At 38.8% G+C, this 67,563-nt stretch overlaps 1 protein-coding gene across 1 annotated transcript; it reads right to left on the reverse strand.

Annotated features, from left to right (window-relative positions):
- Positions 1-55,012: 55,012 nt before the first annotated feature.
- Positions 55,013-56,193, reverse strand: LOC104107403 (ethylene-responsive transcription factor 4-like). The gene has a single exon (XM_009616195.4). The coding sequence runs from the start codon at positions 56,070-56,072 to the stop codon at positions 55,206-55,208; it is 867 nt and encodes a 288-aa protein (XP_009614490.1). The 5' UTR covers positions 56,073-56,193; the 3' UTR covers positions 55,013-55,205.
- Between the last annotated feature and the right edge of the window lie 11,370 nt (positions 56,194-67,563).

Genomic DNA, 67,563 nt, shown 5'->3' on the forward strand with positions numbered 1-67,563 from the left:
GGACCAGGCCACCGCGTACAACGCCATAGTAGGATGACCATGGATACACATGCGAGCCACCCCCTCCAGCTTATACCAAGTAATCAAATTCCTAACACCTTGGGGGATATTCAGCATACATGGAGAACATCGTACATCCCGGGAGTACTACCGTATTTCCTTGGACAGCACGATAACCCAAAAGAAAAACGACAAGGAAATTGAGGCATAATAATCAACAGGGCCGAGGTTTACACAACAAAAGACAAAGGACGTCATCATGGATCTCGAAATAGTTGAGGCTGTGGACTAGACCATAGAAGACCTCGACCTCGTTCAAGACTGTAGCAGAAAGGCCTACATCAGATGCAAACTCTGAGAACCAGGTAAATTCAGTGAATTCTTAATAACTAATGCAGAGTTTTTTACTTCGGCCACGCAGATATGCTGGGAATCCCTAGGGAGATCGCCATGCACTAATTAAACGTCGACCCGTTCTACCCCTCAGTAAGGCAGGTCATACATAAATTCAATCCTACCATCAACGATGCCATCCGCTAGGAGGTGGAGAACCTATTAGAAAATGGCTACATCAGGGAGTCAAAGTACCCCAAATAGATTGGCAATGTAGTGATGGTCAAAAAGAAAAATGAGAAATGGCGGATGTGCGTAGATTTCACGGACATGAACAAAGCATGCCCGAAGAATTCATTCCCGTTACCACACATCGACCAACTCATCGACACTACGGCCAAGCATGAGTTACTGAGTTTCTTGGACGCGTACTCAAGCTATAACAAGATACTTATGGAAGAAGAGGACCAGGATAAAACTATGTTCATCACCCACCAAGGAACATATTGGTATAGGGTCATGCCATTTGGGCTGAAGAACGCGGGGGCTACATATCAAAGGTTGGTCACGAGGATGTTCAAAGATCACCCCGACAAGACCATGGAAGTATATATCAACGATATGTTGGTCAATTCCGTAAAGGCAGAGGACTATATCGACCATTTGAAGGAAGCTTTCGACATACTAAGATGGTACGGAATGAAACTAAACCCTGAGAAATACGCGTTTGGCATAGCCTCTAGAACATTCTTGGGATTACTAGTGTCACAATGGGGGATCGAGGTCAAACCATACCAAATCAAAGCTGTTGTAGCCAAACGCACATGCAAGTATACGCGGTCGTCAAGTAATAAAGTGACGAAAAGTCGGATGTCAAACCCACGAGGACTTGTGATTAACTATTAACTAAATTAGACTATCCTAATTATCTAAACAAGAATTAAACCTAAAAATATTTGATTCTAAACTAATTAAATAAAAAAATATAAATAATGTACTTTGAACAGAGAAAGAGCATATTTTTATGATATCAATGTAATGAAAACGATCTAGGGTTATGGGCTATCTAACAATCCTATTGTATTCTTCAATTGAATTGACCGACCAATTTATCTAGCTTATTGGTTGACAGGGTTAATATTGATCATAAGAATCTGTCGAGTTCTTACTCACCTATTCAAGCTAACCTAACGCCTATATGTCTATGGAGTTAGAATCAACAAAAACGCATTTATAATTGCTATAAATCAACCAAGCAAGGCAATTAGGTATATGTCTATCCTAACCACGAATCTGTTCCCCGATGCCCGAGTTCAAGAACTTGCTCTACTCAATCCTATATGCAATCTATAATTCCCACTTTCGAGTTCAATTCTGGATTCGTAGATAGTATTCAATTGGTGATCAAGCAATTAAATAATTAAGCGCAAGATTGAATAAATAAACCAATATGATAAATCAAGAAGGAAAAATCAATATCTGAATAACAATAGTCACGAAAGAACCACAACCCTAGAACGTGAAATTTAGCTCCACATAGACATGATAGAAAAACAACAAATCATACAAAGAAACATAAAAATTATTAAGTTTGGTGGAAGAAAGATGGAACTTGATGAATTCCGGCCTCCACAGCTTTTTCGTGGCTTTTCCCCCTTCCCAATATGTTAGATGCCCTAAAAGAGGTGTTTTTGGCTTATATATTGCGTACAAAAGTCGTGGGCCAAAGTTCTCATATTCCTAATCCGACTTGGCTACAGGGATTGATGCTGGGGTGGATGCGTTGCATCCACCTCGTCCTCCACTTCTCAGCTTCGCATGCTAGGGTGGATGTGTCGCATCCACCCTTTGTTCCTCCTTCTCAGCTTTGCCCATGTGCGGATGCTGTGGCGGATGCTATGGGCCGACTTCACTGCTAAGGGTGCACGAAATCCAACCCCTGTTCCTCTACCTAGAGCACATTTTCTTTATATTGTTGTACTCCAAACACCCTAATTCATCACACACAACTCAATTAGTCATAAAACCAATAATTAAACCATGTTGGGAATTTTAAAGATCAAATAGCATCAAAATACGGTTAAAATATGGGTAAAGTAACATCAACACATATCGAAATATGCCCAACATAAAAAGCTATCTAAGGGATACCGGAGCTCCTGACTACCAAGAAGCAAGTTCAAAGGCTGACTAGTCAAATTGCCACCTTATCAAGATTTATCTCGCAGTCGTCTGACAGATGTCACAAGTTTTTCGGCGTGCTCAAAGAGGATAACGGCCTCGAATGGACACCCGAGTGCGCACAAGATCTAGGAGAACTGAAGGAATATCCATCGTCACCGCCTCTTTTTCAGAGCCTGAACCCGGAGAACATCTCCTCGTCTATCTGACCATCTCCGAAGTAGCAGTAAGTGCAGTCCTGATCCGAGAAAGCAAAGGTACGCAGTATCCCAATTATTACATTAGCAAAACACTCATGAAAGCCGAGAACAAGTACCCGCACCTCGAGAAACTGGCCCTAGCACTGGTCATAGCTTCATAAAAGCTTAGACCCTATTTCCAATGCCACCCTATCTCGGTCATTACTACCTTTCCCCTAAGGGGTATTTTGCATAAACCCAAGCTATCGGGGAGACTGGCCAAGTGGGCTATCAGGCTAAGCAAGCACATATCACATATCATCCACAAAGAGCGATAAAGCCGCAAGTGCTCGCCAACTTCATCACAGACTTCAGTGCAAAGATAATGCCTGAAGTCAAGAAGGAAGCCATCCAAGCTTCCCTCCAATCAATAGACCTCTAGATCCTATACACTGATGGCTCATCCAACGCTTCCGAGTCCGAAATGAGACTCATACTTGAGGTCCCTACATGCGAAGTAATTGGCGAGTCCATAAGATGCCCGGATATGACTAACAACGAGGTTGAGTATGAGGCCATAATTGCAGGATTGAGGCTAGCACTCAAGTATGGGGCGAAGCGGTTTAAACTCCGTTGTGATTCCCTGTCACACCTCCTTCTTTCCGGGGGATAGGGGATATGGGAGTTTTTTTCAATTTAAGTGACATTATTCGAAATAGGATTATTTATTTAATTCAGAGTCGCCACTTTGGATAATTATTATCGTGTCCCAAGTCACCGGCTTATTTTAGAATCCCAAATCGAGGAAATTGACTCTCTTTATGGTCCGCGACACAGAAGACCGAGTAAGGAATTATGTTAACCTGGAAGAACGTGTGAGGCACTCCCGGATTCTGTGATTTTAGCACGGTCACTCAACTATTAATAATTAGCCTAATTATCCTGATTTATTACATGTTTTAGAACCCTTTATGTGTTAATGCTTCTATACCACTTTTAATTATTTTAAACAATTATGGAATTTATATCAACAAGTCGAGATGTCGCGCACTCGCTTGTTTTTGTACATATTGCGAATCGCATCACGTGAAACGCACCCGCGTTCTACAACATGTTGATTTTTATTATTTGAATTTGGGATCAAGTCGCGTGAAACGCGCACTTGAGTTTAGAATTATGTATCATGACTATGCCACGGGGACCATACTCATAGTCATAATGATTTATTATGAATCGCGCCTAAAGCAAGCTACGAGGTTCGGATATTATTTATTCTCCTAAGATTTGAGATTAGTGAGGCTATGAATTATGAAATCAATTGTGGAAAATGATCAACTTTTTCTCTTAATTATTCTGGCCTGAATAAGTTAAAATTGATCATAGCACAATTGACTTTTTAAAGCCAATTAATGAGTATGCCCAGTTACTAGTTCATCAAACTACTCCACTATCCATTAGTCAATTGAAGTAGTACATGTTTTATTAAGCAAAGCCCAACCACCAGGCCCAATCATCTTTTTAAAAGTCCAAACCTCATTTTTTAATTTCAACTAGCATACATGGATTTTATCCCCAAAGTTCAAACATTCACTACGTACCCAAAAATCATGTTTTCATCAATCTTCATGTTAATCAAACAAGAAAGTAACAAAATTTAACAAAGCTAATGAGACCTAACAATTAATACAGAAAAAAATATTTCAATATTCATGAAGCTAAATTAGATCAAATTATATATTCAAGCATAAAATCTTAACAAAACAATGATGGGAGAAATTGACCTTTACAAGACTATTTTGAAGCTCGGATAATGGACAAGGATGCAAATGGAGCCTCGACCAAAATCGACAAACGGAGCTCGAACTCGACGACTCAACTTTGGAGCTGTTGTTTTCTGTACAAAAGGGGATTGTTTTGCTGGGTTTTCGGCTCGTTTTTGTTGTACTTTTGAGCTTGGTTTCGGGGTTAGAGTTTGGTGATAGATTGCTGGAGTTTTTCGAAAGAAAGCCGAAGAAAGAATGACACTAATAGAAATTTCCTTAGCGTGGAATAAGCAAAAACATTTCTCTCAATTCTCTCCTCTCTATTGTTTTTCTTCCTTCTATTTATAGAAAAAAAAATTGGAATTTTCAGATTTTTTTTTTAATTAAAAAGAATTCCCACTTCCCATTTATCTTCTTTTTTAAAAAATAAAATAAAAATTCCCACTTTCCTTTACTTTTATTTTTTAATTTCTCACTTTTTTTACTTTTTTTTTTAATTTCCACTTACTTTTACTTTTTTAAAAAAAATATTTCAGCTACATTTACTTTTATTTTTTAATTCCAACTTTCTTTTACTTTTCATTTTTTAAATTTCCACATTCTTTTACTTTTATTTTTTTTAATTTTCCACTTTCTTTTACGTTTTTATTAAACAATTTCCACCTACTTTTACTTTTACTTTTTAAATTCTATATTTGTACTTTTCCTATTTTTTATTTCCATCGAAAATTTTAAAAAATATATATATTTAATTTTTTTCAATTTTTTAAGTTATTTTATTTTAAAATAAAGATAAAATAATACTAATAGTAATAATTAACCTTTTAAATTCTTATTAATTTTTACCATATATATATATATATATATAAAATAACAAAGCTAAAAAAATATATATTAAATGTCTGAAAATATTTACATAGTAGAAGATGATAAATATTCAAATATAGTCAAAAATTAGGTGCTCACATTCCGAGCTCGTAGTCAACCAAGTCACAGGGACCATCCAAATCAAAGAACAAAGGTTGCAAAAATATCAGACCGAGATCTGTAAGCTGCTGCCTGAGTTCAACGAATGCCAACTCGACCTGATCCCACGTGCGCAGAATGTCGAAGCGGACGGCCTCACCAAACTTGTCGCAGCTACCAAAAGCATCACGATCGGGGATAAAAGTGTAGTCCACCTCCTCAATTCATCGCTAGACCAAATCGAGGTAAGAACTGTAAGCTTAACTTGGGATTGGCGCAATCGTATTATTGCCTATTTGCAAGATGGAGCACTCCCAAAAGACGAAAAGGAAGCCAAAAAACTGAGAATGCAAGCAACCGAATACAGTCTCCTCCAAAGTGACTTGTATAAGAGGACATACGGCGGCTCTTTGGCGAAATGTTTGGGCCCAAACTAAACCCAACGTGTCCTCGAAGAAGTTCATAAAGGCCATTGCAGTGCTCACTCCAGCAATCGAGCACTCATTAGGTGTCTCATACGGACAGTATACTATTGGCCCACTATGAAAAAGGACGCCTCAGAGATCGTGAAAAAATGCGAGCAATGTCAGAAGTAAACCCAATAATTCACCAAGCAGGAGAACATCTCCACTTAGTCACATCTCCACCTTCGCCTTGAGGATAAGCGGTATCATATCAGGCGTCCTCCTCAAGTCAGTCCACACCCTCTTCCCCATCATTCTCATCAACGTGAGGCATAGCGGGATCATATTCACAAGCGGCTCGAGCTTCACGAGCCTTAACTCGGGCATCCTCATGGGAAGCCTAATAAACGGACCCCGCTACATGCAAGTCCCAAGACACATCTAACTGGGTCTCGGCATGGATCCATTCTTCATATAACTCCCGAGGTATATTGGAAAAATCAGAAGTGTTGGAAGAGGACGGCCGTGCAAGCAGTTGAGCCTTCTCAACCTCTAGAGTGGTCACTCGATCATGAAGGAGAAAGTTATATTTCTCTATTTCTCTGATCCTCTCCTCGAGCCAGTCTTCCTTAGCTCTTACTGTTTATTGATCATTTTCCCGATCGGCTCGAAGAGTCTTATTTGCCAACTCAAACATCTCTGCCTTCCTTCGAGCGTCCAAACGATAGGACTTCATCTTCTCAAGTTCCTCTTATTTCTTGGTGATCTCAATGTTGAGGGCCTCCAGCTGAAACCGACACTCTTCTAGTTGCCCTCGCAATTCAACCACTTGATCTTGAAGATAAGTGCATTGGGACTCTACTCCCCTGCTAACCTCAAGCTCCTATTACCTACTATTCAACGTCCCCTCGAGGACTCTACACTTATTGATGGCCTACACCAGCTCATCTTCCCTCTTCTTTAGATCGTCCCTCAGGGCCTGCATAACACCTCCATCCCGAAACCGACTACGGAGATCCCGATACTTACTGCGATACTCAAGGTATTTATCTTTCAGTTTCACGAAGATCTCATTATGCATCTTCTCCCTCCGGGCGCTCTAAATCTCCAAAATCACCACTCGCAAACCAAAAAAAAAAAGTCAGAACAAAGAACGCTCTGAAAAACAGGAATAAAGTTTGAATCATTAACACTCACCCTAAGAGTGAGGCCGACAATCTTACCCTGAACTTTAGAGCAGAGAGGACCCAGGGTAGAGACTACCTCCTCGGTGTTCACCAACAAGTCACGATCCATAGGGATAGCAATAGTCCTTATAGACCCCTCCAACCTTACCTCGAGTTGAGTAAGCTCCTCTTTAATCATTCTCAGGTCGTCCGCATCAACATTGGAACCTGATTCATCGCCATCTTTAGCGATGCTTTTGCCCCTTTGGTCAGCAGGCGAAGAGGTATCAGTGGCTGTCCGAGAGGTCGAAGCCTCCTCTCACCGCGAAGGTTTAAGAACGTTGGCAATCGCCCCCTCAGTCTCCATCCCCTCAGAATGAATAGATATGTATACATCGACTTCCACCGGCCCCGAAGCCTCGAGACTCAGTTCAACATCATCTCCCACAAAAATCGTCGTTGTCTTGTATAGCGAGAAGTCCCCTTCTGCCGCACCGGCGGCAATGGAAACTCCGTCACCCGCATCCACAGACCTTCTATTTCGAGGTTGGAGATCTCCATCACTGGACAAAGGCTCATCATCCTCGTTAATGAGAGAGTATAGAGGATGAGCATAAATCGCAACGGCTGAAGTGGAGGCGAAGGCGGAAACGGCAACGGGTGGAATGGGAACAGAGACAGGATTGGCTATAGTCGAAGTAGGGGCGTATACCGAAGTCGTAGTGGCCTTTCTTTTTCAAAACGAAGGCGTGGGAGCTCTCGACCTCCTCGTAGACCCCCTAGACGAAACTAGAGAAAATCGGGAAAGGGAAAATCAGCAAAGGTAACAGACATGGGCGAAGAAATCACAACATTAACGGTAGGGAGAAAGTTACCTGCCGAGGGAAGAGATGGCCTAAATCTCTGGGAAAAGCTCAACCAATAATGTATCCCCATAGGATGAGGAAGAATCTGTCTAACCTAATCGGTAATGTGGGCCACCAATTGGAAGTCAAGCAGTAGCTGCAGAAAGGAGAAAGCCGATTAATTGACCCGCAGTAAGGAACACATTAGAAACAAAAAGGTATGTAAACTAATACGAGAACTTACGAGCAGGGTTCCAAGCCTTAGGGAAGCCTGTTGCAGCGTACACTACGTCTTCGGTCCTAACAAAAGAATAGTCAAGCCAGAAATGCCGACTAGCCTTGTCATCCATCCTCACCACCAAACATTTTTCCCCGTGGTGGAGAATATTTAGTAAAGTTCCTCGATAGAAATAAGGGGCGAAGAGATGGATAAGGTGGCGTACTAATATGTCGACATCGGCCAATTTGGCAAACTTCATCAACATCATGACCACCTTAAAAATATAAATGGCGAGCTGCACCGGGCATTCATTTTAGTAGCGGCATATCTCTTTTATCAACGACGACAAAGGGAACGAATATCTAATTAAGAATGGATATGCATAAAGGGCGCAGAAGGCGGGATGGTAAACCTGAACCTCGTCGTAGCCCGCAGGGATCAAGTCCACGTGACCAGGTGGGCCGAGTCTAGCCTTGAGTTCAATTAATCGCTCAACCATCATCGTGGATTTAAACCTCTCCGTCATCACTTCCGGCACCTTTTGGAAGTCGTATTTAGCATCGGGACACCGAGGTACGATTTCCTCTATAGTAGGTAGGTTTTCCTCCTCAGCAACAGTTCCACCATATTCCCTCTGGTCCTGAAAAATGAGGAATAGAGGAATATAGTGGTCTTCCATATGGACATCTGATGGTAGGTCAGAAATTGTTGTGAAAAAAGATAGGGAAGCAAATAAAAGAACAGATAAGTGCAAGGGTTCTGTGAAGAAGGTGAAGAAGGAGCTCTGCTTATGAAGTAGAAGAGTTTGGAAACGTTTCACAATCAACAAACCACCCATATTTATAAAACTTAGGGGCACCAGAATCGAAACGGCATGCCATGATTAGTGCAAAGATTGAAATGGTAGAACAAATCAAGGGTCACACGAAAATCAACGCAATAAGCCGGGAAACAACATCATCATGACGCATGACGTCATGAGGTCGCTTTTTCTCTTGGACCAGATGGTTCCAACCGACTTCCTGGGAGAAGTCAAAAAATTCAAAATGTGTGGCTCTCAAGAAGCCACGTTGTCTAACTGTCACGACCCCGACCCGTATAGCCAGCTCGGTAAAGCTCGAACATAAATGACACTATCCACTCATCGACCTCGCCTGTCATGACGACCTCGATAAGCGGAGAGACTAACTGTATGGGCCAAGAAATATCTTTGATATGGGCAAGCCACGTCAGGATTACTATAGCCATCGTCAACCGCCACGTGACATCATTAAGGTCCTCACAAAGATCGGCCTCTAGGCGAAGTAGCCTTAAAGCAATGAAGGATGCAGTCGAATAGTCAGCAAAGGTCAAGATCGCGAAGCCATCGTGTATCAAGGTCGGGGTCGAGGTCGAGCATCTTAAACAGAGTTATAACAGCTAGTTTTAAGATAGGACAAAAAGGAGAATATTCTAGTGGATATTTTCTACACATGTACTATTAGCGTTTTCTAGAAATATGTTCCCTATAAATAGAAAGAGACACAATGATAGGGGACATGAGATATTCATTTGTAAAAAACACATTGACTTTATATAGAGAATCTGGTCCTATTGCAAACATACAAAAACAATATTTTTACTAAGATTCATCTAGCATTTTCCGACTGATCCAAGAACAACCTAAGATAAGAGCGGGTTGATCTAGCGATGAGCACCCTCCACTTCCAACCGAGAGGTTGTGAGTTCGAGTCACCCCAAGAGCAAGGTGGGGAGTTCTTGGAGGAAGGGAGTCGAGGGTCTATCGAAAATAGCCTCTCTACCTCAGGGTATGGGTAAGGTCTGCATACACACTACCCTCCCCAAACCCTACTAGTGGGGTTAATATGGGTTGTTGTTGTTGTTGTTACCAAGAACAACCTAAGTGGGCAAAGGATCATCAATCATTCATCATTGTCAGAAAGAATATCCATTGATCTCATCCCTTTTTCGGTTGACTCACATGTTTTATTTACTTAAATGCCAATATATTGCTATTTATTACTATTTGATGCCATACTTCTTCTTTTTGGATCATTGAATATTGTTATTATTATTTATACTCACTGCCATCCAGACAAATATACTAGTCATTTGCTACGGTACCGACAATTTATATTTAGGATATTATTTTTAACTAAGATTAACTCTCCTTCATTTAAATGTAATTGGTTGAATCACGATCGATATTTTTGATCAAACAATAATATCCTATATGTGCAACTACAAAGTTGTACAATTAAAATGTTTAATATGTTCTAAAAGTACCTTTTCATTAATTTGATTTTCAATTTAGCTTTTGACCCCCAAATGTAGATATAATATTCATTTATTAATATCCATCATATTCATAAAGTAATGATGGATATTAACTACTAAGTTATGATGGATATTCTATGACCTCTTGATAAATAATTAATTAATGGTCGAGCTGTCACGAAATTCAGAGATAATGTATATATAAATATAAAGCTAGGAATTGGCATGATAATTTGGTAGTCCTCTAAAACCAGCATTATTCTTATTTATCCTTTTTCCTATTTTTTGGACTTTCATCCTAATTTTGGTACAATCTTCATTAATAAACTATTTTTCCTACATAATTATTGGTATGAGTTTAAATAAAGAAAGAGGAGGATATTTGGAATTGAATTACATATTTCATAACATACATTAATTATGAATATTAAATAAGGGAGAGGAAGAGATTCCCCATTTATTATCTTTCCTGTTTTTTCTTGCGTTTTCCCTATTATTTTCCATTTATTTATGTTCTCTATTGATAATAGGCGATAAGTATGTAGTTTAGCTACTATTTGCACTCTAACTTAGATGTACTTTATTGATATTTGAATGTTAAATGATAACAAATTGCTCTAATTAAGAACTTTATGCTTTGCAGGAGTAATTCCGGGTTATGAGGACGTTAAATAGTGTTTTGGAGCTAATATGGAGCATTGAAGGCCAATTGGAGGTTAGCCCGCTTAAAAAAGAAAAATGCTGCAGAAAATCCCCCAGGTGCACGGTCGATGCGCTGCCATACACGTGCTTCCGAGAAAAATCGTCCAAGGCTAATTTTGTAATTTGAGAGGCGACTAACCTTGACCTATATGAAGTCCAGCTCGCCCAAAAAGATAGTATCTCTATTTTTAGAAGAACTTTGGAGGCAAGAACAAAAAGAGAGCAAGACGGAGAATTCTCCTACGAGTTTTTCATCTTCATCTTCTTAATTCCATTGTTGGTTATGACTTTTTATATTGTAATCTTGCATAGTAGTATGAGTAGCTAAACCCGTCATCTAGGGTTGATGGAACTAATTGTTGGATGAAGTCTTGATTACGTTTTGATATAATTGAGCCGTGTTTACTCTATAATTGTTCAACTATGTGTTTCTTGTGATTAATTAAAAGGGCCCTTGATTAATCGTGTCTAGTTGTCTAGTGTTGCTTGAGAAAGAACACTTGATTAGATTTTTGTTGAACAATGCTACTTTCGAGTAAGTTAAGAGATTAATTACTTGAATTAAAAGCGGGATTAAAGATAACGAAACTTTGGTGTGATATTTATGAGTTGTACAAATTGTCAACTAGAGTAGTTCGAGAGAATACTTCTAGTAAATTATCGTAATTGATCGAGAGATAAGCAAGGTAAGCAAGAACTCATCATCTTTATAGAGTGTTACGGCGAGATCATAGCTAACGTGTCAGGAATTAATCCGACAATTGGGGAAATCAATAACCCTAGATTCTTTTACTCTTGAATTCAACTTTATTCTTACTTATTGATAGTTTTTATTGTCATTTTTCCTTAGTTAAATAATTTCTGTTAATTATCAAATAAAATCTTGAACTCTGAAAATTGTCTGAGCTTATCATAAGCGATACTAAAAGTTGTAGCAAATAGGTTAGTTCCATGTGGGATTCGACTCTGGGCTCTTGAACCGGATTATTTTTGCAGCGATCGCTTAGTCCTTTTTATAAGGCATAGTTGAGCGTGATCAAATTTTGCTTGTCGGGGAACTAAGGCTGTTATTTATTACAACTTGGAAGAATTCTAGGATTAGTAGTTTAGATCAATTTTCTGTGGTGTTAAAAATATTTCCATTGAAATTCTCACGTTTGAATTCTTCTGTGATTCAGGTGCATGCCTAGTAACTCCTTGAGAACTGGTGAACTTTTTGAAGGACTCTCAGATCCCGAGAAAGCATTCAGGGCATTGATTCGGGCTAACAAGAAGGGCAAACGGCTAAAACAAGACGAACAATTCGAAATTGAAATGGACGACGTCGAGAACGTCAATGAGAACAATAGGAATGGTCGAGTTGACCCAAACATCGGAGTGGTAGCACCTCTTGTGCCGGAAGCTGCTCTATATGATTGGGCGCAACCAACTTCTGATAACCTGGCTACTGCAATTGCAGTCCATCCGATATAACCGAAGACGTTATAGATTACCAACAACATGCTGCACTTGCTGCAAAATAAACGGTTATTCTCCGGGTGGTACATCGAAGACCCACAACAACATCTGAAGAACTTTCTATCAATTTGTGTCACTCAAAGACAGCCGAATGTGACTCCTGAAGCAATCAGATTATTACTGTTCTCATTCTCATTGACGGGGGAGGCTCAAACTTGGCTGAATTCACTCCCAATAAACTCCGTTACTACTTGGGAGGAACTAGTCAAACAGTTCTTAAACAAGTTCTATCCACCCAGCAAAACTGCGAGGGAAATTGATGAGATATTGCAATTCAGGCAGAAACCGACTGAAACTTTGCAGGAAACCTAGGAGAGATTTAAGGGTATGCTAGTGAAGTGTCCACATCATGGAATTCCAGATCAGATGCTAGGACAGAGATTCTATATGGGTTTGGTTGACGGTATGAAGGCCAATATAGATGCTTCAACTGGGGGTGCATTCTTGAGAAAAACATTCACGGAGTGCAAGATTCTTCTTGACAAGATGGCTCAAAATTCCGGCTGGATGACGAGAGATACAACACTCACTCCAATAGTACATTCTGTTGCTCTTGACCCAAACAATAAAAATGCAGAAAACATAGCCACTCTCAGGACCCAGATGAGCTTATTAACAAAGAAAATTGATGAGATGGGTACGAAACAGGTGCACATTATTGATACGACAAATGGAGGCCTATGCACTCCCTGCATAAATCAGTCATATGTTTGCTCGTGGAGTGGAGAGAATGATAATTAGGGTTTCAGAGAAGACATGAATTACGTCAATAATTTTGGGGGTCAGAGGCATGGTGGACAGCAATGGGGACCTCAAAATCTTGTACAGACCAACCCAGCAACAATACAATACCATTCCAGGGGGAGCACGACCACAAGGCCAAGTCGTGCCTTACCAATGGCAGCAGGGCTACAATCAGCAGCACCAACAACAATTGGCTTACCAACCGCCTCATCAATAGCAGGACAGTAATATGATAGAAATGAAAGGCATATTGCAACAACTCATAGGAACAAATGGAAAGATGCAAGAAAAGTTATCCGCACATGATTCGGCTATTAAAGGCATTGAACTCAATTAGGCCAGATATCTATGGCCCTGAACAATCTCCCATAAGGAACGTTGCCTGTAGACACAAACATCAATCTAAAGGAGCAGAATCCAAATCAGCTAATGGCAGTGAGTCTAAGGAATAGAAGGGATTTAGACAGAGAGCAAGAAGTTGTTCAATCTAGGAGAGATGTAGTGCCAAGTACTCCAATGACATTAGAGACCGACGAGTCAACGGATCTCACAGAAGTTGTAATTGAACAGGCACAAGTGGACAAAGGCAAGGAGAAGGAATTTGAACAACTCCTAGAACAGGTGGTGGAAAAGGCTCCTAATAAATAAAAGACACCAAGCAGTGGGCAGAAGCTAACTCCTGCACCATTCCCTCAAAGGTTGGCAAAGCAAAAGAAAGATAATCAGTACAGGAAATTCATGGAAATGCTTAGACAAATTTACTTGAATATTCCGTTGATGGATGCTTTGAGGGAAATGCCAGGCTATGCAAAAATGATCAAGGATCTTATGTCTTGAAAATTTGACTTCCAGGACCTGTCTACTGTAACTCTAATTCAAACTTGTAGCGCGGTAATAATAAGGCATATGACTCAAAAATTATCTGATCCCGGTAGTTTCACTATCCCATGCACAATTGGAAGTTATGTTTTTGCTAAAGCATTGTGTGACTTAGGAGCCAGTATAAACTTGATGCCTTTGGAAATCTACACAAAATTAGGCATTGGCAGAGCTAGACCAACCTCAATGTTGGTGCAACTGGCTGATCGCACAGTCAAAAGGCCGACAGGAATTCTGGATGATGTGCTCATCCAAGTGGGGAAGTTTGTATTTCCGGCCGACTTCGTTATTCTTGACTGCCAAGTTGACGAAGAAATACCAATAATTTTGGGGAGGCCGTTCTTAGCCATTTGGAGAGCATTGATCGACTGTGAGACTGGAGAGTTAAAAATGAGGTTGAATAATGAGGAAATAATATTCAATGTTCAACAATCTATGAGGAGGCCCAACGAATTTGCAAATTGTTCACTAGTGGAGGCAGTGGATGTAATACTACAAGAGGAGGATGAAACCCTTAATGTCATAGATCCGTTAGAAGCTTGCTTGATGAATTTGGAAGATGTGGATGGTGAAGAGTTGGCAGAGTGGGTCATGGCTCTCGAAGGTCAAGGGTTCTGGAAAAAAGGGAACCCCAGTTTGAGCCACTACACTTAGAAGAAAGGGCAATACCAACTGCGAAGCCATCAATAGAGGAGCCACCACAGTTGGACCTGAAACTGCATCCAGCTCACCTCAGGTACGCCTTCTTAGGGCCTAACTCTATTTTACCTGTTATTATCTCATCCGGTTTGTTATCTGTGCAGGTAGAACAACTTCTACATGTGTTACAGGAATGTAAGACTATTATTGGTTAGACCATGGCAGATATAAAGGGTATCAGCCCGGCCTTTTGCATGCACAAAATTCTCTTGGAAGAAGGGCACAAACCTTCCAGAGAACATCAAAGAAGGCTGAACCCGAACATGAAAGAAGTGGTGAAGAAAGAGGTGATCAAATGGTTAGATGCGGGTATCATCTTCCCCATATCTAACAGTAACTGGGTCAGCCCAGTTCAGTATGTGCCAAAGAAGGGTGGAATGACGATCGTTTAAAATGAGAATAATGAGTTAATCTCGACTCGTACAGTCACGGGTTGGAGAATTTGCATGGATTATAGAAAACTGAACATAGCCACCCGGAAAGACCATTTCCCCTTGTCATTCATTGACCAAATGTTGGATAGGTTGGCTGGGCGGTCTCACTTCTGCTTTTTGGATGGATATTCGGGGTACAATCAGATCTCAATAGCCCCTAAAGATAGAGAGAAAACATCCTTTACTTGTCCATATGGCATCTTTGCCTTTCAGAAAATACCGTTTGACCTGTACAATGCACCGGCTATATTTTAGAGGTGTATGCTAGCCATTTTCACTAATATGGTGGAGGATATTATGGAAGTCTTTATGGATAATTTCTCAGTGGTGGGGGTTTCATTCGAAGACTGTCTTCACAATTTAAGAAGAGTGTTAAAAAGGTGTGTGGAGACAAATTTAGTGCTGAACTAGGAAAAGTGCCATTTCATGGTACAAGAAGGTATAGTATTGGGGCATTGAGTGTCGAGTAAAGGCATTGAGGTCGACCATGATAAGGTTGACGTGATTGAGAAGTTGCCACCACCCACTTCGGTCAAAGCAGTGAGAAGTTTCCTTGGGCACGCCGGGTGTTACAGACGATTTATAAAAGATTTATCTAAAATTGCTAACCGCTTATGTAAACTCCTTAAAAAGGATCATCTCTTTGTGTTCTCTAATAATTGCAGGTTGGCATTTGAGGAGCTGAAGAAGAGACTGGTGACTGCACCAATCATTGTTGCACCCAACTGGAAGCAACCGTTCGAGCTCATGTGTGATGCGAGTGATTATGCTATAGGAGCAGTCCTGGGGCAGCGAAAAGACAAGTTGGTGCACCCAATTTACTATGCAAGCAAAATGCTAAGCGGTGCACAACTCAATTATACCATGACTGAGAAAGAGATGTTGGCTATGGTGTTTGCATTCGACAAATTCAGGTCTTATTTGATTGGTTTAAAAGTGATTGTTTACACTGACCATGCAGCACTTAGGTACTTGATAGCAAAGAAGGAGTCAAAGCCATGCTTGATCTGTTGGGTTCTTTTGCTACAAGAATTCGATTTGGAGATTTGCGATAGGAAAGGGACAAATAACCAAGTGGCAGACCACCTTTCAAGGTTGGAGGGAGATGAAAAGAAAGTAAAGGTTGAAGATATAACTGAGATATTCCCGGACGAATAATTACTAACAGTGGCAATGGAGGAGACGCCATGGTATGCTGATTTTGCTAATTATCTAGCAAGCGGTATTGTACCTTATGAACTCTCTTCGATTCAAAAGAAAAAGTTCTTTCGCGATTGTCGGTCTTATTACTGGGATGAACCTTTACTTTTTAAAATATGTTTAGATAACATGACCCGGAGGTGTATCCCTGGGAAAGATCAATCTTATGTTTTGCAGGCTTACCATGCTTCACCATATGGTGGGCACTATGGAGGAATTCGGACAGTGGCGAAGGTGTTGGAGTCGGGTTTGTATTGGCCGACTTTATTCAAGGATGCACATGCTTGGATGAAAAGTTGTGATGAATGCCAAAGGACTGGCAACATATCTCGCTGTCACGAGATGTCGATGACTACAATTCAAGAGGTGGAAATATTTGACATGTGAGGGATTGATTTTATGAGACCATTTGTCAGCTCGTATGGTAACAAGTACATATTGGTAGCAGTTGATTACGTCTCCAAATAGGTTGAACTTGTGGCCCTTCCAACAAATGATGCCAAAGGAGTGACAGGCTTTCTAAAGAAAAATATTTTCACACGTTTTGGCACCCCGAGAACTATAATCAGTGATGGTGGAACCCATTTTTACAATAGAGCATTCGCAAGGCTGTTAGAAAAGTATGGAGCTCGCCATAAGGTTGCCACAACTTACCACCCACAAATGAGCGAGCAAGTGGAAGTGTCTAACAGGGAAATCAAAAGTGTTCTGACCAAAACGGTGAATGCGACAATGACTGATTGGGCAAAGAAGTTGGATGATGCATTATGGGCGTACCGCACAACATTTAAAACTATAATTGGTATGTATCCATACAAGATGGTGTTTGGAAAAGTATGTCATCTTCCAATGGATCTTGAGCATAAAGCCTTATGGGCACTGCGGCAGTTGAACTTGGATATGGAAACCGCAGGCACAAGTAGAGTCATAGAGCTACATGAACTCGAGGAATTTTGGTTCCATGCATTCGAGAATGCAAGATTGTACAAAGAAAGGATGAAGATGATGCATGATAAGCACATTTTATATAGGAACTTCAAACCCGGAGATCTAGTGTTGTTATACAACTCGAGATTAAGATTATTTTTGGGTAAGATGAAATCTAGATGGTTAGAACCATTTAGAGTTGTGCAAGTGTTCTCAAGTGGAGCAGTAGAAATTGAGTCCGAAGATGGAACGAATAGGTTTAAAGTGAATGGGAAAAGGTTGAAACCTTACCTTGGAATGGTGGAAGAAAAAGGGGAGAAAGTTGTGATGTCTTTGGAAAAGCCTCAATATGTGAGCGAAGTGCAATCATGAAAGCTTGCGTCGTGCCGCGACGTTAAGTCAGGCGCTTCCTAGGAGGCAACCCATGGTTTTGTTGTAATTCGTCGTGCCGCGACGTTAAATCAAGCTCTTCTTGGGAGGCAACCCAATATTTTTTCCTAGTTCTTATTTTTCACGGTGAATGTATTGACAGGTCTATTAATGTGCAGGGATGAAATTGTGCGCGACGGAAGGACTCGGGATGAGGAAATCCATCCGGAGATAGGTAAAAAGTGGCTAAAAAGGAGAAATTTCGAAGGACAAACGTGCGCGGAAGCGCACTGACCGCGCAATGTTTGACATCCACTGCCCCACGTGCGCGGCCGCGCATGGACCGCGCACTGGGCGCCATTTTTAGGTTATTTCCTTAGTTAATTTTTTAAAAATTATTTCCTTACTAATAACCGACCCCCCCCCCCCAACTCCCCTCTAAAATCTGAATAATAACAAAACAAACCCTCCTCTCTCATAACAAACACACTCCCAAACCCTCCCTTCTCCTCAATTTCAAAAGCAAAAACTTACCTCCCTTTCCTCCTCTTCCCTACTCAATCGCTCCCCAAAATATCTATTCCTCACAAGCTTCTTCAGGTAAGTGCCATGGCTTTTATTTTCCTTTTCCTTCAGTTTTTATTTTTATTTTATTTTTGTAGTTTTTTTTCAATTTTTGTTTTTCTTTTTTCTTCTTCTCTTTTAATTGTATGGTAGTAGAAGTTATTATTGTTCTTTTCTTTGCTTGGTATTACTAAGTATATTGTTAGTATGTGAGGATAATGGAATTTCATCTTGTTGGGTTGGATTAGACATTGTTAAGATTGTGGTGGAATTGAGGTATAATTGGGTGTTTGGGGAATTTGGGGTGAATTTGCACGTCAAGTGTTTGTTTAAATGCCACAATGAGTTCATGAATGTAATTTGTGACAAATTTTGCGGGTGAAGTCTGAGTAACCGCTATTGGTTCACACATCCCGCCTTGTACTAATAGTGGTATTTGTTTTGTAGGTACTATGATACCCTCAAAGAAAAGATGAACCACCGGTGCCTCTTCCAGTGGTCATGCAGGCTCGTCCAGGGCACAGGCCTCGACCAATGCACCTCAGTTTGACAGCACAAGGTTTGTATCAAGCTCAGCCCAAGAATGTTTTAGTCAGAAGGCTCCTAAGAAGCCCATACCGGAACGGGGTATTGATAGGGGGTCCATCAAGGTTGATTGCCCCAATATGTATCAGGAGTTGGTTCGGCGAAGGCTGGATATTTTCTTTGAAGAACCTGAGGAGGCCAACTTGATGGTTGTACGGGATTTCTACGTGAACTGCCCTGAACATGAGGACCATATATGCACTGTGCGACAAAAGAGTGTTGATGCATCGATAGATGCCCTTAAGAGGGCGTATCGCTGCCAGTATTTGGTGGGGAGGAGGACTATTATGATACGTATAGGCGAGAACTAACCTCCAGGAATCTATTTTCCAAAACAATCTGTGTGCCAAACAAAGACATAGTGTGGGTCATACCGGGGCGGAAGCTTCACTCGGCCTCACTCACCTTTGAAAGGAAGTGTTGGCTTTATATCATCAATAGCCGCCTGCTGGATTCTTCCAACACCACTGAGGTAAACGGTCCAAGAGCTGCATTGATCTGGTGCTTCATGAACGACCACGATTTTGATGTGGCTAAGGTTATTCACGACGAGATGTTCATCTGTTTTCCAATGCAGAGGTATGGTTTCTTCTTCCCTTCACTAGTCACTAGATTATGCCGGGCAGTACGGGTGCCGGAGAACAAGAACGTGGATGGAAGAGTAAAAAAAGAACCAAAGTTCCAGGCAGATAAAGTGATCATTGAAAAGGATCCTGTGGTACCTAGCAGAGCTAATAGTGATAAGTCTGATACGCCAGAGGAGGGAAATGAAGGGCAGGCTGAGGTCGAGGGAACATTTGTAGTCAGAAGGGATACGCAGATGACAGCCTTAGAACATAAAATGGCAGGGTTACGCACTTCTGTCACGGATTTGGGGACTCGAGTTGATGCACTAGCCACCCAAAATGCAAAATCTAAGAAGAAAATCATGGTTTGGCTGCGTGCACTGGGGAGAGCGTGTCATCTTGACCCCGACACTGTCTCCGATCAGGATTGATGTACCAGGAAAGTTTCCTTTACCTCGCATTTTTTATTTTATGGCATGGGGACATGTCACCATTTTAAGTGTGGGGTGGGGGATATTTTGTATGTATAGAGTTATGTAGAGTAGTGTAGTTTCATTAGTTAACATATATAAAAAAAATCAATTTGTCCCGACGATGGATATAATTCGATGGGTTTCTTGAGCGATTCAAGTCGAAGAAAAAAAACACAAAAATATTTTCTTTTGTTAGGAGTGTATCAATTCCCCCTTGGTTTTTCTTTGGGCCACGATTCTTTTTCAAGGGTTTCGTTTGAACCGGGTGTAGTTAGTTTGTTTTTAGGAACCCTTGGGCTTTGGGCTGAATTGGAAATAGGATCTCTTAACTTCGTTATGCCTTGAATATAGCGGGTCCTCTAGTGTGACGCTCAGGCTCAATTGTTGATTCTTGTAAGAGTGCCTTAAATTGTATGTTCTTAACTTGGCTTAAGTACCCTGACTAGAGTGTTTTGATGATCCAATCTGGAGTGACTCTTGTGCCATGTGTGTGTGAGGCTTGGTGTATTCTGCGCACTACATTTGATGCCTAGAACTTGCCCTGTGTGTTTGCAAAGCGAAATAGTAGTCTTATTCAGTCTTGAAAGTGATATAGGCGTTTCTTTGTTAAGCCATATATATATTCCACCTGCCTAATTATTATGCATCATAGTTAACCCCTTTGAGCCTGTAATCTTGTTTCTTTGTAAACCACATTACAAGCCTTCCCCTTTGTTTGAATTAACCATATATTTGAACATGTTCACCTCTCATGAGCACTTGAATTGCTATGAACGGTGTAAAAGTTAAAGTGTGGGGTGGTTGGTTTGGCTTTTGAGTGGAACTAATGAAATAAGGAGAAAGGTGCATTGTTTTAAAAACGTTAGAGCCACTTGAATTGAAAAAAAATAAAAATAAAAAATAATAATAATAATAATAATAATCCTTGATAAGTGGTGACTCTTGATGTAATTGTGCTTAAAGAAGTATGGGGTAATATACGTTGATGTGAAAGTGGAGTGTTGGTTTGACATAAGTATGGACTTGAATGTTAAAGTATATGTATTAAAGTGCTTAGGGAGGTGTAATCACCCTTATATCCAAATATATCCTACCCGACCCGCAGCTTACATTACAACCAAATAAGTCCTACTTGATCCTAGACTGAATGAGCTCAATTAGTAGAGTAGTACAGTACGGGCAAGCCTATGGAGCATCTTTTGTGGCACAAGAATATCGTTTGTGAGGGTGAATGAACTCTATCTATTTTGAAGTCCCTCATTGTGCGTGAATTTTATTGATTGTGGAATGAATCTCTATTGTTATGAGCAGGCGCTTGATTCATGAAGGAAAGATAATTCTTGACCTCTGCGTTAGAGTAAGTGAGTAAGTTAGGAATATTGCGTGGTACGTGGGAGTCAACTCTTGAGGTGAAGATGTTACACCATTGCGCTCAATCATATGAAATATTCTTGGTGTGATAAGTTAGGGAAGTCGCTTAGTGAAGTTAGGCCTCTGTAGAGTGTGGTTTGATTACTCGAGGACAAGCAATGGTTTAAGTGTGGGGTATTGATAATAGGCGATAAGTATGTAGTTTAGCTACTATTTGCACTCTAACTTAGCTGTACTTTATTGATATTTGAATGTTAAATAATAACAAATTGTTCTAATTAAGAACTTTATGCTTTGCAGGAGTAATTCCAGGTTATGAGGACGTTAAAGAGTGTTTTGGAGCTAATATGGAGCATTGAAGACCAATTGGAGGTTAGCGCGCTTAAAAAATAATAAGAAAGAAAAATGCTGCAGAAAATCCTCCAGGTGCGCGACCGCGCACTTGCCATGCATGTTAGGCAGAAACTGGCCAAAGTGCGTGGCCGCGCACATGCTTCAGAGAAAAATCATCCAAGGCCAATTTTGTAATTTGAGAGGCGACTAACCTTGACCTATATGAAGTCCAGCTTCGCCCAAAAATAGGGTATCTATGTTTTTAGAAGAACTTTGGAGGCAAGAACAAAAAGAGAGCAAGACGGAGAATTCTCCTACGAGTTTTTCATCTTCATCTTCTTAATTCCATTGTTGGTTATGACTTTTTATATTGTAATCTTGCATAGTAGTATGAGCAGCTAACCCCGTCATCTAGGGTTGATGGAACTAATTGTTGGATGAAGTCTTGATTACGTTTTGATATAATTGAGCCGTTTTTACTCTATAAAAGTTCAACTATGTATTTCTTGTGATTAATTGAAAGGGCCTTTGATTAATCGTGTCTAGTTGTCTAGTGTTGCTTGAGAAAGAACACTTGATTAGATTGTTGTTGAACAATGCCACTTTCGAGTAAGTTAAGAGATTAATTACTTAAAATTAAAATTGGGATTAGAGATAATGAAGCTTTGGTGTGATATTTATGAGTTGTACAAATTGTCAACTAGAGTAGTTCGAGAGAATGCTTCTAGTAAATTATCATAATTGATCGAGAGATAAGCACAGTAAGCAAGAACTCATCATCTTTATAAAGTGTTATGGGGAGATTATAGCTAACGTGTTAGAAATTAATCCGACAATTGGGGAAATCAATAACCCTAGATTCTTTTACTCTTGAATTCAACCTCATTCTTGCTTATTGATAGTTTTTATTGTCATTTTTCCTTAGTTAAATCATTTCTGTTAATTATCAAATAAAATCTTGAACTTTGAAAATTGTCTGAGCTTATCATTAGCGATACTAAAAGTTGTAGCAAATAGGTTAGTTTCTTGTGAGATTCGACTCCGGACTCTTGAACCGGATTATTTTTGCAGTGACCGCTTAGTCCTTTTTATAAGGCATAGTTGGGCTTGATCATCTATCGTAATAGGAACTTCAATTTAGTATTGCTATTTATGTTCTCAAAATTCATGTTCTTCCAAAATGAGTGGAACAACTGCAACAATTAATACAAATAATGGTCGCAAGTTAAGACGTCACCTTCTTGGTTATGGGAAGGTTACAACATTTAACATAATGGTGGCAATTAATATTTATTCACTTTCTTCTTCAAAAATCGTAGTATGAATAAACTGTAAGTGATAAGAAAATCCAGGGGATCCAAGAAAAGCAGTGAATCGGAAGAGGTATCTCTACCACCAGCGGCCAGCGACAATGTGTTCTTTCCCTTAAAGAAGTTTCCATGATGAGTTTATTCTTTTTTGTAATTTTATATGGAACTTCGAAATCAATTGTCAGATTTGTAGCCTGTTTGGTCAAGCTTGTTGTAGCACCCCAAAAACTTTTGAAATACTTAAGCGCTATTAAGAAGGTTGATGCGCGCTAATTATATCATTTTGTGTGCAGACGAGAACTATTAATTTGATTGATATCATATGGATATGATAATAAGTGTACAAGGCATATTATAAGTGATGTGAGGTCTAAGATGAGCCCTAAGTCTAAGTCAAGTTGGAAATTACATGATGGACTAAAGTTCCAAATGAGTACGCACAAGGCCAAACTTTGGACGAGTATATATACATATATATAAGGATTTATGTGATGTAAAACCTATCAAATGAAATATCATCGACTCTAGTTTCTAACGCTTCAAACCGTTTGTCATTTGGACATTCCTACAAGAAGTTATGACCACATTACCAAAGGCTAGCGGAGGAGCCTATGGCTGCGAAGCATCCGAGGCCGCGCCCGAAAGAGAGGTTGGCAGTGAAGTACTGCCATAGCGTCCAGGTCCGCATCCGAGCTTTAAAGAGGAGTGAAGTGGGGATGCGAAACATCCAGGGCCGCATCCGAAACCCAAAAATTTGGGCCTATAAATACAAGGTCGGTGGAGGGGAGTATTTTGAGTATTGGGGGGTTAGGGTTCTTGAGGTAAAGGATGGTTTTGAGCTCTAATCAAGTCCAATCAACCAAGGTAAGTTGTTAATGATATTTTTGGTTGATTATTACTTAATATACATGAGTTATAATATCATTCTTATATCCAAATACTAGATTTCTTTATCAAATCCTCAAGAATACAAAAATCACCAAAGTTGTGATTTTTCAAGATTGAGCTACTAAAGGTAATTTCAATGATTCAAACTCGTTTATTATGAGTAGTTAGAAGTATTTGAAGCATTTGTTATAAATTTTAATGATTGAAATATTGGATTGTAAAACTCTAGTTCATGGCATGAATAGTACTTTTGAGAAAATAAAAGAGAAGATGAATGGTAATCTTGACGATGAAATTTATGAATACAATGAACCTATGGAATTATTTGTTAGCAAAAGATGGAAGTGATCAACTAAGTAATCACCCGAATCGTATATTTTGCAAGTGTTGATTATGAAAGACGATGAATAGTAACTTAGTGGCAATGGACAATTGATGTAGTATCATTAATGCTTCTGAATGGGTATTAAAACATAAGAATGAAGTTGAATGGTCTACCATGTAAAACTATTTGGCGATTTGAGTTGTTGGAGGTTTGTATCCAACTTGTGAGCCATATATGGATGTTGATCAATATTTTAGGTCATATTCTGATGTAACTAGGATATCTAATTGTAGATATCGACTTGTTGGTGATGTTGAGCATTTTAATCAACATTAAAATGATGAAGGAGGATTGAAAGCTTGTGAATATTTAATAAAGCGAAAGCGAGGTAAGTTGATTAAAACTTACTCTTCTTGAGGGACTTTCTCTAAAAGCCTGTTTCGAGTCAATAATTAAGTTGTTTGTAAATGTGTTTTCGTGCTTGTGGGGACAAACAAGTACGTATGTCTCCATGTACTAGAATATTATGTTGCATATTTAGTGTCATGCCATTTTATAAAATTTTATTTTAAATCTTGTTGGCAAAGTGACACTCAAGGTAAATGTTATAAGTTTTTATCAAAACTTACGTATTGACAAGAGTATGCATATTTGAGTGCTAAAGATAATTTTTTATGGAAAGTATTTCTTTTGAAAATTGACGAACAGAATAGCACATGTGGTATCTTTTAAAGATTTATGCTAAATTTCTAAAGGCTTTAGCATGTAAAAGATTATTTATTTAAATTTTTTTCAAAGGATTTAGATTTTCTATAAATACTATGATTTGATAAAAAAAAATAGATCATTTGAGGCTACTATGCTATGAATCTATTTTGAACTATCAAATATTTTGGGAGTTACTCGTGTTCATCGAGATTGACTTTGGATATATCATGTTCGTTGTCATGAAACTACACGTGCCGGTGTATGCGTAGATGGCCACTTTGTGGTATATACTACGGCAGAGTACTCTCCCTCGAGAGAGTACTATTTTGTGCTATTATTAGCATGGTTGAGTCGATTCGTACGGCACTACGATGAGATGACCTGAGCAAGTAGGGTATATGATACTTGCTGCTAGGTACATAACCTAGCTGACCTTCTTGTGTCGGTGATGGTATACTACTCCCAGTGAAAGGTAAGGATGATTTTCTTATGTTTAGGCCTAAGGAGTCGAAAGTGATTTCGATGACTTAAAGCAAATGGAATGATTTTGTACGATTTTATCCAAAATCTTGGATTGATGTAAATGTTTTAAAAGTTTATATTGTGGGTTATATTTTACTTGGTTGTTATTTAAAATAACAAGGGTCGTGAATTCATAGAATTTCTTATCGTTTTATATCAAATATTAGTGCATTGTTTTTATAAAGTTTGGCCTAAGAACTTGAGTTAGAGAGAGTCTATGACACTTATTGAGTACCGATGTGGTGTACTCAACCCTTAGGGCCCCCCTCCAGGGGCCTGCTTACTTTACATGTTTCAAGATGATATATGATACGTGGCATGTGGTCAGGCCAAGATGACTCTCTTTCCGAGGTATTATGGAGCACCACTTTTATTTCGTGGTAGCTATCATGTCCTTCCTTATTTTATTTTGTTCGAACTACCCCAACTGTTGGTTCTATTCTTTGGTATAGAGGCTCCATAGATAGTTGTGAAAGGTTGTAATAACGAGGTTGTACACGACATACATGAAAGTATATTTATTTTAATTAGCCTCATTGTTATTATCATGAAAGACATCATGTGTGATTTTGAATTGGAAAATATTTTATCATTTAACTTGAAAATGTTTATGATTTTCAAGGAGCTTCCGTAATTAAATTGGTTTTCATGCATATAATTTGGGTGCATCACATGGTTTGGTTCGCTCGTGTCGGGTAGTGTGCTGGGTGCCGGTCATGTGGATTTTGGGTCATGACACTTCTCAAGAGGCCAAAAGTATTTTTTTTTTCTCAAAAGCACATTTTTCCTAACTTGAGATGTTTGGTCAAGCTTTTTTGGGGAAAAAAAGTACTTTTGGGAACAAGCAGAAGTACTTTCTGAGAAGCAGAAAAAAGTATTTTCTCCCTAAAAGCAGAAGCAAAAACAGTTTTGACTTTTTTTCTTACCAAAAATACCCTTAACAAAATATAGTATATACCAAAATAACCGCTAAACCTAATACTTAGAATATTAATGTATAAATATTTCTTATTATTTTTAGGATAGCTTTCTAATATATAGTGACTTTAGGGGTAAATGCTTTCATATTTGTTGAATGATTTTTAATATATTAAACTTATATTAAAAGAATTAAGTACTTTTAAATTTTATTTTTATATTTTACTTAAGTAAAATGAAAAGATTTAATTATTGCTTGTAATAACAAATTTTTAAAATTATTTATTTACTTATAATATTAATTATTAAGTAAATTTATTCATGTCCTTATTCGTAATTTGATACTTAAAAGCACTTTCTAAAAAGCTTGGTCATTAGCCAAACACAAACTGTTTCTCTCCAAAAGTACTTTTTTCAAAAGCACTTTTAAAAAAAATACTTCTCAAAATAAGCTGATTTCTCCAGTTTGGCCAAACAGGCTATTGTTTGGGCTTCTTTTTGAGTGTATTCTTTTATTTATATTTACCATATTATGAAGAACTCTTGTGCTTGGAGACTTTTCTTCTTTCTTTTAGTAATAATAGTATAATTTATATTTTAGGTTATATCCATGAGGTGGTAAATTAAACTCGAATTAGTGAAAGGAGGAAATTACAAGCCCATGTCCAAAACACGAACAAGGTAGGTTATCCATTTGTCTATCTGTCTCTTGTTTTCTCTTTTGAGCCATGGTCGAACTTCACTAATTTTGTGAATCATTTTATGTTCTTTTGCTGTATTTCTTATGTTGGATTTGTTTCTTTCTCGCACGCTGTCAACTAGCAAAATGTATTTATTTTATTATGGTAACTTTGTACATTCATAAAATGTCAAGAGAACCCAAATTGAGCAATGCATTTTTCTTTGAAGGTCATGCTGGAATTTGCAAGCACGTGTATATATGGTATTATTTGTACCTCATATCCCTTTATAATTTATAATTTAAGAAAGAATGACATTTTTAGATCTCTTATGTGTAAAAGATAGATCTTTTACGTGTAAAAGTAAATCTCTCATGTGTAAAAATAAAATAGCATCATAAAATTAAAAATAAAATTGTAAAGATCCATAAAAACAATTGACCCGTATATATGTACTTTGTTCGCATTGTTCGTGTTGATTGTTCCGTCTTCAATGAGGTAATTGAGACTTTCTGTATTTATTTATTATCATAACTCTTTATTATCTCTTAATTGGTTAATAATATATGTAACATGTATTGGAATGCTTAACCAGTCCGGTTACTTCTGGTATCTATGATATCTGTTGTCTTGGTCATTCAGTTAAATTTCTTCTTCTTTTCGGCTTCTATTTTATAGAGTGTATATAATATTGATTTAAGCCAAAAAGATTTCACACCCATGACAATACGTTGAAATGTCACAGCTTTCTTATACAGATTCTTTAGGTCATTGAAAATCTCATAATCTGCTTTATAATAGTAATACATTATCATTACTATTTAATTTTAAAAACTAGAAGACAACGTGTTTCCCCTATTTTTGCATTTTCCTTATTATTTACATAGCGCAAACGTCTCTAAATATGATTACTCAACTTTCCTCTAACACTATAATTGTTATTTATCATGTATTTAATAAAACATCCATTTATTTGTTCTTTTATGGCCCAAATATTTTATCTGATACTTTACTTTAGTACTTGTAACATGGCACTACCAATTTATTCTTTTGTCATTTTTATACTGTCTTATTTTTAATATCTCAAAAGCCTCTAAATACATTTACTGAGTCGAGGGCTTATGAGTATAGTTTATAAAACAATTCTTAATTTATGACAATATTTAAATATGCATGGAGGGCTTCTCTTCCGACTGAGAAGATTGCTACCCAGCACACTGTTATCATAGAACTACAAAAAGTGCGATGCTTTCTTTAGATTTATCTTCCTATTTTATTTTTTCATATGTAACTTTTCCTTAGTGATTATTTATTTATTTATTTCCCGTATGTATGTCTTATGTTACATGTATAAATTTTATCTGTGGTATTATGAAAATTTTAGCTCTTCTCTTAACTAAATTTATAAAAAAGTTATTTGGTTGATTCATTTTTAACCGCGCAAAACGCGGATAAGTTAACTAGTTTACTTATAATTATCTTCTTCTTTTTTTGGTAATTAAACTTTTATATATACCAGAAAAAATATTTACACTCAATACAGAACCCTTATAGAGTTTCCTATACTTTCCTTCCTCCCCTATACACACTTTTGCTATCCTTCTGCTACTCTAGCTATTACTTTGGATAGTAGTCCAATCTACTTAGAACTTTTTCTATTTTCCTGTTGCTTCTACAATTAGCTTGCTAAAAATCTCACAGTTCCTCGCTTTGGCTTGAAATAGTCTTGCATTCCTTTCCTGCCACACAAAATATATACAGCCTGCTAATACAATCTTGAATAGCTTTGCTTTTGCACTTCTGTTTCTTGCCCAATTTTCTGCCCATTGCAATTCCTCAACCCAGCCATAGATGTTTCTGTTGATACCTTGCCAGTTGAGCATCATTTTCCATAGCTCAGCAGCATATTGGCATTCAAAGAATAGATGTTGTATAGATTCATTTGCTTATGAACATAAAGGACATGTCTGATCATTGTGAATACCCCACTTTAGCAATCTATCATTTGTGTACAACCTGCCATTTTCCACCAAAGTTAACGTGAATATCCACCTAGGACATCCTGCATTGTTGCATACCAATTTCCTCCAGCTCACTTTGTTAAATTCTCCTCGCAGTTTATGGTACATGTGCTTTATAGAGCAAGTCTGCATCTGCCTGAGATATTCATAATTGTATCCTACTTTCTCAAAGTTTTCTTTGGCTTTCATTATCTTCCTCATGATCAATGATGCTTGGTTTATTTGCACCTCTCATACGTGTTTGTTCTTTATGTAGTAACAGTGCACCCATTGTATCCATAGCTTGTTCTTTTCTTTGCATAGATTCTAGAATTGCTTGCTGATAGTTGATTTGTTCCATAGACCAATGCCCATTACATTGAAGCCTCATGCTGACCTGGGTTGGCATACTTTCTCCCAAGCTAGTAAAGCTTTCTTTGAAATATTGCTATCTCCTGTCCATAAGAAGCTTCTGCAAATTGCCTCAATCATCTTGGTAATCTTCTTTGGTAGCATAAAAATTTGAGCCCAATAAGTTTAAGACACTTTTGATGAGTTGTAGTCGCACTGCATATGACAATAGCTTGGTTGTCCAGGATGTGATTCTTCCCACTAGCTTGTCAAGTAGAGGTTGACATTGGATTAGTGAGACCCTTTTAGAGCTTAAAGGTACTCCAAAATATCTTACTAGCAGCTCCCCTCTTTGGATTCCAAGGAACTCCAGTATTTCTTTTTGAACATCTTGTGATACTCCGCCAAAGAAGATGGAACTTTTCTGCTTATTAATTTCCAATCCTGACGCTTTTGAGAAGTCCAGAACATAGTTGTATAGTAGCTGAATTGAACCAATGTCTCCCCTGCAGACCAGCAAAAGGTCATCTGCAAAATCAAGTTGCATGATCTGCATCTTTGCACATTTGGGATGATAGTTGAAATCCGGATATGGTGCAATGCTTTCAATCTTCTTGTGAAGTATTCTATTGCGAGCACAAAAAGAAATGGGGAGAGTAGATCCCCTTGTCTAAGTCCTTTCCTAGCTTCAAATGGTTGAGCTGGTGAACCATTCAAGATGATGGTATATGTAACACTTTGTACACAAGTCATTATCCATTTCACAAACTGCTCTGGAAATGCTAATTCACTCAAAACCTACTCAAGAAAAGGCCATTCAAGTGAATCATATGCCTTCTGCATGTCCAGTTTCATCATGCATCGAGGTGACACTCCTTTCCTTCGATGCCCTTTTACTAACTCATGGCTTAGTATGATATTATCAATAATGACTCTTCCAGGGACAAAGGCAGATTGAGTCTTATCTATTAGTTCATCCATGACCCCTTATAATCGACTGGTCAGGACTTTTGAAATGATTTTATAAATTGTGGTGCAGCATGAAATAGGTCTATACTCCTTGATGATAGCAGGATTTCTGACTTTAGGAATTAGAGTTATTGATGTGCAGTTAACTGGCTTAAACATATGTGATGTCTGAAAGAAATCCAGCACAGCTTGTGCTATCTCCTCCCCTATGATATGCCATGACTTCTTGAAAAAAACTGCATTGAGCCCATCATATCCTGGGGTCTTCAAGTCATTTATATCTTGTAGAGCTTCCCATATCTCTTGCCTTGTGACAGGCTGAATCAATTTAACTTGTTGTTCTCTTTTCAGCACTGTTCCTCTTTGCATTACATTTGGATCTATTGCTGGGATTGCAAGAGCATTTGACCCTAGCAATTGTTTATAGTATCCAAGTATTTCTGCCTCTATTTCCTCCTCCATATGTATCTGAACCCCTAGATCAGTCGTGAGAGCATGTATTCCATTTAAAGTGTTCCTATTCTTCATATGAGAAAAGAAATATGCAGAGTTAGTATCTCCCAACTTCAGCCACTGTACCCTTGATCTTTGCCTATAAATGCTTTCCTCTATCAGTATCCACTTCTCTAGATTACTTTTCAGTTCCTTTTCTTTCTCAACTAATTCTGTATTCATCATTCTACAACCCATTTTCTCAAGCACTTCCTGTAATTCCCTTCTGGTTTCTTTGATTCTGTCCTCAATACCTTTGTAGTACAGTGTGTTGAGCCCCTTAATAACTTATTTGACTCTCTTTAGTTTGTTCCATACTCCATGTAGCTTCCCAGCATCTCCAGTTGTGTTCCATACTTGTTCTATTCCATGTATAAATTGAGGGTGATCAGCTATGCAGTTAAAGAACCTGAATAGACTGGCTTTCTTCCTCTGCATTTGTGAGATCATCAGCTTAAGTGGGGAATGATCATATGGTTCTAGGATTTATAATTATTTTTGAAATAACATAATAGTTTAACAATTTAAAGTGCGGCCCTGAAAAAAGTGCATTGACATACATGTTCTTCAACGGCCACAAAGATTACTTAAATTTCTTAAGGTAGCCAACTAACACAACATATTATATTTACACCCAAAAAAAACATAACATATTATATATAACTTTATAAATTGACACTCAATTCTACCAATGCTAATCAGTATCCCTAGTTTGACTAACAAAAGCAATGCCTTCCTTTCCTATTGTCGTGCCCTTACTAAATTTACCAAAACAATAGGGCCAGATTAATGGATGTGGGCATCCAAGAGTAGCTCTTGAACAAGTACATCCCCTCACGTGCAAAATTATAGAAGATCCCAATCAAACAATTCCATCTAATTGAGTACATCAGGCTAGACACTAGGGTGATTTGCAAGAATGGCCTTGGAAGTGGGCAGAACTTCAGGTTTAATATATATTGCCCCTCATTTTCCCCACGGGCCATATCCCGAAAAATGGATAGAGTTGAATTTATACGCAGTTCCGAAGATATGTGGTGCAACTTAATACAAAATGCAAGGATAAATAAAATGTGAATATAGATTGGAGAGAATGTATTTAGACAAGGCAATCAAGAACAGCGAACCTTGGGATTGAACAAATAGAATCAATCTAAGAAACTGGAATAACCACTCTTTCTTACAGAGGAAATAATACTTTCATTATAATGTAAATCTCAGAGAAAAATATGTGTCCCTTACAGAAATGATAACCAAGCCCTTTTATAGTGGAGGGATTCGGCTCCAAGCATAATAAAATAAATATTCAGTGGGAGACCCATGATAAATCAGCTTTTCCATAATTTCTGCCAACATTCCCTCTAGTGGGATTGCAACGGCTTTTGTCTACAAGCTCGCCCTTGCTTAGAATCCTGAATTTTGGTTTGAGCTTGATTCCGCTCGAACTTGTGATCTTGGTTCGAGCCCGATCCTGGTTCGAGCCCTCGAATTGATTCCAGATCAATGTAGGTTGGTTTTTGGATTATCAGCGCGATAGATCTACCCGCGTCATGATTCGATTCTCGTTTGAGTTTGATTATGATATCGATCTCAACACGGACCGGCCTCCCCGGGTTCGAGGTTAGTTCGTGCCCCCTTCGGGATCTTACTTTGATACACCACCCTTCGAACCATATCGGACATGCCAAGGCTGAAATCTATTTCGACCGTATACAGATAGTCCCCTCGTTTCTCATAAAGAATATGGCGAGAAACGATATGATTTTCAGTAGCTCGATCGGATTATATCTTGTCGTTTCCATCGGGTTCGACCATGACGCATATGATAGTTGTCCCGTCGGTTTAGTCTTTCAAGGCATTTAATGCATGTCAGGCGGTGGTCGGCCACTGCTGAAACTGAACCGCCACCGTTTGGACCTATAAATAACCCTTACCTTTATATTTTACCATTTTTACACCTTCTATCTTCTAAAATTTCTCAAATTCTTCTTTATACTCTCCAACTTACCAGAAACACTATGATTTCTTTCCGAAAGAACCCCTCTTCAATTCTACTAAATCTCTATCACTTTCTTCTACTCCTTACTTTCGAATCCAAAAAATGGCGAAAACATCGCAAACCATTCCTCAGAAAGAGAAGGCTTCATCTTCACAGTGTGTCACCGATGAGACACCGGCAGAACCACGACCTGAGGAGTGTGTCGTTGATGAGACACCGGCAGAACTATGTCCTGAGGAGTGTGTCCCCGGGGCATGCGTCCTTACTTCAGATTTTAAGGTTGATAAAGGTTCATCGGTCCCTGGCCGGTGTGAGACGGTATCGAGGTACATGTGTTCGATAACCGAGAAGCACCTCGATCTGTTAAAGAAGGATTGCAATTGGGGTGAAAAAGAAGTAATAATACCTATCCCTGACGAAGATATCACTTCTTACGTGAAAGGGTTTTTGAACGTATATACTTACCCTTTCACTTTGGGTCCCCTCGATCCCGTCGTTATTGACTTCTGTCGACAATATCATGTAACCTTAGGCTAGGCCCATCCCTCTTTGTGGCGGATCGTTATCCTGATCCGATATTTCGTGAGCAAAATCGAGGGGATGTCATTCACCCTAGATCATCTTATCCGGCTGTACCGTCCCCGACTTTTTCGGGGAGGGTTAATAAAACTCTAGCGTCGGGCTACCAAGGCTCTGTTCTCGAGTATTGACAAGGATAGGGACCGGGGTTGGATGAGCAGGTTCGTTCGAATAAGGACGTCGGACCTGATCCCGACTAAAAAGATGCCCTTTTCCGAGGAGTGGAATATGAAACGTAAATGTGATCTTGTTGTTGCTTCTATTTTGTTCTTTCATTTATTCTCTTATCGGTACTCCTCATTTTGTGATGTAGCGGTTCCCTGGATGCCCGAAGCGGTTCTCGATCTCAAGAATTGGGTACGGGCTCTTGTTTCGACCTTCACAAACACTGAGCGCTCATGGTGTGATTTGTCAAGGGGTCGGTGGGAGGCCAAAAATAACGGTAAGCTCATTTCTCGGACTCTGACGATCCGAACGAGGAATTTCTTAATATATATATATATATATATATTTTTTATAAGGCTTCACATATGCAGGTTTGGGTAAAGACGCGGTCTTGAGGCCTCTGTACAATGAGGAGGATGTTTCGACCTCTATCCCAAAGCTGGTGAAGGAAAATAAAAGGAAGAGAGCCTCGTTGCCCGAATATCAAAAAACCGAAGAAGAGGACGGCTCGTAATCCGAATAAGAATGTTATTTCTTTGACCGTAGAATCCGTTTTGCATCTAAGGGATGAAGATGAAGAAGAAGAAGAGGACAATGAGTCCACGCTGGTGGTCCGAACGAAGAGAGCCATCGGTGCTTCATCGCTGGCTGGATCGATGATGCTCTATGGGGCTCCGCCTCGAACTGAAGATATACCGGAGAGAGATTCAGGTAGAGTCCCCGAACTATCGGATGTCGAAGACGCCTCTCATCGGAGTCAACCGGTAGGGGTTTTAATCGAAGAGCCCCTCGAACCCCTCCGAGCCGAGGGACACGCTCCAAGCGAGTCACTTGGGGCAGCAGCGATCGAGGATTCGCCTACCTTTCCCGCTTTTTCCGCATGGGTGATTCGGGAAGCTCAAGTTCTGGGAGCCCTCGATCTAGACAGGCCTCACGATAAAGAAGATCTATTTCGTGACCTGTTTACCATTATCGAGGACGTTGCCGGTGCCGGTGATGAATCAGATCTTTTTCACGGTTTGTGGCAGGCTTTGAATCAGGTGAGCCTTTAAAGATCTTTTTGTTGGTACTGCCTTTATGTCCGTTTTTCGTTAACTTCGCTTCTTGTTTCTTTGTAGGCTGAGGCAGTCCATAGAGAACAATGTTCTCGCTCCCAGAATGAGTTGCATCGATACGCGGTCGACCTAAACCATGCTACTGACGAGAGGAACTCCCTTAGACTTTCATTAGGGCAGAGAGAGAAGGAAATAAAAAACCTCCGAGCTGAGCTGGCCAAGGCTTATCGAGATCAGAATGATTTGTCTGAGTAGGTAATGATGCTTTTGAAAACTTATGGGTTTGATACCAGAACGATAGCTAACATCTCGATCTCACATCTACATCAAAAAATCGAGATAAAAGGGAAGCTTCGTGAGGAGGTCGACGTGATAAGAATGGAATCCTTGCGGTGGAAAGAAGGTATGGACCGATTTGCTGCAGAAAAAGAGACTGCTCGAGCCCAGTTATCGTCGCCTGAAACCCAACTTCAGAAAATGAAGGAAAAAGGCCTGGTTTAAGCAAGAAGAATTGAGGAGCTTGAGGCTCGATTGGCCTTTGTACTCGCCAAGGCCGAATCCGATGCTGAAAAGGCAAAGGCCGATGCGGATGCGCTCGTGGCCGTCTATCGGGTTGATGTTGAAGTTGCCTTCAAGTCCAGGCAAGAGAGGCAGCCGAATCCACTGATGGTCAAGCGCATTGGGTCGCCGAATTTGCTAAGTACCGATCCAGAAAGGAAACTCTCGAGGAGATTCATGCTCGCAGCTTCGATCTCTCGAAAGAGATAAAAAGGGCAAAAGAACTCGAAGCCGATGCCGAAGCTCTGGTTTCCGATGATGATAACGCTGATGGGAGCAATAGCGGATCCGAAAACGGGGGGTAACCTGATAAAGAAGAGACCTCTCCCGGTCAAAAAATTTAGTTCTTAGTTTTTACGTTGTAATCACCCATGAAGATAAATTTGTGTATAGGCATATCTCCCCTTTCGCTGACTCGCTTTTGTTTTTGTTTCCTGTGTTGCGAGGACTTTATTCGCCTTATGAATGTTTCCATAATGTTTTAAACCACTTAATCAAATTTGGACCTCGTAGTCTCTGCAACCGAGCGAGCGTTTATTCAAACTTGGGGCAATGTAACCCTTTAGGCTTATTAGTTGTCAACGATTCGATCTTGAAGAAATATAGCCCGTGGGTGTGATGGTCGAGCGAGTGTTTGCTCGCACTCGAATTAATGTAGCCCATAGGCTTTAACGGTCGAGCAAGTGTTTGCTCGAATTTGAAAATATAAAATAGCATGTGGGCTTGGTCGAGTGAATGATTCGAACTTGAATTAATGTAGCCCGTAGGCTTAATGGTCGAGTGAGTGTTTGCTCGAACTCAAAATAAAAAATAGCTCGTAGGCTTGGTCGAGTGAAGGATTTGAACTCGAATTAATGTAGCTCGTAGGCTTAGTGGTCGAGTGAGTGTTTTCTCGAAATAAAAAATATAGCCCGTAGGCTTGGTCGAGTGAATGATTCGAACTCGAATTAATGTAGCCCGTAGGCTTAATGGTCGAGTGAGTGTTTGCTCGAATTCGAAAATAAAAAATAGCCCGTAGGCTTGGTCGAGTGAATGATTCAAACTCGAATTAATGTAGCCCATAGGCTTAATGGTCGAGTGAGTGTTTGCTCGAACTAGAAAATAAAAAATAGCCCGTAGGCTTGGTCGAGTGAATGATTCAAACTCGAATTAATGTAGCCCATAGGCTTAATGGCCGGGTGAGCGTTTGCTCGAACTCGAAAAAATAGCCCGTAGGCTTAATGGTCGAATTGTATCTTAATTCTTCGCACGTTATTACACGCCTAGGTTCGGGCTAATCTATATGAGAATGGCTCGCTTCGACCATTTGGCTCTTTACAGTTTTCCTATTGGGACCCCGTTGCTGTGAAATAACTCTCTTGCGGGACCCCGGATATTGTTATAAATGCTGCACGACTAATGGTTGCCTCATTAAAAACCTTGCCGAAAAACCCATTTGGGATAAAACTGGTCTAAGGGAAAAAGAGTGCAACGCGTGCTTTCTGGCGAGAGATTCGTCCCTTGTACCTTAACAGTAGTACCGTTTTAGATGTGATGCATTCCAGTTGCTTGATAACTGTTTTCCGTTTATAATGTCGATCCTGTACGACCCCTTTCCGATGTCCTCGAGTACCTCATATGGCCCTTCCCAATTCGGTCCTAGCTTCCCTTCATTCGGATTTCGGGTATTGATGGTAATGTTTCTCAACATTAAGTCCCCAGGCTTGAAATGGCGGAGCTTGGTTCTTCGATTATAATACCTTTCGATTCGCTGCTTTTGGGCGGCCATTCGGATGAGGGCAGCTTCTCGCCTTTCGTCCGATAGTTCGAGGCTTGTAATCATAGCCTCGTTATTTGATTCTTCCATTGAGAATCGAAATCTGGCACTGGGTTCACCAACCTCGACTGGTATCAATGCTTCGGATCCATATACTAAGGAAAACGGGGTCGCCTCCGTACTGGATTTTGACGTTGTCCGATATGCCCAAAGGACTTTGGGAAGGATTTCTCTCCATCTCCCTTTAGCGTCGTTCAACCTTTTCTTTAAGTTTTGAATGACAGTTTTATTTGTTGATTCGGCCTGCCCATTCCCACTGGGGTGGTATGGCGTCGACAGTATCCTTCTTATCTTGTGGTCTTCGAGGAATCTTGTTACTTTGCCGCCAACGAATTGTTTCCCATTGTCACATACTATTTCGGTGGGTATCCCGAAACGGCATATGATATGATCCTAAATAAAGTCTATAACTTCTTTGCCTATTATTTTCTCGAACGCCTGCACTTCAACCCATTTAGAAAAATAGTCAGTCATAAACAAAATGAATTTGGCTTTACCTGGGGTCGATGGCAGAGGGCCGACGATATCCATTCCCCATTTCATGAATGGCCACGGGGATAGGACCGACTGGAGTTGTTCTCCAGGCTGGTAGATCATCGGTGCGAACCTTTGACATTTTTCACATTTACGAACAAATTCCTTCGTATCTTTGCCCATATCGATCCAATAATACCCTGCTCTGATTATTTTTTGGACTAATGTGTCGGTTCTAGAGTGATTCCTGCAAGTACCCTCATGCACTTCCTGTAGGACGTAATCGACATCCCCCGGACCCAAGCATATCGCCAACGGTCCATCGAACGTTCTTCGATACAGTGTTCCGTCTGAAGCCAGAGTGAATCGAGCAGCTTTGGTCCGTAGGGTTCTGGAATCTTTAGGGTCCAATGGGAGTTTTACGTTTTTCAAATATTCGATATACTTGTTTCTCCAATCCCAGGTTAAGCTTGTAGAATTTATTTCGGCGTGACCTTCTTCGATTACCGATATCGAAAGTTGAACAACATTCCCTGAGCCCGTATCATCTACCTCGACCGACGACCCCAAATTTGCCAGCGCGTCGGCCTCATTATTCTGTTCTTGTGGTACATGCCGTAAAGTCCATTGTTTGAAATGGCGCAAAGTGATAAGCAGTTTATCTAAATACCTCTCCATTCTACCTTCTCGAACTTCGAAAGTTTTGTTTACTTGACTCACCACCAGCAAGGAGTCGCAGTTGGCTTCAATGATTTCTGCTCCCAAATTTCTAGCTAGCTCGAGACCTGCAATCATGGCTTCATACTCGGCCTCGTTGTTAGTCAACCTGATAGTTTTAATAGATTGCCTAATAATGCCACCCGTGGGTGGTTTCAAAACTATGCCCAGCCCGGACCCCTTTACGTTCGAAGCCCCGTCCGTAAAAAGGATCCATACTCCCGATGATGTACCTGATTTTAACAGTTGATTTTCGACTTCGGGTTCAAGGGCTGGTGTGAAATCGGCCACGAAGTCTGTTAAAACTTGAGACTTGATGGTCGTGCGGGGTTGATATTTGATATCGTACCCACAAAGTTCGACGGCCCATTTGGCCAGTCGGCCTGATAACTCGGGTTTCTGCAAAATATTACGAAGCGGGTAAGTGGACAATACACATATGGGATGACATTGGAAGTATGGCCTTAACTTCCTCGAGGCGCTTATCAGTGCAAGCGCCAACCTTTCTAGGAGCGGATATCTAGTTTCTGCCTCTTCTAAGGTTTGACTCGTATAATAAACGGGGAATTGCGTACCTTGCTCCTCACGAACTAGGACACCGCTTACGGCGACTTCTGATACTGCCAAGTACAAACAAAGTTTCTCATCCATTTTTGGAGTGTGAAGCAGTGGTGCGCTTGATAGATATCGCTTTAGTTCTTCTAATTCTTGTTGGCACTCCGGGGTTCAAGAAAAATCGTTCTTCTTTTTGAGTAGAGAGAAAACTTTATGGCTTCGATCAGATGATCTCGAGATGAATCGGCTTAAGGCGGCGATCCGACCTGTTAGTCTTTGTACGGCCTTCACGCTGTCTACGACGATGATGTCTTCAATGGCCTTAATTTTATCTGGGTTAATCTCTATTCCCCAATGTGATACCATGAAGCCGAGGAACTTGCCTGAACCGTCCCCGAAGGCACATTTTTTGGGGTTGAGCTTCATTTTGTATTTCCTCATAATCTTGAACGTTTCCTGCAAATGAATTAAATGATCCTCTGCGCGCAGGGACTTGACTAACATGTCATCAATATAAACCTCCATTGATTTTCCTATTTGTTCTTCGAACATTTTATTCACTAGGCGTTGGTAAGTTGCCCCTACATTTTTTAGCCCGAAGGGCATCACATTATAACAATACGTTCCATATTTGGTGACAAATGAGGTTTTTTCCTGGTCCTCCGGGTTCATCCGTATTTGATTATACCCGGAATAGGCATCGAGAAAAGTGAGGATCTCGTGGCCGGTCATGGCATCGATCATGCGATCGATATTGGGCAATGGAAAGGAATCTTTGGGGCATGCTTTGTTCACATCCTTATAGTCCACGCACATTCTAGGTTTGTCCACTTTTTTAGGGACTATAACTATGTTGGCTAACCATTCGGGATAATTTACCTCCCGAATGGACCCTACTTTGAGAAGTTTGGTTACCTCGTCCTTTATGAACGCGTTCTTTCTATCAGACTGGGGTCTTCTTTTTTGCTTCACCGGTCTGAACCTGGGGTCCAAACTTAGTTGATGCGTCGTTATTTCCGACGGGATCCCTGCTATATCTAAATAGGACCAGGCAAAATAATCAATGTTATTGATAAGAAATTGAACGAGTTTCTTCCTGAGTTCAGGGCTCAACCCCGTTCCCAAGTATACCTTTCGCTCGGGCCGGCGCTCGATTAATATGACTTGCTCTAGATCCTCGATCGTCGATTTTGTGGCATCGGAGTCATCGGGAATCACGAAAGATCGAGGGACCCTTTGGTCTCCATCCTCTTCGATTTTCTGGTTGTCTGGATGGGTTGAAGCCGATGTCTGTGATTGCTATTTGGTGTCCCGTTCTCCTTCCGGGCCCGATCCTTTTATCGGCGAAAGTGAGGACACTGGTTTAGCTTCATCGACGGCGAACATTTCTTTCGTGGCTGGTTTTTCTCCGTACACCATTTTGACACCTCTCGACGTCAGAAATTTGAGGACCTGGTGTAGGGTCGAAGGCACAGCTCTGATGTTGTGGATCCATGGCTTTCCGAAAAGGGCGTTATACCTCATATCGCCTTCGATCACGTGAAACTTTGTTTCCTGGACGATTCCGGCCACATTTATTGGTAAGACTATCTCCCCTTTGGTGGTTTCGCATGCCATATTGAACCCGTTTAGGACCAAAGTTGCAGGTACGATCTGATCCTATAGGCTGAGCTGCTCCACTACCTTCAATCGGATGATGTTGGCCGAGATACCTGGGTCGATTAACACACGCTTAATTTTAGTTTTATTTACGAGTACGGATATTACCAGCGCGTCGTTGTGAGGTTGGATGACCCCCTCTGCATCTTTATCACCAAAGGACAGAGTCCCCATGGGTGGGTAATCTTGAGTCCGAGATCGTTTTTCCCTCACCATCGATGTTTTAGTGCGTTTAAGCATTGGTCCTCGGGGGTATCGATGCCGCCGATGATCATGTGGATGATGTGCTATGGTTCTTCTTGCTCGTTTTGCTTGCTGAAATCCTTACTTCTAAAATGGCTCTTTGCCCTATCACTAAGAAACTCCCGAAGGTGCCCTTTGTTAAATAGGCGAGCTATTTCCTCTCTTAGTTGCTTGCAATCTTCCGTTCCGTGGCCATTGGTACCATGATATTCGCACGTTTGATTGGGATTTCTTCGGTCAGGATCGGTCTGCATTGGTCGAGGCCATTTAGTGTCTTTGATGCGTCCGATGGCCTACACGAGAGCGGATGCACCCACGCTAAAATTATATTCTGATAATCGAGGTGCTTCTATAGGCTCGGCATATTTATCGAAGCCGCTCTTACTCATAAGCCCCCGAGAATTTTGTCCCCGATCAATTCTTTGATTGTTCCGAACTGCGTTGCGTGTTGAACCGTTGTTCACCCGATCTGTGACATACAGTCGATATCGGTCTCTGTTCGACCTTTGTTCTCTATCGATCTGCTTTTGATTAATAACTGTCTTGTTCTGATGAACAGGTCCGTACGGGGCCCCCGACTGATCATCCTCGACCCTAATTTTTGATTGATACCGGTTGTGCACATCTGCCCAAGTTACCGCTGGATACTCGATCAAATTTTGTTTCAGCCGATGTGATGCTGTCGAACTTAGCTCGTTCAACCCTTGGGTGAAAGCTTGTACGGCCCAGTCGTCTGTGACCGGGGGTAATTCCATGCGTTCCATTTGAAATCGGGATACGAATTCCCTCAGCATTTCTCCCTGCCTTTGCTTTACTTTGAAGAGGTCTGATTTTCTAGTTCCAACCTTTATGGCACCAACATGTGCTTTTACGAATGAATCTGCTAACATGGCAAAAGAATCGATGGAATTCGGTGGTAAATTATGGTACCAAATCATAGCTCATTTTGAGAGGGTCTCCCCGAACCTTTTTAACAGCACGGATTCGATCTCATCGTCTTCCAAATCGTTGCCTTTTATGGCACATGTGTAAGAGGTGACATGTTCGTTAGGATCGGTTGTACCGTTATATTTGGGAATTTCGGGCATACGGAACTTTTTGAAGATTAGCTTCGGTGCCGCACTCGACGGAAAAGGCTTTTGTATGAATGTTTTTGAATCAAGCCCTTTTTATCATTGGTGGAGCCCCTGGGATTTGGTCGACCCTGGCATTGTACGTTTCCACCCTCTTCTCGTTGGTTTCGACTCGTTTTGTGAGTTCTTCGAGCAATTTAGTGATTCCGGGAGTAGTCCCCGATTCTTGCTCGTTAGATTTCACTATGGCAGGCTTTGTTCTGGGGGTGATTTCTCGAAGTGGATTGGAAACCAGCCTGCTCTGTGCACGAGTTTGGCTCTGTAGCTGAGCTATCGCTACTTGCTGGGCTTGCAACATCTCGAAGATCATGCGTAAGCTTACCCCGATTTCCCCTGGGCTTTGGGTGTCTTGGGCTACGGATCGAGCACCGCCCTGAATGCTTCTTTCCGATTCGGAACGCTGGTTCGCTTCCAAAGCAATTCGTGAATTGACATCCAGTGGTACTTCGGCTCGAATCTCGGGTATTTCAATTCGAGCCTCGGGTGGTGCCAAGTTGTTGGTTTCATCTTGAAGGCCGGCTTCGTAATCGGTCGGTGAAGCCATTCGATCGGTGGCCATTCGTAGCTGACCCTGAATTGAAGATGTTTTCGGAAATAAGTGACCACTGTTATCCTCGGCCCCACGGTGGGCGCCAAAATGTTTATCCGAAAAATGGATAGAGTTGAATTTATACGCAGTTCCAAAGATATGTGGTGCAACTTAATACAAAATACAAGGATATATAAAATGTGAATATAGATTGGAGAGAATGTATCTAGACAAGGCAATCAAGAACAGTGAACCTTGGGATTGAACAAATAGAATCAATCTAAGAAACTCGAATAGCCATTCTTTCTCACAGAGGAAATAATACTTTCATTATAATGTAAATCTCAGAGAAAAATATGTGTCCCTTACAGAAATGATAACCAAGCCCTTTTATAGTGGAGGGATTCGGCTCCAAGCATAATAAAATAAACATTCAGTGGGAGACCCATGATAAATCAACTTTTCCATAATTTCTGCCAAGATTCCCTCTAGTAGGATTGCAACGACTTTTGTCTGCGAGCTCAACCTTGCTTAGAATCCTCGATTTTGGTTCGAGCTTGATTTCGGCTCGAACTTGTGATCTTGGTTCGAGCCCGATCCTGGTTCAAGCCCTCGAATTGATTCCAGATCAATGTAGGTTGGTTTTTGGATTATCAGCACGATAGATCTACCCGCATCATGGTTCGATTCTTGTTCGAGTTTTATTATGATATCAATCTCGACACGGACCAGCCTCCCCGGGTTCGAGGTTAGTTCGTGCCCCCTTCGGGATCTTACTTCGATACACCACCTTTCGAACCATACCGGACATGCCAAGGCTGAAATCTATTTCGACCGTATACACTTTATAAATTGACACTCAATTCTGCCAATGCTAATTAGTATCCCTAGTTTGACTAACAAAAGCAATGCCTTCCTTTCCTGTTGTCGTTCCCTTGCTAAATTTATCAAAAACAATAGGGCCAGATTAATGGATGTGGGCATCCAAGAGTAGCTCTTGAACAAGTACATCAGGCTAGACACTAGGGTAATTTGCAAGAATGGCCTTGGAAGTGGGCAGAACTTCAAGTTTAATAAATATTGCCCCTCATTTGCTCCACGGGCCATATTTTGGGATAAACTAAGGTTAAAAAATCAAAACCATTCATTTTCAGTCATTAGAGGTAATTTCCAAACACTCTATGTACATGGACTCATGGAGTAAGATACGAGCCGTGAAGAATTACAATATGGCCAAACTTTCAAGATCAAGTGAGAGTTGGTTGAATTTGAACAATATTTGATAGAAGCTGAAAAAATTAATTATTTGAATTAAAAATTGGAAAAGTGTGTCTGGAAGTTGATCAGTTGTGCATGGACATAAATTGTATTTTTTAAGGAATTTTGCGACTAAAAGCTAATTATTTTACTCCATATACTGCTCATATTTTTTTTTTCATTTCACCAATATTTTAAATACAAAAGTTCATGATTTATAAATACTTGACCAAATTCTAACTTCCAACGAATGACTTCAGTTTTGCTAGTAAAGTCATTGCCGAACACTCAAATCCAATACCAGAATCTAAAAGCTCCGAGAAGGTGTCATTTGCTCAAAATCTTAAAATGATCTCTAGTAGGATTATTTGTACTGTGTGGCCTTTTTCTGGGACAACTATTAAAATTCTAACCCCGTTAGGAAGGAAAACCTCTCAAATTGGCCAGACACTATAGGTTTCTCTTCCAACAAAAAAAATTAGATTTTTTTATACTTTGCTTTTCTTTGTTCATATTTAATATTTACAAAATAAAAACAATCTACTTCATGGGAATTTATCATTACAAACTATCATTTTATTGCCATGAATCAAATAAGATTACTCAATAACATAAAGCTTAAGAATTTTTATAGGCAAAATAATACCCTCAAAGTATGCTCATGGGGACCAAAAATACCTTCCATATAGGGGCATTTAAAATAAGAGTATATTTAGAGCAACTATTGGACTGCATGAATATATTTATGCTAAAATATAAACGTTCGGGAAAATTCATTCAATTTTGCATGATTCAAGGGCATATTTGGTTAAATCAGCTAACAGTACTAACTGAGACTGAATTTAAATACAATGTACCATTTCTAGTCTCCAAGACCAACTATTGGGGCTGATGTGGCGACTTTAGTAAGATGTAAAACCAGGCCTTGATTTAGTTCTAACCGGCAAGGGTGTTCATAAAAATCCGAAAAATTAAGACAAATCGACCAAAAAAATCGATACTTTTTAGGTTTGGTTTGATTTTGAATTTGAATTTTAAAAATCGATCAAATTTGGTTTGGTTTCTGTTTTAATAAAAAAATTATCGAAAAAAATCGAACCAAACCGACTATAAAAGTAGCTATTTAAATTTATTATTTTACCTATATATATATATATATATATATATATATATATATATATATATATATATATGTGTGTGTGTGTGTGTGTGTGTGTATGTATGTATGTATGTATATTTTTATATAACGTTTCTAAAATTTTATGGTACATATTAGTCATTTATATTTTTAGTCTAGTTCTTTGCTATTATAATGACGAGCGCAAAACACACACTAAAATTGTGCTCGCTAGTCAAAGATAGTATAATATAATATTGTGTCCACATGGATTAGATTTAAACAGTATTATCGTAGTTTGTAGCTAGATTGTTATTCAGGAGGATCAGCAGTTGAGGTTTTCATTAAAACTAAATAAGAACCTAAACTATTGACTAATAACAATCTCAACAAAGGTAAGCAAGGAAGTTATCAATGGGAGAAAATATGGGTTGATAGGATAGGTGCAAAATAATTGTTCGGGATCTAACTCTAGATAATTCACTACTAATGTTCAAGTGAGTCTCTCGAATTCACTTAATTATCAGTACAATTGTTTAGTAGAAACTCCTCTCTCGATTAAGTCTCAACCTCACAATATGAACCAATTTAAGCTCGGTGAAGATATGCAAGAATTCGTAATGGATTGGTCTTTAGGAGAACCTCTTTCGATTATCCTCCTAACTAGGTTTAATCAAGAATTCAACTAGCCTCTTTCGATTACTTAGAAGAATCTATGAATTCAACCAACAATATAGTGCATATATATCACAAGTTATGCCTCTCTCGATTATAAGAACAAGTGAACATAAATGGAACAATTAAATCTTCCAAAAATGATTCAAATACATAAAAATACAGTTATAATCCACAAACAACCATCAATACACCATATCCATCAAAACCCAAAAGGTTCTACTCCATAGACATAGAGGAGTTCTTCACAAATGAAACAAAAGTAGAGGAAAACATAAATACAATCCAAACCAGAATTTGAGTGAGGAAGGAATGATGAAATCATTGTGCTCTTGATTCTCCTTCTTCTCCTAAACTTCCCTAGGTCTAAGGTATGTCCAAAATGGTGTTTTGGGGTATTTAATCTGCCCCCAAAATAAATTCCGGATGAAACTACCTTTTCTTATAGAAATAGGACTTTTCGCGCACTTAGTCGCGCATTTTGCACATTGTTCTGCCCCAAGTGCGTACCCAGGTGCGGGATCGCACACTTGGTCGATCACCTGGGTGGTAAGTTAGGAATTTGGGAAAATGTAAAACATAAAAGTTGTATCGCTTTTAAATAACTTTCCAACGATATATTATGGAGCCCAAGCGGTGTTTCGAGCGAAAGGTTATGTGAATTTTACTGGACAATGTGTAGTATACCTGCTCGATTCTTCGTTTCGTTCTTAAAGTGCATTATCATTCGTTGATCCCCGAACACGATCCCAACTTAACCCTTGGGCTTTTACTCAGACTTCAAAGCTCCAAAATAGCAAAAATTCATGCCACAATATCTACACAGTTCGGAATCACTCCTACATGGCATAAAATATATAATAAGTGCAAAACATGCCTAATTAAAGCTCAACGTAAGTAAAGTGCAGTGAATTAGAGTGCAATAAGAGACTAAAATACGGGATTATAGCCTACCATCAACACCCCACACTTAAACCATTACTCGTCCTCGAGAAATCAAACTACACTTCACGTAGATACGACCTTTTTAAACAACTCATCATACCAAGAATAATAGAACAGATTATGAACAATACCGTAACATCCTCGGTTCAAGATTTGACTCAAAAGCACCACGCATTTTTCACAACATGCTCACTTAATATAATACATAGGTCAATGACATTACCTTTCCTTCATGAATCAAGTGCCCTCACCCAACAATAGAGAGTAGTTCTACACACAATAAAAGTTAAGAATAATTAGGAACTCAAGATAGAAAAAATTCACTCACTCTCAGAATAACATTCATATGCCACAAAAGATCCACCATAGTGTACTACTCTACTAATCGAGCTTGTTCAGTCAAGGATCAAGTAGGACTTTAATTGGTTGTAATGTAGGTTGCGGTACAGGTAGGATACATTTAGATATAAGAGTAACTACACCTCCCTAAATACTTTTAATACATATACTTAACCTTTAAACTCCATGCTTATGTCAAACCATAATTCCACCTTCACATCTGTATATGTCATCTCCCAAATTCTTTAAGCACAAATACATCAAGAGTTACCACTATCAATGAATATAAACTATTTTTTTCATCTTCTTTTTCGATTCAAGTGGCTCATACTTTTTCACAACAGTGTACCATTCTCCTTATTTCAATATTTTCACTCAAAAGCCAAACCAACCACCCCTCACTTTAACTTTTACAAAGTTTATACCAATTTCAAGTGCTCACGAGAGGTAAATGGTTCAAATAGATAAGGCTTGTAATATGGTTACCAAACAAATAAGATTACAGGCTCAACGGGGTTAACTATGATACATAACAATTTGGTGGGTAACATATATAGCTGGCTCAACAAAGAAGCGCCTATATCACTTCCAACACTGAACAAATCTACTATTTCGCTTTTCAAACACACGGGGCAAGTTCTAGACATCAATTGCACTGCACAGAATACACAAAGCCTCACACACACATGACACAAAACTCACTCAGGGTCGGACTCATCAAGACACTCTAATCAAAGTAGTTAAGCAAAGTTAAGAACATACAATTTAAGATGTTTATACAAGAATAAAAAACTGAACCTAAGTGTCACAACTAAAACACACATTATTCTCAAGGCATAATGAAGTCAAGAGATATTGCTTTCATTAAAAATCACAGCACAAGATCTCCTACTCCTAAAATAATTAACTACACCTGATTCAAACAAAACCCTTAGAAAAGAACCACGGTACAAAGAAAAACCAAGGGGGGTTATTATACTACCTACTGAAAAATATTTTCTTTTTCTTTTTTTCGACTTTAAAATTTTTAATTAAAAGAAATGAAAACACACACAAGAGATGAAAACAAACAGTTATTTACATAATTACATTCACACCCCACACTTTAAATTGTGGCATGTCTCCATGAGACATAAATAAAAAGGAAGAGGTAAATAAAACTCCCTAGGACTTTTCCGCTTCCGAGAACTTATGAACTCCACTCCTAATTCTGAATGCATTTTTCGATTTCGCTCCTCGGGATTCTTTATGGAACTCATCAGGCCAAAGTCCTTTAGGAATTTTTGAAAGACCCGCTCTTTTCTTTGTTTCTTGGCCTCATTTTGAGCGGAGGATTGTTCTTGTAGGATTATTCGTAACTTGTTTCTGCATTGATTTACAAGATCAATCCCTGCATATTCCTGTAAATCTCCAAAAAACAAAATCTACATGATCAAGGTTAGAATAAGATAATGAAGAAGAAGGGTCATGTGAGTGTTCCTCTAGTACGTTCAAGACCATTTTCATTCTCTTCTAATAAAATTTGTGGTTGCAGATAGGTGGATGGAAATTTGAACTCTTCTTTTATTGATGCACAATCAACCCAAGTCTCATATTTAATTATCTTTGTTGAATAAGAGTCCTCTTGTAGAGTGGAAAACTCTCTCTGTAGATGTTCATCATCTCGGGTAGGCTCAATTTCACACGGTATCTCTTCCATATATTCACCATCATAATGCAATGATCTTTATGAAAGTGTACTTATTAGTTGATCCACTTGCATTGTCATGTTGTTAGAGGCTTCAACATCATGTGTGAACCTCTCTTCCTTTAACCTCTCATCCACCTTATTAATGAACTTATACATAAACTCTTCTAAACTAACATTCTCCTCTTGAGGTGGGTGTCTCACTTCGCTTGCATTCTAGTCATAATAAGGGTTTTCATCCCAACCAGAATCAGAATTGTACCCATATGAATCCTCATACTTGTACGGACTAGAGACAAAGTGAGAGTATTCAAAAGATGAACCGTAAGAAGAATACCTACCTGCTTGACAATCAACCCATAGATGATTTTTACTGCATTTAAAACACGTAGTACACCGCTGATAATATTCAGCTACTAACTCTTCAACCGTTTTATCAGGCTAGTTGTACTCCATCTTCACATCATTTAGAGTTCAATCTCAAGAATATGCTCTTCAAGGTTTCCTCAACAAAAAAAATCTTGAAGAAAGGTTAACCAAACAAAACAAAAAATAAAGAAAAAGTTAAAAGTTAATTCCTAAATTAGCACTACAAACTACTTCAAACACAATTGATTGCCATTCCCCGGTAATGGCGCCAAAATTTAACGAGCGCAAAATACACACTTAAATTGTGTTCGCTAGTCAAATATAGTATAGTACAATATCGTGTCCACATGAATTGGATTTAAACAGTATTATCGTAATTTGTAGCTAGATTGCTATTTATGAGGATCAACGGTTGAGGTTTATATAATTAATAATTGAAACTAAATAAGAACCTAAGCTATTGACTAATGACAATCTCAACAAAGGTAAGCAAGGAAGTTATCAATGGGAGAAAATATGGGTTGATAGGATAGGTGCAAGATAATTGTTCGGGATCTAACTCTAGATAATTCACTACTAATGCTCAAGTGAATCTCTCGAATTTACTTAATTAACAGTATAATTGTTTAGTAGAAACTCCTCTCTTGATTAAGTCTCAACCTCACAATATGAACCAATTTACGCTCGGTGAAGATATGCAAGAATTCGTAATGGATTGATCTTTAAGAGAACCTCTTTCGATTATTATCCTAACTAGGTTTAATCAAGGATTCAACTAGGCTCTTTCGATTACTTATAAGAATCTATGAACTCAACCAACAATATAGTGCAAATATATCACAAGTTATGCCTCTCTCAATTATAAGAACAAGTGAACATAGATGCAATAATTAAATCTTCCAAAAATAATTCAAATACATAAAAATAGAGTTATAATCCACAAACAACCATCAATACACCAAATCCATCAAAACCCAAAAGGTTCTACTCCATAGACATGGAGGAGTTCTTCACAAATAAAACAAAAATAGAGGAAAACATAAATACAATCCAAAACCGAATTTGAGTGAGGAAATAAGAATGAAATCCATGTGCTCTTGCTTCTCCTTCTTCTCCTAAGCTTTCCTAGGTCTAAGGCATGTCAAAAATGGTGTTTTGGGGTATTTAATCCGCCCCAAAATAAATCCCGAACGAAACTACCCTTTTTAGTGAAATAGGACTTTTTTCCGGACAGGATATGCGCGATAGCGCACCTGCTCGCGCACTTGGTCACGCATTTAGCACATTTTTTTGCCCCAAGTGCGCCCCCAGATGCGCGATCGGGCACTCGGTCGCTCACCTGGGTGGTAAGTTAGGAATTTGGGGAAAGGTAAAACATGAAAGTTGTAGCCCTTTGAAATAGCTTTCCAACGATATATTGTGGAGCCCAAACAGAGTTCCGAGCGAAAAGTTATGTGCATTTTACTGGACAATGCGCAATATGCATGTTCTCGATTCTTCTTTTCGTTCTTAAAGTGCATTATCATCCGTTGATTCTCGAACACGATCCCAACTTAACCCTTGGGCTTTTACTCTGATTTCAAAGCTCTAAAATAGCAGGAATTCATGCCACAACATCTACATATCTCGGAATCACTCCTACAGGACATAAAATACACAATAATTGCAAAACACGCCTAATTAAAGCTCAACGTAAGTAAAGTGCAGTGAATTAGAGTGCAATAAACGACTAAAATACGGAATTATAGCCTACCATCATATAATAATCTAATTTTTTGCCTTTACATTCTAGTTTGATTGATAATTTTCTTTTCCTAAGTACAAGAATTTATTTTATGTTAAAGATAATCGATTTTTAATTGAGTACTTTAATTATTCATCACTATTTAATTTAATTATCATCAATATATCTTGGTAAATGATAAATTTGTGTAAAAATAATTGATTTTATAGTGTATATTGAAAATGTAATCACCGAAATATGCGTTTGATAGTGTATGTTTCATATTTAAAAAAAATCGATAAAAAACCGACATAACCGAATTAAGCCGAATCAATAAAAAAATAATTTAATTAATTTAATTTGATTCTAATGTTTAAAATACCTACTTAATTGATTTGATTTCTTTTTAAGAAAAAATCTACTCAAATCTTAGCATGAACCGGATGACCGGTATAAATGTTGGCTAACCAAACTTTGATTTAGTTCTGGCATGAAAAGACAGATGCATTGTCACAGCATAGGGTGCTCACTTTGAATTTTAGTGGAAAAAAGAGCAGAGGAAGTTTTATTACAACGTGGCGATTAAAAGTGCAATTGTCCCATTTTCCAATCTCATTAGTTGATAAAGTGGGGCTGTGGTCTTCGTGGCAAGCAACCTTCATTTTTAATTAAGAGGTTATAAGTTTGAGTCATTTCAAAAATAAGGTGGAGAATTCTTGAAGGAAAAGATGTCGAGTTTTTATTCAAAATAATTTTTTTACCTCATAATAAAAATAAAATCTACGTACACACTATCTTTCTCAAATACCACTGATGAGATTATAGTGATGGTTGTTATTGTAGTATTCGGTGATAAAGAGACGGCGTTTGATTTGTTTTGGCTGCACCACACGTCGCCATTATGTCCCCATGAGATTCTGCCCTCTATTCAGCGCCGTACGCACCACCCCACGTGCTTTCCCAGTACTCTTTTGTCCCGCACTATAAAACTCTCTTCCACGCGCCATTTACTCACTTCCTTAGCTCTACTCCCTCTGATTATACAACATACTTTCCTTTTTAATTTTTTTAAAAATAAATGATATATTTTTAAATTTGAAACTAATTCAACTTTAAATTTTTTATTTTAACTATTTTATTCTTAATAATTTTTTTTATAATCACATAAAAGTCATGACCCAATAAAGTTTTTACCCCTTAAAATTTTAAAAACACAAATTGTAAAAGATTTCTTTCATTTCTTAAAATCTTTGTTGCGTCAAACTTACTCATCTAAATTAAAACGGAATAAGTAGCATTTTATGGAGTATTTATAATTTAAAATTACCATCCAATTCATAAATTTGTCTGAACCACATTTACATTGACATTTATCTTTTGTGTCATGCTTTTACAATAATTTAATGCTATATCATGTTAGAAATAACGATATATTCAACATGTTATATCAAAAGATCTATATTTCAGCTTGAAATCTTTGTCTACTCAAATGCCCACAAAATGTGGAATAAAAAGTACTTCCTCTTGTATAATTTATTTGAATTTATTTGACTGAATATGAAATTTAAAAAAATTATGAAATTTCTAATACTTATGATAAAAAATTAAGTCATAAATATTTATGTGACTATAAATTATTTTATTAATGATAAAATAAAAATTATATAATTAAATTATTTTTAAATTTAAAAAAAGAACAATTTTGTAAGCGGATTAATAAGGAAATAAATTTATATAAATAAAATTATTTTTATTGATATGAAATTTCTAAGGGCCAGAAGTAGGGGTGGGCGTTCGGTTCGATTTTAAGAAATTCGGTTCGGTTATTTCGTTTTCGGTTTTGTAAAAGTAGTAACCGAAACCGAACTGAAATAAGTTCGGTTCAGTTCGGTTTATTTCGGTTCGGTTCGGTTTTCGGTTTGAACATTATCATATTGGGCTCTCTATGTAATAATTGAACTGACGGATTTGTTGGTTTTCTTTCAAAATTTCGGTAAATTAGACTGAAACCAACCGAAAAATTGTTGGTTCGCTAATAATTCGATTTTTCAGTTAACCGAACCAAATAAATTAATAACTGAAACCGAACCGAAAAACTAAAATTTTAAAATTTTAAACTGAAACCGATCGAAAAATCGAATAACCAAAACCGAAATCGAAACCGAAATAAAAATAAATTCGGTTCAATCGATTTTTTCGGTTCGGACTAAAATATGCCCACCCGGCCAGAAGCACGCAAAAGGCTCGAGCCATTTAAAAAATGCAAGGATATAAATCAAAGAAGATGGTATTACGGACATGAAGTATGATTAATTTAAATTAGCTTTTTTTATTTATAATTAGTGCGGTTAAGCGTTTAAACTCATAGTATTAAGTCGAGCATAAAATAAATCTGGACCGCTAATAAGGAAAATGATAAACTTTTAACTACACGAGATCTAATCTCTTCGGTATAAATCAAAACTTTGAAATTATCAATTTTTCAAGGTGAATGTAACATTGAAATTATTTGAAGCTGTAAATAGTAAAAATATGGTATATCGAGGCACAAATAATTTTAAAAATTTTAGTCACCAAAATTAGAAAAAGAACAACAAAATGTATTATTATACTATATAAGAAAAGAAATGATCATACTCCTGATGCCCGCCAGATGGCGTCTCGATAAGCAATTGGAGTAATAAAAAAAGATATTAAAATGGAAAGAGAGGTAAACCGAATCTACTCCACAAATTCCGCCGACGAAAAGAAGGAATAGACTATAGAGTAGAGTTTGGAGTAGGGCCCATCAGAAGCGGCATCGACGAAACGACTCTACACAAAGTCCACACGTGGGGCCTACGCCGCTGTCCCCTTCCTCCCTTCTGCGGTTCTGCCTCCTCCTTTCCTTAGCTTTGCCTACAAATTTATCCACATCACACTAGCCAATCTGCTCCTTCCACGAATATCCAAATTATTATTTTCCTTCATTTTCTTAAAAAATATTTATAACCATTTAACCTTAAATAAATTAAAATAGATTGTCAATATTTCATAGTATAATTTTTGCAACTCTTAATATATTAAAGTATTTACATTTCATTTTGATGTGATGCAATTTTCTTTTCTTTTAATCACAACTTTGATATTTTCTCACCATTAGTACTTTACCTTAAGTTCTATTTTATGTTATGATATTCTTTTTATACTCCCTCCGTTTTAATTTATGTGAACACATTTGATTAGGTACGGAGTTTAAGAAAAGAGTGAAGACTTTTGAACTTGTGATGTAAAATGAGACACATATATTTTGTGTGGCTATAAATAATTAAATAAATATAAATTATTTCCAAATAGGAAAATAAGTCATTCTTTTTTATATGAACTGAAAAGAAAATATGTTAACATAAATTGAAACGAAGAGAGTATATCTCAAGAAGAATAAGTAACACTTTAATATTTAGAAATATCTAATATTGAACTTTGATTTTATCTTTAATAAACTAATTATAATTACATATACATCGATGACTTGTTTGTAAATATAAATTTTGAAAATATGTTTTTTTATTTCTGCACCCCAATCAAACACTAGTATGTAAATTGGAGCGGAGAAAGTATAGAAATCCATAAAACATGTTATATTCTGCTTTTTATTTAACACAATCACATAAAATGATAGGAGTAGTAATCGTTAAAGTGACAATTTATATATTTATCAATTTAACAATATATAATATTGAAAGGCGGAATAGTACACGTGCCGGCCACCTTAGACACGACATGTAATCGTAATCATATGGGACCACAATCTATCGCCATCCAGGGACATGGATTTCTGCTACTTAGACTGCATTAATTTTATTTTTATACCGAATTTGTTGGTGTTATTTTATAATTTTATAAAATGAGATTTGCAAAAAGTAATACATACGCGAATTTTATTCTTACCTGCTAAAAATAAAGATAAAAAGGAATCAAAATAATAAAATAATATCATTGAGCAAAAAAATGATAAATAAGATAATCGAGCCCGAAAGAAGCAACATACAATAAAGAAATATGTAGATAAAAAAATACTAGGACACACATAAGTATTTTTTTTCTACTTTTAAAGAAGTTATTTTTTTCTTTCTCTTAAAAATTATTTCTATTTTGTTCAAAAGCGGTTTTTTCCTTTAAAAAATTTGACAAATACCTTAATTTAAAAAAAAAATATTTTTCTTTAATAACAAATACTTTTAGCCAAACAGGCTATAAGCATGACACTAGATGCAATATTTGTATAAGCGGCATTTGGACAATTTCATATAAAAAGTTCTTTTAAAAAGCTTAAGGGAGATCTTTTAACTAGTCATTATTTTTAAAATATTTCCTCTTACTCCAATTTATTACTATTAAAATAATGAACAAGGTTGTAGTACAAAAAAAAATCAAAGACTACCGTCCAAACAAACATATGCTATTGCTAACCTTTTCTTATTCTTTAGCTTAGATGGCCGGCCGGCAACGAACATTCGAACTATACAAACTCGAGGAAAAAGTTAAAAACAAAACAGAAGTAAAAGCACACACCAATTTTCTTTTGAAAGAAGTAAAATTCAAAAGTTTTCATTAATGAGCAGATCTAAAAGATGAGTAATGAGGTACAAATGGTAGAAACAGCAAGAGATAATTAACAACAAACCCCCTCAGCTGCAAAAACAAGAACAGTTTTTAAACCTATATACAAAAATCAGCCCTTAATCACTCTCTAATTAAGTTGTCATTATCAAGCTTCCATAGGTGGGGCAAGGTTAAGATCAAGATTTAGTTCTCTTCTAGCTACGCCGCCTCCTCCGTAATAGTTCTCGTTCCCCGCAGTCGATGGGCTCGAGTCACTATGAACTACCCTACCACTAACGCCGTTAAACTCAACCGCCACCGGTTCAAACCCGAACGGCTTTGGCCGGTTCAGCACTCCGGTTGGCACAAAAGTACTGTCGAACAACAAAATTGACTGGCCATTAGGCAGAACCGCCACTGTCGGTTGCGGATGAAAAATCGGAAACCCATTCCGGACAGGGTTGCCACCTTCACCAACAGCGTTCAGACGGCGCGTGAGGTCGAGCTCAAGAGGCGCGTGAACGCCGGTTTCCCCACTAGAGGACTCTACAGGGCTGCTGCTGTCACTAGTCAGAGCTCCCATAACAGGTTGATGATGGAAAATCGGAAACCCATTTCTCACCAATCCAACTTCTGATTTACGACCACCGTGGTCACCGCCTACAACGACCGTTCCAAGGGGGCGCGTTAAGTCAAACTCAGACGGAGCGTCAGGCGCGTGAACATCGGTTTCTCCACTGGAAGACTCTGTTGGTCCACTGCTGTTACTGGGACACTGATTCTCCGATGGCAAGGGGAAGTTCGTCTTGGCTTTGGGTCCACGAAACTCTCTGGCGGCGGTATCATAAGCCTTTGCCGCCTCTTCCGCCGTGTCGAAGGTGCCTAACCAAACTCTGCTCTTCTTGCCGGGATCACGGATTTCAGCAGCGTAACGACCCCATGGCCTCTTTCTCACTCCTCTGTAGTGAACCTCTTTAACTCCGTTAGTTTTAACATTTCCTCCTTTCAAACTGCCATTTAGCTTTTCTTTCATAGCCAATTTTGTATAGCTGAATGGTGTTTTTTGTGACTGAACGTGTAAAGATATATAACTTGAGAAGCTGTGGTTCTACTTATGATGTGTAGAGGTGCTTATATAATTGAGGATAGAGGGGAAAGCAGAGAGGGTAAAACCTTTGTCTTGCATTTAACGGTGTATAACAAGCAAATCTTCTAAAAGACAATGGTACTATTGGATTTTTTACGTAATTCTTTGTCCGCTACCATTTGTTTGGACGTAACTTTAACCAAATTAAGTTGGGGTAATATGTACAGAATATTGAAAATATCCATAATTCAATATTTTATTATTATTTTGTTCATTATTTACTAATTATTTAAGTTTCCACTTAAAATAGAGAATTTAAATTTTAAAGCTTGCTTAAAAAGTACTTAAATAAATAGGTTTCGCGCACATAACTCTAATGTTTTAAAAGTAATTAATGCCCAAAAAGAAATTGGGCCAAATTCTCAATTTTCAACTTGGTATACTTACTTCTTTCAACTTCAATCAAATGGTAAAATTATTTGCCACTAAAAATTGATGGTAATATATATATATATGTAGGGTAAAATTAGTTCGTATTAAATACTCGTCTAATAGAGCGACACGTGAAATCGGAGACAGATGAAAAAGCGAGACAAGTGAAAATCAAGACCGGAGGCAACAGTTTCGGTTGGCATCAGGAAGCACCTGAAGAGAGTATTGCTCATGAAGACAAACGAATGTCTGCTACCCGATAGCATTCAATGAAGAATATTTTACAGTATTAAATACATAGTCAGTTATAGAGAATATGACATTCATAGCCCGTCGTTACACATTCTTCAATAGCCCCCATAATTATCATTTAAGAAAGGCTTGATCCTAGGACTTTGTTCCTTAGGTGCAACTATAAATAGAGATTTCAACAGCCATTGTAAGGGGACGAATTTTCTTACAAACTTATGCTATATACTCTTCAAAAGCTCAATAATACTTTATTGCTTGTCTTCGAGTATTTCTATTACTGCATTCGGAAACTCTCCTCTCAAAACCAGAGCTATCTGTTGCTTTATCTCGATTTCAACGGTAAGTCTTGCAATTTTTTTAATATACTTATCATTATGGGATCAAATCGATTCGCTTGTCTATAAACCACGTTACAAATTCAACTGTACCTTTTTACGGGTAAATAGTTTGGCGCCCGCCATGGGGTTTAGACAATTGTGTAATTGGGTTGATCCTTGCATCTATTACTAACCTGTTTGATTCTTTGTTTCTTAGCGAAAAATCATTAAAATCACAGATAATGACGTCAACATCACGCACAACGTTGAGGCCAAAGGAAATCAACCTAAACACGAAGATTCGATCAGTACTACCTGCAACGAGGGAGATGAAGCCATGCCGGTTCATGGAGGACAATATCCACGACACGTCCGGGAAGCAACTCCTAATGATGCCGAGGACAAGTACGTTGCGAAAACAATAAGAATCCTGAGGGAACAACAAAAGGCGATTATGGGCCATCTTTCGCACAAGATCAGGTCATGATAGAGTTGAACCAAGCGTTGTCGGGTGCTTCCAGCAACGCGAATGAAAGAGGTACAGTTACTTCTGGAGCTCCCGCAAATCAAAGAACACAAATGGTTGATAACAATACCCCGAGGGGTGAGGTCGACTTCGACATGGTCGGGGGTAACGAAAACGGATCTGGTAACAATAACGAGAACGATCCTTTTAAAGCCAAACTCATGCGGTTTATGAGGGAAATAAACAGCCGAATGGATCAAATCTCGGGAGCACCGCCAGTGTTGAAAGGACCGGACTCAAAGAAATATACTTAGTTGCCGTTCAAACCAAGCGTCGCACCAGAGTTAATACCGAAGCGGTTCAAATCTATGGTGCGAGTACCATGGGACCAAAGGCCACCGAACTAGGGACTGCCGACATCTGCGCGAGGAGGTGGCGACATTGCTAAAATATGACCATCTCAGAGAATTCTTAAGCGATAGGCTAAGAATAACTACGACTGCAACCGGGATAACACGAAACCCTCAAAAACAGGAGAAAATCTTCCTCGTCTAATGATCAAAAAGATTTTCGGTGGGAACGAGATTAATTGTGTAACTTATTCTACAGCGAAAAAGACAAAAATATCGGTAAACCATAGCAAAAGACTTCGGAAAGTCGTCGAGGATGATATCACTTTCACGTAGGAGGACGCAGATGGACTCCTACTACCGCACAACGATGCTTGGTAATTTCTTTTAATGTTTTAGATTTTAAAATAAACGTGTTTTGGTGGACCTAGGGATTCAGCCAATATTATCCAATGGAGAGTGCTGGAATAAGCCAAGCTAACCAAAAACATCATTCCGGACACAAAACTCCTCGCCGAGTTCAACTTAGTAAGCGTGACAACCTGAGAAGAGATTCTGCAGCCCACGAATGCGTAAGGGATAACGAAGATGACCCTTTTTAAAGTAGTAGACGGTGATATAGGCTACAATATTATTCTTGGAAGACCATGGCTACACGAGATGAAGGTTGTGACGTCAACATACTATCAACTTCTGAAATTACCTACCTCGGAGGGAATTAAACAAATAAAAGGAGATCAACTGGCGACAAGGAAGATGAACACGATCTCATTTTCCAGTAGCTAAGAGAGGAAGCGTGCGGCATAGCAATTATAGGAACTGACGCCTGCTCCCGAGCCGAACGAAGTGAACAAGGGAGAGGAGCCGTCAGAATCCTATCAGGTACCAAGATACTTCCACGTACTAGAATAAACGGATGCAACCAAATCCACAGTGGAAGAACTCGAGCAAGTCGCATTGTTTGAAGAATTCTTGGAGATGAGGTTTTACTTGGGGAAATAATTAATTATAGAATTTCTTAAATTTAACGTTGACTATTTTGCGTGGTCACATGCTGATATGACAAGTATTCCGCTAGAGATGGTCATGCATAAGTTAAGCCAAGATCCTAACATCCTTCGGTAAGACAGAAGAAACACCATATTGTCGAGGTGAGACACAAATTTGTCAAAGAAGAGGTAACTCGATTGCTTGATGTCGGTTCAATCATGGAGGTAAAGTTTCCTGACTGACTAGCTAATATAGTTGTAGTTCCAAAAAAGAATAATAAGTTTCGTATGTGCGTAGATTATAAGGATCTAAATAAGGCGTGCCCAAAAGGCTCGTTCCCATTGACAAACATTGATCAATTAATTAATGCGACGACCGAGCACAAGTTGATGAGTTTCCTCGATGCCTATTCCGGGTACAAACAACTTAAAATGAACCTGGTGGATCAGGAAAAATCTTCGTTCATAATGAACTTTGGCACATATTGTTATAATATGACGCCTTTCGGGCTTAAGAACGCTGGAGCCACTTATCAGATGCTTGTGAATAAAATGTTTAAAAAATAAAGAGGGACAACCATGGAATTTTACATAGATGATATGTTGGTTAAGTCTTTGAATGCATGTGATCATCTTAAACAATTAAAAGAAACCTTTGATATCCTAAGGAAGTATAACATGAGGCTTAATCTCGAATAATGTGCATTCGGAGTCAGCTCCGGTAAGTTCTTAGGGTTCCTGGTGTCACAAAGGGGGATCAAAGTCAACCCCGATAAAATTAAAGCCATCAACGACATCCCCGACCAGCTATTAAATGTTAAAGAGGTTCAAAGGTTAACAAGAAGACTGACCGCTTTGAGCAGATTCATTTCTCGGTCTTCAGAAAAGTGTCATCACTTCTTCTCACTTTTGGAAAAGAAGAACAACTTCGAATAGACTCCAGAATGCCAGCAGGCTCTAAATGTTTTGAAAAGATATTTATCGAGCCCCCCACTACTATCAAAACCGGAGGAAGGCGAGCAATTGTTTATTTACTTAGCGGTCTCGGAGGTTGAAGTAAGTGTCATCTTAGTAAAATATTTTGAAGGTGACGGTACGCAATCTCTTATCTATTATGTTAGTAAAATTTTAACAGGAGCGGAAACTCGTTACCCACATCTGGAAAAATTGGCCTTACGTAGTCGCCGCTCGAAAGCTTAGGCCTTATTTTCAATGTCATCAAATAGCCGAAGTGACAACCTCTCCCCTACGGAATATCCTTCACAAACCTGAACTATCAGGTCGACATGCCAAATGGGCAGTCGAAATGAGTGAATTTGACATAGAGTATAAACCCAGGACTGCGATCAAGTCACAAGTCTTGGCCGACTTTGTGTCCGATTTCAGTCCTGGACTGTTGCCTTTGGCCACCAAAGAAGCAGTGATGGTGTCGGAATCGACATCGGGAGTCCGGACCTTGTTCACGGACGGAGCTTCCAACGTGAAAGGGTCCGGGCTAGGTGTAGTACTAATCACGCCTATGGGAGAAACCCTGAGGTAGGCCATAAGAATTGTTCCCTTAACTAAAAATGAAACGGAGTATGAGGCTTTGATTGCAGGACTCGAGCTGGCCCGGGGACTGGACGAGGTCATAGAAATCAAATATGATTCCTAACTGGTAGTAAATCAGGTCTATGGGATCTTTGACGCCAATGAGGAACGAATGCAACAATATGTAGTGAAAGTCCAGACTCTACTCGCACAGTTCAAGGAATGTTCAATTACCCACATCCCGAGGGAAGAAAATGCGGAAGCAGATGCACTGACCAATCTAGGCTCATCTACGAAAGTGAAGGGATCAAACTCTAGAACGATTGTGCAATTTATTCATTCGGTATTGGATGTGGAAGGTTATTATGAAGTAAACGCGACCAAATTGGTCTGGGACTAGAGAAATGAGATCATTGATTATCTCGAGCACGAAAAATTTCCCAAAGATCCCAAGGCATCCCGGGAGCTGCGCACTAAAGCAACTCGCTACTGCTTCAGGGGAGGCCAATTGTATAGAAAGTCTTTCTAAGGCCCGTTGGCCCGATGTTTAGGAGCCTCTGAGGCTAATTACGTCATGAGAGAAGTTCATGAAGGAGTTTGCGAAAACCACTCGGGCGCGACTCGCTAGTGTTGAAGTTGATTAGGCAGGATACTACCGGCCCCGAATGGAACAAGACACTAAGACATTTGTTTAAAAATGTGATAAATGTCAACGCCACGCGTCGTTGGTGCATCAACCAGCGGAATTATTGCACTCGCTTTTGTCACCTTGACCATTCATGAAATAGGGGATGGACATAGTCGGCCCGCTATCGCCGGCTCCCGGTAAGGTAAGATTTCTTTTGATTTTAACTGACTACTTTTCTAAGTGGGTTGAAGTAGGTCCTTACCAGAAAATCGACGAGCGCGAAGTGGTCGATTTCATGTGGGAGAACATAATTTGCAGGTTCGGGATACCAAAAGAGATAGCCTGCGACAACATGCCACAATTTATAGGCGCGAAAGTCACAAAATTCCTTGAAGACTAAAAAATCAAAAGAATCACATCATCGCCATACCACCCAAGCGCAAGCGGCTAAGAAAAACAACAAACAAAGTGATTATTCAAAATCTCAAAAAGAGACTGGAAGCAGCCAAAGGCAAATGGCCCGAAGAGTTACCAGGATTTTTATGGGCATACCGAACGACGGCCAAGTCAAGTACAGGAGAGACACATCCCAGTGGAAGTAGTAGAACCTACCATGAGATACTTCCGGGAGGACGAAAAAGCAAACAACGAAGCATTGTAGATCAGGTTGGACCTTGTCACTCCCCAAACCTGAAGGGATGTGGCCGGCACCCGGTACCATACTCGGCCCGAGCGTACCACTCTGTAACTGTGAACTCTAGAGAAATAACCCTCAACCTAGGCCGATGAGGCCATATTCTGAATCATCTAAAAATATCGTCTGTCTCATCTAAGGGGTAAACATACCCAAAAACTCATATAGTGTTATACAAACTATACAGGACTTGTCTACAAGCCTCTAGAGATAGTTGAACTGTATCATGGTCGGGACAGGGCCTCGACCTACCCATAAAACCTGTATATATATAAAACGGACTCCAAGGTATAGACCTGGTAACTCCGGGGAAGTGGAGCTTACCAACCAAGCTGATATTTGGCTCTGTCTACTGGGAAGGTCTATCCAGCTGTCTATCAAGACCTGTGTAACTGCCCTGCCATAGTAGGCTTGCTCATAGGCGCTCGGCCATACTAGGCTCTGTATCTCGGCCATTCTGGGATCGCTCATAGGCGTTCGGCCACAGTAGGCTCGGTATATAACTTACCATCTGATCAGAGGTTGCCCAATAGGAGCCTGCCCACCGATTATAGCTCGATGGTGGTAAACATACTGTAACACTGTATATATATATATACTCTTTGCTCTCTTGGCTGAAGTAAGACAATACTAAACTGAATATGAAGTCCCGATAAGGGAGAATACTGTAACTTCTGAGACTAGGATAATGCGAATAAATTCAGGAATGCGAACTTCTCTTTATGCCTCGTTATCAAACTCATGTAGTTATGGGATCATGCCAAAATGAAGAAAGGTTTAGCCTTAACATACCTTATCACAATATTTCCAATCACCAACTTGAACTCGCCTCTTCTCACCTTAATCTACAACAACGATAATAATACTATCATTAAGTTACGAAAGGTACAACTAACGCACAACGAACGACAAGCTTATTTTGTATTAAAATGGACAGCATCTCCCCTATAATCCTTACTTCCTCCAAATTCAAGATAACACCACAACACCAAAACAACAATAACAACATATATACATTAGTTTCCAACCTTATTCACACCACACAATACTACAAAACAGCCCAACAGAACCCAATCTCTTCATACACAAAACGACCACCGTAGTAGTATCAACAACCCGAAATTGTTACGATGAACAACAAGCCCAACATCCTGCATTTATGTGGTTTTTCTCCATAACCTTCCTCCTCCAAAACTCCACAAAACAGTAGTAAAACACGCTTCCCAGTAGCACCACAAAACAGTCCATAAAACAGTCCATAAAATAGTCCGCTACAAGTGAATAACTCAAACTCACGGCTTCCGATCACCGTCCCGTGAGTTCTTACAAATATAGAACGACTTACTATGCATATACAAAAGAAAAAATGGATGAAAGAGAGCAGTAAAATTACCTTATTTGTTGGATAACTCAGCTCCTATCTTGGTTCTTCAAACTCTAGGCTTTACCTCCAATTAGAACTTGAAAGGGAGAGAAAATCAATTGGGGTTTGGGGGAAATATTTGGGAGGAGTTTTGCAGAGAATGAGTCTGGTTATTTTGCCCTATTATCAGCCCAATATATGAAGGTAATAGGAATTTAAAAATGCCTCTTTGAACGACCCGAACTGGCCCATTTTTGGACGACCCGAACTGGCCCAGTTTTGGATTCTCGTTTAAGCAAGTAGGTGACAGTCTGTGCAGTCTCAGAAAAACATCCATATATCTCTACTCCAATATCATATTGACAAACGGTTTAATGCGTTGAAAAATAGACTCATAGATCTTTACTTTGATGGGTGGAAAACCCCATAACTCTATGTATATTGGGATAAAATGCCAGTTACATTGGACCCAAAGTTTCAGTAAAACGTATGAACGTAACTTGTGATGACTTTCATCGACTTTTGTTCCACCACTCGCTTGACTTCAAAATATAACACACGACTATCGTACGACTAAAATAACTCATAACATAACCTCCTTATCATGTTAACCACCCTGGTCTCACTCCAAAAGTACATGCTATAATATTTCCCATTTTGTCGATTTTCGACGAAACATTATGTTTTTCAATTCCTTTAGCTTTTGAATCTTCCAACCATCTTTGTACTTGTTGTTCATGATCTTCAATATTTGTAACCTCCGAGGTAATATGATTAACTTACTTTGTAAACTTTTCAAATATGATTTCATTTCTGAGCTTACATCAATTGACTTACGACGTACTCGTACGTATGAAAACATGGGTTGTAACAGACCTGCTCAACGAATACATGGACTTGGTGCGTATAAGGATAGTGACCCAGAAACAAAGAATGGAACGATACTACAATCGAAGGGCCAGTCTCTATTATTTCAACGTAGGAACTTGGTTTTAAGAAAAGTAACTCAAAACACCTGTGAGCTCAATGCAGGAAAGCTGGTTCAAACGTGGGAAGGCCCCTAACGAGTTTCAGTTGTCAACGGGAAACCATCATATGAATTGGAAAATCAAGACGGAGTAAAATTGCCAAGCAACTGGAATGTGACATACCACAAAAGGTATTATTATTGATGCGCACCACCTATACTGAAAGTATGTGTTACACTCTCTTTTCCTTCATCCAGTTTTTGTCCCAATTGGGTTATTCTGACAAGGTTTTTAATGAGGCAGCAACGGAAAGCATACTACGAAGAAAGCACTATCAGCAGATATAAGACCTTTAAACGACAAGGCATGAAAAGAACGAGCCACTACGGTATAGTTAGGTAGTCTTTGGCTCGATAGCAAAGTTCCTAACGGGAAGCAAATCTTGCTATCAGACCAAAAGCTATCCGACCATTCACGAGTGCCCCTTTATTTCAAACCACTAGGGGTGGTTAGGTAATATTTTACTCGGTAGCAAAGTTTCTAACGAGAAATGAAGCTTGCTGCCGGACCAAAGATTATTGAACCATTCATTAGTGGAGTCAACAAAGGAACAAGACTTTCAGTGTTCAAATTCGCATATTTCGCATTCGAACACTAGGGGAATGATATGAGAATACTACAACATGACCGTCACACAAACCGGGATTATGAAATCCGGGAACAAAGAAGTATCATCGGGATCGGGGACTGCGCGGCTAGTCCCGTAGAAACAAGTTGTACAAACTAGACACAAGTAATGGCAATTTCTTTTCAACACAATGAATGCTTATGTACTTTTGAAAATGGAAGGAATAAAGTAAAGTCCTTTTATTTTTATCTTGTTTCTTGTCCAAACGATGATTTAATTTTATCATTTGAAAGTTAATCAAGTACTTCAAATGCTAGTGTCAGAACGAACATGAGACGTCCTCTTCAAGAGCACCGTAAACATAAGAGGGGCCTCTCTTATGAAACCCTCACAGTAAAGGATTGGTCCCGGAAGAAATTATTATTGATGGCCAATTTTGACCCTTCCTTTTTAAATTAATTTATTTATGCTTAATAATTTACAATATATATTTTAAAAGTATTCTCTAGTAATTAAAGCCTATTTTTACAAATTAATCAAGTATTAGTTTTAAAATTAATCACGTAGTATTAATATTATGTAATTTAAAATATATTTACTATATTAAGATTATTGAAATATATATATATATATATTACATATGTATTATAATTAATTTGATAAATAATTACTTAATTTTTAGTAAATTAGGTTACTATGTTAGTATTTTGAAATTAGTGCTATAATTCGAAAAAATGAAGTACTTACAAATAATTAATTAAAATAATTAGTAGTATATTTTATAATTAAAATTTTTACCGTATTTTATTCAAAATTGTTAAGTTTATTTAAATTAATTTCAAAAAGGGATCAAAGACAAAAGGCTGCAATTGCAATTCTCAATTAAATGCAAAATGACCATCTTTTAAATTATTTTTGACCCAAACGTGCAAGCCAGTCCAAAATATACCCAGTCCAAACACCCCTCTCTTTTCACAGTGGCAATCCTTGCCATCTTCTTTGCACCAATCACTATGTGCCACATCACCTTCCCTCACCACTCACAAAACAAACGCACTCGCATCTGAGCCGTTGGTCCATCTGATCAACGCTTCACATTTAATCTCCGATTTTCTCTTAATTTTAAATACCCGCCCCAGAGACCTCTTCCCCACCGTCCAAAATCCCATAATCTAACAGACACCAAAAATCCTCCCTAAAAATCCTAATTGACCAAATTATCAGGGTCGTTGATATAATGATCCAACGACCCAGGTTCTATATCTCAACATTAACCCACGAGACCAACTGCATTCCCCCCCCCCCCAAACTCTAATCATTCACTCAAAGACCTGGTCGTCTCTCTTTCCCATTCCTCTTTTCTTTTCTCTCATATCCATCAACTATCAATCTCCAAAACCTTGCACAAATTTGTACAAAGGTCACTCAAAATCACTCAGGATCATCTCTTATGTCTCTTTATCCGTGAATCTAGCCGGTAATTTCCTATCTCAGCACTCAAAATTGAAAACTCAATTCTGGAACCCTAAGCTCAAAAATTATTGGCCATATTTCTCCATCGTTCTTTCAAATCCAACTTACAGATTCGTCTGCTTTGTCCCTAGGTTATGAACCCCGTAGATTTCATTTTCCATTTTTGTTGATTAAATTTGCAACCCCTAATCTAAAACCCTAGACTCAAAGATGCAACTTCAAATCTCCAGATTTCCTTCTTGTTTTGTTAAATCAGAACATGCATGAGCATATTTTAGAGCCTCATCATGATTATTCGAAGTTCAGAGGTCAAATGCAATGACCTCTGGACATTGGAGCTTTGACCGATGGGTTTTGCCTTCAACGGTCAACCTTCTTCACTCAGGTAAATTTGTCCATCATTTTCCCATTTGTCTCTAAGATTTTTCACTCGATTTTGCTATCATTATCAATCTTTCGTCACTTTCCACTCATGATCTTGAATCTGTTGAAACCCTAGAGCCTTAATGGCACTGTAAATAGGGCCTTTAATGTTCTCACCTAACATCATCTACACAACCACCTAACACTGAAAAGAATACACCGAGAACACTTAGTAAAAGCAAAAAATCAGTATAGTAGTGTTTGGCACTCCTTCGGCCAACGCTAAGTTCTTACTCGAAATTTTGATATTTGTTCTGAGGTAATCACCGTTTGAAGTTTCTGAGTTCCTGGATCCTAAACGGTAAAGAAAGCTCTTGTTTGGTCTGCTGCCCTCGAAAAGGTCAGTATACCTCTAACTCTTCTCTTTTAATCATCTTCTTAGAATGTTATGAATATGCTCGTTGTCTTCTATTAACTGTAGTCATTTGTGATGATTAATATAAATTGTTATCTTTATGTTCACGTTAAGTGTTGTTGATCTGTGGTCATTCATCATTCTTTTTTTTGAATCTCTTTAATTAGTATTGATTAAACTGTTATATGACCTTAATGACTTGCATTTCTGAGCCTAAACAATTTACATGATTAAGTTTCCTTCCTGTGACCTCAATAACTTTCAGATAGCTAACATGATTTAATGTGCCTTAATGATTTTCATGCTTGTCTAAACTACAAATTTTCTGTCAATAGTTCTATTGTGATCTTTATCTCCATACACTGTTTTCCTGCATTTTATTTCTCTGTAGTCGAGATCACTATTTGATAATCCTAATTAGGACAAAAGTTGAAATTTCATAGTTTACACCCTTCACCATTTAATGAAGTCTGAGAAATGCAAGTGTTTTAAATGCTCTCTTCCTCTATATCTGTGTCTGTTAACTCTGAGAATAGCTCTCTAAGTATTCTTTATTATGTTCATGTCTA

This window comes from Nicotiana tomentosiformis, chromosome 6, assembly GCF_000390325.3.
Source record: "Nicotiana tomentosiformis chromosome 6, ASM39032v3, whole genome shotgun sequence".
Taxonomy (NCBI): domain Eukaryota; kingdom Viridiplantae; phylum Streptophyta; class Magnoliopsida; order Solanales; family Solanaceae; genus Nicotiana; species Nicotiana tomentosiformis.

Excerpts from the sequence above, each read along its gene's own strand:
- LOC104107403 (XM_009616195.4), bottom strand. The coding sequence starts at position 56,072 with ATGAAAGAAAAGCTAAATGGCAGTTTGAAAGGAGGAAATGTTAAAACT.